Source organism: Chiloscyllium punctatum, chromosome 30, assembly GCF_047496795.1.
Source record: "Chiloscyllium punctatum isolate Juve2018m chromosome 30, sChiPun1.3, whole genome shotgun sequence".
In the NCBI taxonomy this organism is placed as follows: domain Eukaryota; kingdom Metazoa; phylum Chordata; class Chondrichthyes; order Orectolobiformes; family Hemiscylliidae; genus Chiloscyllium; species Chiloscyllium punctatum.
In genome coordinates this window covers 32,105,693-32,176,977 of record NC_092768.1, presented here as the reverse complement: position 1 = coordinate 32,176,977, position 71,285 = coordinate 32,105,693, and the positions used below count along the sequence as shown (strand labels likewise).

The 71,285-nt window shown below is 51.9% G+C and overlaps 2 protein-coding genes and 1 non-coding gene across 3 annotated transcripts; 1 reads left to right on the top strand and 2 right to left on the bottom strand.

Moving 5' to 3' along the window:
* The first annotated feature begins 2,097 nt into the window (after positions 1-2,097).
* On the top strand, positions 2,098-9,212 carry LOC140455394 (radiation-inducible immediate-early gene IEX-1-like). The gene is made up of 2 exons (XM_072550200.1): positions 2,098-2,792; positions 6,274-9,212. The coding sequence occupies exons 1-2, from the start codon at positions 2,610-2,612 to the stop codon at positions 6,535-6,537; spliced, it is 447 nt and encodes a 148-aa protein (XP_072406301.1). The 5' UTR covers positions 2,098-2,609; the 3' UTR covers positions 6,538-9,212.
* An 18,169-nt stretch (positions 9,213-27,381) lies between these two features.
* On the bottom strand, positions 27,382-27,485 carry LOC140455867 (U6 spliceosomal RNA). Its single transcript, XR_011953087.1, has one exon. It is a non-coding gene; the product is annotated as a U6 spliceosomal RNA (small nuclear RNA).
* A 4,176-nt stretch (positions 27,486-31,661) lies between these two features.
* LOC140455393 (butyrophilin subfamily 1 member A1-like) lies at positions 31,662-58,537 on the bottom strand. The gene is made up of 12 exons (XM_072550199.1): positions 58,421-58,537; positions 55,950-56,297; positions 53,257-53,538; positions 48,036-48,164; positions 43,187-43,213; positions 42,936-42,962; positions 40,848-40,874; positions 40,690-40,716; positions 38,607-38,633; positions 37,962-37,988; positions 35,795-35,821; positions 31,662-34,309 (listed from the first exon to the last, which is right to left on the bottom strand). Exons 1-12 carry the CDS (start codon positions 58,473-58,475, stop codon positions 33,783-33,785), a joined length of 1,530 nt encoding a protein of 509 aa, XP_072406300.1. The 5' UTR covers positions 58,476-58,537; the 3' UTR covers positions 31,662-33,782.
* Positions 58,538-71,285: the final 12,748 nt, after the last annotated feature.

Genomic DNA, 71,285 nt, shown 5'->3' with positions numbered 1-71,285 from the left:
GGTTGTCTTTAGTTGCTGTGAACGCGCAAGTCCACACAGTACCAGGGATGGCATGGAGTCAAACACATGACAACGCTGGAGAAGCTCTGCAGGTCTGGCAGCAACTTTGGAGAGACAAACAGCATTAATGCTTCAGACCCTGTATAACTCTTCTTCAGTTCTCAAAGGTGTTGGAACACATTTTTTGGTCAGAGGTGGAGACCCCTTTTTGATAGAGGTGGGGGTGGAAGGTTGGCTCAGCGGTTAGCACTGCTGCCTCATGGCGCCAGGGTCCCGGGTTCAATTCCAGCCTCGGGTGACTGCCTGTGTGGAGTTTGCACATTCTCCCCGTGTCTTCATGGGTTTCCTCCGGGTGCTCCGGTTTCCTCCCAAAATCCAAAAAAAAAATGTGCAGGTTAGGTGAATTGGCCATGCTAAATTGCCCATAGTGTTCAGGGATGTTAGGTGCATTAGACATGGGTAAATATAGAGTAGGGGGAATGGGTCTCTGTGGGTTACTCTATGGAGTGTCAGTGTTGGGCTGAAGGTCCTGTTTCCACACTGTAGGGACTCTATAAAACCCCAGTTCAAAAGGCAAAGGTTATGTTAATGATAGAGAAAAAGATGTGAAAAAAAGACTGTAAGTTATGATCAGAGCAAAGTAGAGAGGATACAAGGGACCCCGTTGGAGAGCAGGTTCATAGTTCCTTGAAAGTGGAGTCGCTGTTTGGATAGTGTAGGAGGCATTTGATATGTTTGTCTTTATTAGTCAGTGCATTGTGCATGAGGGCTGGGAGATCATGTTGTGGCTGTACAGGACATTGGTTAGGCCATGTTTGGAATGCTGTGTTCAATTCTGGTCTCCCTGCTATAGGGAAGATGTCATGAGACTTGAAAGGGCTCAGAAAAGATTTACAAGGATGTTGCCAGGGTTGGAGGGTTTGAGCTACAGGGAGAGGCTGAATAAGCTGGGGCTGTTTGCCCTGGAGCCTCAGAGGCTGAGGGGTGACCTTATAGAGGTTTATAAAATCATGAGGGGCATGGATAGGTCTTCTTCCTGGGGTGGGGGAATCCAAAACTAGAGTCATAGAGTCATAGAGATGTACAGCATGGAAACAGACCCTTCGGTCCAACCTGTCCACGCCGACCAAACTAGAGCGCATAAGTTTAAGGTGAGGGGGAAAGACTTAAAAGAGACCTAAGGGGCAACTCTTTTTCACGCAGAGGGTGGTGCATGTATGGAATGAGCTGCCAGAGGAAGTGGGGGAGGGCTGGTACAATTGCAACATTTAAAAGGCGTCTGGATGGGTACATGTATAGGAAGGGTTTGGAGGGATATGGGCCAGGTGCTGGCAATTGGGACAAGATTAATTTAGGATATCTGGTTGGCATGGACAGGTTTGGACCAAAGATGTACTCGATGACAGAGGCTGAGGAGAGGGGGAAGGGAGAGAATAGAAAGGAAATGGAGGACAGACGTAGAGTCATAGAGTCATAGAGATGTACAGCACGGAAACAAACCCTTCGGTCCAACCCATACATGCCGACCAGATATCCCAACCCAATATAGTCGCACCCCAGCACCCGGCCCATATCCTTCCAAACTCTTCCTATTCATATACCCATCCAGTTCAGATTCTGACCTAAGATGTCACCTTTTGCATATTCCTTCATGACAGCACAGCACTGACGCTAACTTTCTAAACAATTTTCGTTCTGTCGAACACTCTTGGTCACCTGCGGAGACTTATTATCTGACACTCCACCCATATCTCGGTTGTATGATCATTTAATCTCTCCGCCTGTGCTCTCTCTCTCTCTCAGTGCACCTGAAGGAGGGACAGCGCTTGTATGATTCCAAATAAACCTGCTGGACTGTAACCTGGCGTCGTCACACTTCTGCCTCTGTCCACCTTCAGTTGCATTAGACCACTTCCTCCCCAGAATTCATCTCCCACCCCCAAATCACACCTTCCAATCAGAACGGAGGGGAGGTGGGGCTTGGAACGGCCACTAGCCAATCAGGTTCTCAGGGAAAGAGGTTCTGTAGAGGTTCTGCTCGCATTGGAGTTCCAGTTAGTTGCCGGTGTGCAGTACACAGGGAGAGCAACAACAGAGAGCTGTGGGTGTACAGTAGACAGAGTGGGGGACAGGCAGAGAGCTGTGGGTGTACAGTGGACAGAGTGGGGGACAGGCAGAGAGCTGTGGGTATACATTGGACAGAGTGGGGGACAGGCAGAGAGCTGTGGGTGTACATTGGACAGAGTGGGGGACAGACAGAGAGCTGTGGGTGTACAGTGGACAGAGTGGGGGACAGACAGAGAGCTGTGGGTGTACAGTGGACAGAGTGGGGGACAGACAGAGAGCTGTGGGTGTACATTGGACAGGCAGAGAGCTGTGGGTGTACATTGGACAGGCAGAGAGCTGTGGGTGTACATTGGACAGAGTGGGGAACAGGCAGAGAGCTGTGGGTGTACAGTGGACAGAGTGGGGAACAGGCAGAGAGCTGTGGGTGTACAGTGGACAGGCAGAGAGCTGTGGGTGTACAGTGGACAGGCAGAGAGCTGTGGGTGTACCGTGGACAGAGCGGGGGGAGTTGCTTTCTCCTTGTGTCCCCGGTTGAGTGAGCGATGCGCTCTTCCCACTCTCTCCCTCTCACCCTGCAGCTCCATCCCCCGGCAGGGCAGCCCTACAGCCTGAGCAGCCGGAGGAGCACCGACCCGGAGATCTTCACCTTCGAGCCGATCCCGGAGCACAAACCCAACCACAGGGGCAAGAGGCGGTCACTGAAGGTGCTCTATCCGCTCTACCAGGTCAGAATCCGAGCTGTTACTGAAGCCATGTCCTACAGACTGTTCGCTGTTTCAGAGGCACGGGGTGGAAGGGTGGGGAAGCTGCCGCTTGACTCAACAGCCCCATGTTGCATTTATGTAGCGCCTTCAGAGGAACCAAGCAGATGCGCCAAGCCATGAGAGAACTCAATGGGTAACCTGACCAAAGGATTGTGGGAATGCCTTGGAAGAAGGATTGGCGAGGTTAATGAGGAAATTCCAATGCTGTCACATTCAAGGCACACCCAGCCAAGTGGTTCAACTTGGGGGAGGGGGGGGAAGGAGAGATGGACACCAGGCCAGCATTAGGGGAGTGCCCCGATGTGAGTGGGTTTCGCGGTTGGAGGAGATGGTGGCTCGCTGGGTTAGCACTGCTACCTCACAGCGCCAGAGACCTGGGTTCAGTTCTATACCTCGGGCGACTGTCTGTGTGGAGCTTGAATTGAAATTATTGCCTCGTGTACCGAGGCACAGTGAAAACCTTTGTCTTGCGAGTACAACAGGCAGATCACAGAGTTAAGTAGCATAGATAAGTAAATAATAAGTGGCAAAAACAAAAACACAGGTACAGACGAATGTTGAGAGTTTGTGAGATCATTCCGTATTCTAACAACAGGAGGGTAGAAACTGTTTCGAAACTGGCTGGTGCATGTGTTCAGGCTTCTGTACCTTCTCCCCGATGGTAGAGGTTGTAGAAAAACATTGCCAGGGTGGGATGGATCTTTAAGAATGCTGGCGGCCTTTCCTTGACAGCGGGCCTGGTAGGTGGATTCGATAGATGGGATTTTGGCCTTTGTGATTGTCCGGGCCGAGTTCACCACTCTCCGTAACCATCTCCGATCTTGAATTGTACAGTTACCCTACCAGGTACTGATACATCCAGACAGAATGCTCTTGATGGCGCACCTATAAAAGTTGGTAAGGGTATTCACCATCATGCCAAATTCCCTCAGCTGCCTGAGAAAGAAGAGACGTTGTTGGGCCTTTGTAACCAGTGGGTCCACATGAAGAGTCCAAGAAAGCTTGTTGTGGATGACCACTCCCAGGAGCTTGACACTCTCCACTCGTTCCACCTCTGTGCTGTTAATGTGTGTGTGGTGGGGGGGGGGGGGGGGGGGGGGGGGGAGAGGGGCATTCATTCTTTCCCCATGCCTACATGGGTTTGACTCTTCCTTAGTGACAAAGATGTGTAGGTTCGGTGGTTTAGCCATAGGCAATGCAAGGTTACAAGGGATTGGGAGGGCCTGGGTAACATGCTGTTCGGAGGGTTCCGTTGACTTGGCTGAATGGTCTGCTTCCACACTGTAGGGGTTCTATGATTTGCAGATATAGACAGACTGGAGATGTTTTTGAAAACACAGGTGAGGTTTTGACCAAATTGCAAACTTGCTGTTTTAGTCTCGAGACGATTGTTGGGATGAGCAGTGAAGTCAGTCAACAGGGAAACAAAGTTACAAATCACCCAACACCAGGTTATAGTCCAACAGGTTTAATTGGAAGCACTAGCTTTCAGAGCGCTGCTCCTTCACCAGATGGTTGTATAGTACACGATTGTAAGACACAGAATTTATAGCAAAAGTTTACAGTGTGATGTAACTGAAATTATTTAGATTAGATTACTTACAGTGTGGAAACAGGCCCTTCGGCCCAACAAGTCCACACCGACCTGCTGAGGCACAACCACCCAGATCCATTCCCTTAACACTATGGGCAATTTAGCGTGGCCAATTCACCTAACCTGCACATTTTTGGATTGTGGGAGGAAACCCACCCAGACACGGGGAGAATATGCAAACTCCACACAGAGAGAGTCGCCTGAGGCAGGAATTGAACCCAGGTCTCTGGCACTGTGAGGCAGCAGTGCTAACTGCTGTGCCACCGTGCCACCCATTAAACATTGAAAAATACTTTAATTGTTTGTTTAAGTCCCTCATCTGTTAGAATGACCGTGTCAGTTTCACCTTTTTCATATAGGAGAAAGTGAGGACTGCAGGAGCTGGAGATCAGAGCTGAAAATGTGTTGCTGGAAAAGCACAGCAGGTCAGGCAGCATCCAAGGAGCAGGAGAATTGACGTTTCAGGCATGAGCCCTTCTTCAGGAAGGGCATACCTGAAGAAGGGCTCATGCCCGAAACGTCAATTCTCCTGCTCCATGGATGCTGCCTGACCTGCTGTGCTTTTCCAGCAACACATTTTCAGCTCACCTTTTTCACATGTCAATCACAAAACTTTTTTTAAAAAAAAGTTACATGCTCAGGTTAACTTTAATAAGTGGTGTCAGCCCAGATGATGTGCTGAAGGTGTTAGCCCCCTGTATGCTGCTGTCTGTGCCATAATGTTTAGACTGATTCTAATCTTAAAAAAAATGAATTAACAGAATCTTACATGGGAAACAAGCACTGAAGACCATGTTTAATTGTGTAAATGTCAATCTCTTGCAGAGACAGTGGAAGAGTCAAGAGAGAGGGATGGGACTGGCTGTCAGCAATGTAGTTCACGACTAAATTAGAATCTAACTCTTGCCCCTTAATTTTGAATGCCATTACTATCCCACTCTCTCACTCTCCCACTATCAACATCCTGGGGTGAATGTTCACCAAAAACTCAACTGGACTTACCACATAAACACAGCAGCTACAAGAGCAGGTCAGAGGCTGGGAATACTCACCACCTGACTCCCCAAAGCCTGCCCCACCATCGACAAGGCACAAATCAGGGGGATGATGGAATACTCCCCGCTCGCCTGGATGGGGGCAGCTCCAACAATGCTCAAGAAACTCGACACCATCCAGGACAAAGCAACCCCCACTTGATTGGCACCACATCCACTCCCCCCCACCACCGACGCTCAGTAGCAGCAGTGTGTGCTATCTATGAGACATACTGCAGAATTTCACAGAGTTTCTTAGACAGCACCTTCCAAACCTATGACCAATTCCATCTAGAAAGGGCAAAAGTAGCAGATACATGGGAACACCATCCCCCTGCAAGTTCCCCTCCAAGCCACTCACTATCCTGACTAGGAAAATACATTGCTGTTCCTTTACTGTCACTGGGACAAAATCCTGAAATTCCTTCTCTAACAGCTGCGTGCTCCTACAGCAGATGAGCTACAGCGGTTCAAGAAGGCAGTTCACCACCAACCTCTCAAGGTGATGGGTGTTAATTGCCGGGCCAGCCAGTGACACCCGCACCCACGACTGAATATTTCAAAACAGAAATGTGAAAACTGATGTTCATTTTGAGCACCCGTCGCTGAATGGGTGGGGTGGGAAACCAAGTTTCTCTCCAATCCTGTCACTTGGGTTAAGATTAATACTGGGGCAATCAGGGCCAATGCCAAATTAACAGAAAGTTTCTGCAGAAAGCTGGTAGCAACCCGACACCCTTGCTTTGCATTCTTTGGGGTGTTCTTGATCCTACCTAGCCATTAACCAGCTCTCTCCCTTCCTTTGGCTTCACAGTCTCGGAAATCCCTTCCCACCAAGAAGGACATGGCTAAGAGGCTGTACCTGCTGCTGCTGTCCATTGTGATCCTGCAGGTGTACAGCGCTACCGAGCCTGGGGAAGAGGAGGCCAGTCCCATCTTGGAGGCACCGCGGCTGGAGACCAGCAATGAAGAACCCTCCCCGCCCACTCAGCTGGTTTTCACGTTGGATTCGGCTGCTGTCTGCATACTGACGGTCCCAGGAGGAACTGCAGACAACACCACGGTCCGTACTCTTTGACGTGCACCCACCGGTTGGAAAGCGTGCAGTGGTGACCGTCTCTCTTCCCTCCTGTCACTGAGTTCAACAGCTTGCCTGGTTCCCCTCCCTCTGCAGCCTGATCCCTGGCCACACCAAAGACTTGACCATTGTTCCCCAAGTGGGCACATCAGTGGGGGACTGGGGCTAACTCAAATGGCTCCCTCCACTGCCAGCATCCAGATGTGACTGGCACGCCACACTGCGCTTTCCCAGTTGGCGCAGTGGTAGTGTCCCTAGCTTCGGGCCAGAAGGACCAGGTTCAAGTTCCAACTCCTTCAGATACGTGTCACAACGTGTCCGAACACGTCGATTCTGTAATAATTTTGTCACCTGCTCCTCGCCGGGTGAGTGGGTGAAGCTAACAAATCCAAGTAATAATGAGGAATGCAGTTCTTCAATCTGAGGCCTGTAAAGTATTTGGGGTATCTTTAACTTAATTGCCCTCGCTGTTTCTGCAGCACTTTATTCTTGAGCAGGGCGTGGTTCGCAAGAACTTTAATCAGATTGGCTTTTGGGGGTGGGTGGGGGAATATCCATCCTCTAACGCTGTATGCTTAATAGAATGACGTCTCATCTGCAATTAACACACTGTTTGTGTAGGAACTAATGACGTTCTCATTAGATTACATTACTTAGAGTGTGGAAACAGGCCCTTCGGCCCAACAAGTCCACACCGACCCGCATTAGCTGAATGGTAACCTGTTTGAAACCTCCACTGAATCATGGGGAGAACTACGAGTCAAGGCAGAGTTCTACGTAAAAAGATCAGATGTCACCTCCCCCTTACCTTGTTAATCTCAATTCCACACCTCCGGCCAGTGCCCGTGACCATCTAGTGGCAGATAAGCAAATGTCTTCACGTCTGACTTCCAAATCTTTCTGGTGAGTTAGGTTGATGACGACCTGAAACTAGGTGAAATCTTTCTTGATGATATGTCTCCTCAGACAGAAACTAAATGTTCCTGGTATCAATCATGATGACGATTCTTCCCACAGCGTTGTGGTTTGCTGGTAGAACACTGGACTTTAATAGGATGAGTGCTAAAGTTCCACTTCAGTATTGTGACACGGGAAACAAAACGATGGAATTTTTATGACACGGAAGACTTGTAATTGGTTCATTGAAGTGAGTTAATTTATTTTGCTACATTGTCATATTTAATATAGTGTATTTTATTGAATGGCCTATTTATTGTCTTTAAGTTTGAATTTTACGTATAAATAAATGATGCAAATGTTGCTCACTTGTTTGGCTTCAAACTGGATTTTAAAAAGTCCTTTTTCAGTGAGTAGAGATGTGGAGATCTGAAGGTTGGCGATCCAAAATGCACTGTCACTCTCTGACTCAAGATTCCAATGGTCTGAATGAAATAACATTCAGATATTTGCAAACTACCCTCGTCACCTATATTTCTTTCCTTACCCCAACACTATCACCTACCTGTGGTAGTGCTTATATCCCCCTCCCCCCCCTCAGCACCCATGTTGTGTGTGTGCAGGTGTGAGACACACTGAAAGACCACAAGGTGTACAAATCTTTATTCAATTCCCACCACCAGGAAGAAAGGAAACATCCAAGTGGCCAGTGACAAGCAGTGCCCTTCCCAGAGGGCATTGCTGCATGACCAAACAGTGATGGGGAGGGTGGGGATTAAATCAAAATAGAGGTGGGGGGGGGGGGGGGGAAATAATACACTCCACTCCCTGCGGCGCCCACCTCTCCCTGAACAACTCCAGGGTGTTGGTGGACACCGCTGTGCTCCTTTTCCAGAGACACCTGGACTCTAATGTAACCGCGGAAGAGGGGCAGGCAGTTGGCCCTAATGACCCCCCCCCATGGACCACTGCCTGGACCTGTTTATGGCTAGTTTGGTCAGGCCCAGGAGGAGATCCTTTGACCTACCCTCCCTCCTCCGCACCGGGTGCCGGAAGATCAGGAGCGTGGGACTGAAGTGCAGCCAAAAACAGCGAAGGAGGTTTTTAAGAAAATCAAAAAGGGAGTGCAAGCGCCCACACCCAATATATACATAGTCCACGGACTCCACAGAACAAGCAGTTGGGCCGGGAGTCCATGAACCACCGCAATCTGCGGTTGCAGGGAACTGTCTATGCGGCACCCTCCTAGTCACGTATACTTGGACTTGTCCGTTTCAATTTTTTTTTGACCAGCCCTGATGAACCTCCTCCTTTTTGTGGCAAACAGTGTCTTTGTGACTTAAAATTGTCCCTTTTTTTTCACTATTATTGAAACTTCTAAGAAGAAGAGAAGAATCCAGTTTTCCTTCCACTCTTTAATCCAGGCTTTATTTCTTCCTGAGATACCCACTGAGAATGCTGGAGAAACTCAGCAAATCTAGCAACCTCTGAAGAGAGAAAAACACCATTAATGTTTCGAGGCTGGTATGACTCTTTTTCAGAGTTCCAGTTTCATTCGCTTCCCTTTTCACTTTATCCCTAATTTGGCACTCTACCCACAGCATTGCGGTTTGCTGACAGAATACTGGACTTTAATAGGATTAGTTCCACTGTTCCACTTCGTGACACGGGGAACAAAACGATGGAATTTTTATGACATGGAAGGCTTCTAATTGGTTCATTGAAGTGATTTAATTTATTTTGCTGCATTGTCATATTTAATATAATGTATTTTATTGGATGGCCTATTTATTGTATTTAGATTTGAATTCTACATATAAATAAATGATGCAAATGTTGCTCACTTCTTTGGCTTCAAACTGGATTTTAAAAAGTCCTTTTTCAGTGAGTAGAGATGTGGAGATCTGAAAGTTGGCGATCCAAAATGCACTACCATTCTCTGACCCAAGATTCCAATGGTCTGAATGAAATAACATTCAGATATTTGCAAGCTACCCTCGTCTTTACTGGCACAGTCTGGTTTGAGCTCAGTGCTGCTTATGATCAGGTTGAAGGTAATTGGTTGAAGGTTTATCGAGTCAGACAGGACGCAAACAGACCCTTCAGTCCAACTGGGGGGGGGACCCAGGGAGGTAGTGGGGAAAGAGATCGGTCTGAGATGGGTACAGCTGAGACCAGAAGTGAGTCAAACAGTCAGGGCAGGTAGGGACAAGGTAGGACTAATCAATTAAACTGCAGTTATTTCAATGCAAGAGGCCTAACAGGGAAGGCAGATGAACTCAGGGCATGGTTAGGAACATGGGACTGGGATATCATAGCAATTACAGAAACATGGCTCAGGGATGGACAGGACTGGCAGCTTAATGTTCCAGGATACAAATAATACAGGAAGGATAGAAAGGGAGGCAAGAGAGGAGGGGGAGTGGCATTTTTGATAAGGCACAGCATTACAGCTGTGTTTAGGGAGGATATTCCCAGAAATACATCCAGGGAAGTTATTTGGGTGGAACTGAGAAATAAGAAAGGGATGATCACCTCATTGGGATTGTATTATAGACCCCCCAATAGTCAGAGGGAAATTGAGAAACAAACTTGTAAGGAGATCTCAGCTATCTGTAAGAATAATAGGGTAGTTACAGCAGGGATTTTAACTTTCCAAACATTGACTGGGACTGCCATAGTGTTAAAGGTTTGGATGGAGAGGAATTTCTTAAGTGTGTACAAGACAATTTTCTGAATCAGTATGTGGATGTACCGACCAGAGAAGGTGCAAAACTTGACCTACTCTTAGGAAATAAGGCAGGGCAGGTGACTGAGGTGTCAGTTGGGGAGCGCTTTGGGGCCAGCGACCATAATTCTATTTGTTTTAAAATAGTGGGATGGAAAAGGATTGACCAGATCAAAAAGTTGAAGTTCTAAATTGGAGAAAAGCCAATTTTGACGGTATTAGGCAAGGACATTTGAAAGCTGATTGGAGGCAGATGTTAACAGGTAAGGCGATGGCTGGAAAATGGGAAGCCTTCAGAAATGAGATAACAAGAATCCAGAGAAAGTATATTCCTGTCAGGGTGAAAGGGAAGGCTGGTAGGTATAGGGAATGCTGGATTACTAGAGAAATTGAAGGTTTGGTTAAGAAAAAGAAGGAAGCATATGTCAGGCATAGACAGGATAGATCAACTGAATCCTTAGAAGAGTATAAAGAAAGTAGGAGCATACTTAAGAGGGAAATCAGGCGGGCAAAAAGGGGACATGAGATAGCTTTGGAAAATAGAATTAAGGAGAATCCAAAGGGTTTTTACAAATATATTAAGGACGAAAGGGCAACTAGGGAGTGAATAGGGCCCTCAAAGATCAGCAAGGCAGCCTTTGTGTGGAGCCACAGAAAATGGGGGAGATACTAAATGAATATTTTGCTTCAGTATTTACTGTGGGAAAGGATATGGAAGATATAGACTGTAGGGAAATAGATGGTGACATCTTGCAAAATGTCCAAATTACAGAGGAGGAAGTGCTGGATGTCTTGAAACAGTTAAAAGTGGATAAATCCCCAGGACCTGATCAGGTGTACCCGAGAACTCTGTGGGAAGCTAGAGAAGTGATTGCTGAGCCTCTTGCTGAGATATTTGTATCATCGATAGTCACAGGTGAGGTGCCGGAAGACTGGAGGTTGGCAAGGGTTTAGGAAGGGCAGTAAAGACAAGCCAGGGAACTATAGAGCGGTGAGCCTGACCTCGGTGGTGGGCAAGTTGTTGGAGGGAATCCTGAGGGACAGGATGTACACGTATTTGGAAAGGCAAGGACTGATTAGGGATAGTCAACATGGTTTTGTGCGTGGGAAATCATATCTCACAAACTTGATTGAGTTTTTTGAAGAAGTAACAAAGAAGATTGAGGGTGGAGCAGTAGATGTGATCTATATGGACTTCAATGAGGCGTTCAACAAGGTTCCCCATGGGAGACTGATTATCAAAATTAGGTCTCATGGAATACAGGGAGAACTAGCCATTTGGATACAGAACTGGCTCAAAGGTAGAAGACAGAGAGTGGTGGTGGACAGTTGTCTTTCAGACTGGAGGCCTGTGACCAGTGGAGTGCCACAAGGATCGGTGCTGGGCCCTCTACTTTTTGTCATTTACATAAATTATTTGGATGCGAGCCTAAGAGGTACAATTAGTAAGTTTGCAGATGACACCAAAATTGGAGGTGTAGTGGACAGCGAAGAGGGTTACCTCAGATTACAACAGGATCTGGACCAGATGGGCCAATGGACTGAGAAGTGGCAGATAAATGCGAGGTGCTACATTTTGGGAAAGCAAATCTTAGCAGGACTTATACACTTAATGGTAAGGTCCTAGGGAGTGCTGCTGAACAAATTGACCTTGGAGTGCAGGTTCATAGCTCCTCGAAAGTGGAGTCGCAGGTAGATAGGATAGTGAAGAAGGCATTTGGTATGCTTTCTTTTATTGGTCAGAGTATTGAGTACAGGAGTTGGGAGGTCATGTTGCGGCTGGACAGGACATTGGTTAGATCACTTTTGGAATATTACATGCAATTTTGGTCTCCTTCCTATCGGAAAGATGTTGTGAAACTTAAAAGGGTTCAGAAAAGATTTACAAGGATGGTGCCAGGGTTAGGGGATCTGAGTTACAGGGAGAGGCTGAACAGGCTGGGGCTGTTTTCCCTGGAGCGTCGGAGGCTGAGGGTTGACCTTATAGAGGTTTACAAAATTATGAGGGGCATGGATAGGATAAATAGACAAAGTCTTTTTCCTGAGGTCGGGAGTCCAGAACTAGAGGGCATAGGTTTAGGGCGAAAGGGGAAAGATATAAAAGAGACCTAAGGGGCAATGTTTTCACGCAGAGGGTGGTACGTGTATGGAATGAGCTGCCAGAGGATGTGGTGGAGGCTGGTACAATTATAATATTTAAGAGGGATTTGGATGGGTATATGAATAGGAAGGGATTGGAGAGATATGGGCCAAGTGCTGGCAGGTTGCACTAGATTGGGTTGGGATATCTGGTCGGCATGGATGGGTTGGACCGAAGGGTCTGTTTCCATGCTGTACATCTCCATGACTATGATAAGTTCGACCCCAGCTTCTGAGGTGCCAGAGGAAAAAGTCCCCGCCTATTCAGCCTCTTTTTATAACACTCCAGTATTGGCAATATTCAAGTCAATGTTTTCTGCACCCTTTCCAGTTCAACATCCTCCTTCCAACAGCAGGGCAACTGGTATTGTACACAGTACTACCAAAAGTGGCCTCACCAATGTCTCGTACAGCTGTAACATGACGTCCCAACTCCTCCAGTAAATGCTCTGACCAATGAAGGCAAGCATGCCCAATGCCTTCTTCACCACTCTGTCTAGCTGTGACGCCACTTTCAAGGAACTATGAACCTAAACCCCATGGTCTTTCTGTTCAACAACACTGTCTACCACTAACTGTTTAAGTGTTGTCCTGGTTTGCTGATCCAAAATGCAGCACCTTGCATTTATCAGAATGAGCTTCCATCTGCCACTTGGCTCGTGGGTCCATCTGGTCAAGATCTTGTTGTTCTGTTGGAGAGCCGTCTCAAGTTTATTAAAGTTGCCGAGTCCTAGCTGACTGGCATTCATCCCTCAGTGGGGGCGGCATGGCGGCTGAGTGGTTAGCACCAGGGACTCCGGTTCGATTCCAGCCTCGGCCGACTGTCTGGGTGGAGATTGCACCTTCTCCCCGCGTCTGCATGGGTTTCCTCTGGGTGCTCCGGTTTCCTCCCACTGTCCAAAGATGTGCAGGTCAGGTCAATTGGCCATGCTACATTACCCGTAGTATTAGATGCATTAATCAGAGGGAAATGGGTGGTTTACTCTTCAGAGGGTCAGTGTGGACTGGTTGGGTCAAAGGGTCTGATTCCACACTGTAGGGGATGCCTTAACTGTGGCTTCAGTTCCCTCTATGACAACTGTGAGTCTGCATGAGTTGGCTGCGAGGTATTTTGGGACACACTGAGGTGATGAAAGCTGCAACACAATTACAGTTTATGAACTAGACACACAAAATGCCGGAACTAATCAATTGGATGGGTAGCACCTACAGAGACAGAAGCAAATATCACTTCATGCATCCTTTGCAAGGCAAGAATATAGCATGTCTTATCTCAATGTGAATTTTCCCAGAAGAGGGTTGCTTTTCAGACTGGAGGCCTGTGACTGGTGGAGTGCCACAAGGATCGGTGCTGGGTCCACTGCTTTTCGTCATTCATATAAATGATTTGGACGTGAGCATAACAGGTATAGTTTTAAGTTTGCGGATGACACGAAAATTGAAGGTGTAGTGGACAGTGAAGACGGTTACCTCAGAGTACAATGGGATCTTGATCAGATGGACCAATGGGCTGAGGAGTGGCAGATGGAGTTTAAATTTAATAAATGTGAGGTGCTGCATTTTGGAAAAGCAAATCAAAGCAGGACTTATCCACTTAATGTAGTGTCCTGGTGAGTATTGCTGAACAAAGAGACCTTGGAGAGCAGGTTCATAGCTCCTTGAAAGTGGAATCGGAGGTAGATAGGATAGTGAAGAAGGCAATTGGTATGCTTTCCTTTATTGGTCAGAGCATTTGAGTACAGGAGTTGGGAGATCATGTTGAGGCTGTACAGGACATTGGTTAGGCCACTGTTGGAATATTGTGTCCAATTCTGGTCTCCCTGCTATAGGAAGAATGTTGTGAAACTTGAAAGGGTTCAGAAAAGATTTACAAGGATATTGCCAGGGTTGGAGGGTTTGAGCTACAGGGAGAAAGTTTGGGAGAAGATTTGTAGCTCGGGTGCTCGTTGTTGTGGTTCTGTTCGCCGAGCTGGGAATTTGTGTTGTAGATGTTTCGTCCCCTGTCTAGGTGACATCCTCAGTGCTTGGGAGCCTCCTGTGAAGCGCTTCTGTGATCTTTCCTCCGACAATTATAGTGGTTTATAAATCACAATAAATGCCGGAGGAAACATCACTGAAGTGCTTCACAGGAGGCTCCCAAGCACTGAGGATGTCACCTAGACAGGGGACGAAACATCTACAACACAAATTCCTAGCTCGGCAAACAGAACCACAACAACTACAGGGAGAAGCTGAACATGCTGGGGCTGTTTTCCCTGGAGTGTCGGAGGCTGAGGGGTGACCTTATAGAGGTTTATAAAATCATGAGGGGTATGGATAAGGTAAATAGACAAGGTCTTTTCCATGGGGTGGGGGAGTCCAGAACTAGAGGACATAGGTTTAGAGTGAGAGGGGAAAAATATAAAAGGGACCTCAGGGACAACTTTTTAACGCAGAGGGATGTATATATGGAATGAGCTACCAGAGAAAGTGGTGGAGGCTGGTACAATTGCAACATTTAAAAGGCTTCTGAATGGGTATATGAATAGGAAGGGTTTAGAGGGATATAGACAAAGTGCTGGCAAGTGGGATGAGATTAATTTAGGATATCTGGTCAGCATGGATGAGTTGAACTGAAGGGTCATCTCTATGATTCTAAATGTCTCCCTGGTTCGGGTTGACATGGTTTAACGGCGGGAGGTTTGTTAGTGTTGGGGAAATAGCGAAGATTAACGTTGGACCATTGACCACAGCTGTCATGTATCAATTGCTTTCACCTTTTTTATTTCTGGTCTAAAATTAGTGGTTGGAAATGAACTTCCGGGCCAAATATGACACTGAAGTTGGAGGGAAAATGTGACCACTTCAGACAATTGCCAGGGAGTGGAAAGGAGACAGCGGTTAGGGAACAGAATTTGTACCATGAATCCAAACACACTTCAGCTTTTCCAATTCTAACTTGAAGGAGATTTCTCGGCATCCAGTACTGGATTTTGAGTAAGTTGCATCATAATCTAACAAATGTGGAAGGCTGCCGTCGGCCAAAGTGTGTAAGCGGGAGACATGCTTTCGCATGAGCTCACTCCGGAAAATCTTATGGATCAGAAATAGGAGAGAGCCAAGGGTTGGTGTATAAGGGTGCAATAGTCTGAAAGGGTTAATAATGTGCCTTAAACACCACCCACAATAATCATTGTCAAAGAGTGTGGTGCTGGAAAAGCACAGCTCGTCAGGCAGCATCCGAGGAGCAGGAGAATCGACGTTTCAGGCATAAGCCCTTCATCACCCAAAACGTTGACTCTCCAGCTCCTCGGATGCTGCCTGACCAGCTGTGCTTTTCCAGCGCCCCCACACTTTCTAACTCTGACCTTCAGTATCTCAGTTTCTCACACAATAATCATGTTGTGTGGGTGCGGGGGGTGGGGGGGGGGGGGGGGGCGGGTAAGGAGAGCTTAGAATCTGGCCATCTGGCTGTTCCTCATAGACACATCCTTCCACTTGATGTAACTTGGACAAAGTTGCTACCGTGAAATAAATTACTTTTTTTGCTCAAGACAAGAGGCTTCTCTCATTAGATTAGAACGTGGTTTTCCTTTGCCGTGCTGGATCAAGCCAGCTCCTGCCAGGTAAGGGATGATGTCAGTAAATCGACTCAAATACAATGAGTGAAGTGTCTTAACTCCAAACAAAAAAAAAGTGTGGATGCAGTGAAACCTCCCAATTATTAAAATGTTCATCGGTTATTTCATAAGGCAGCTCATGTGATCATTCTGAGTCACCACAGTTAAAGTCAAAACAGTGAAGCATAGCACCCTCTAGAGTTAAAAATCACACAACGCCAGGTTATAGACCAACAGGTTTAATTGGAAGCACTAGCTTTCGGAGCGCTGCTCCATCATCAGGTGGTTGTGGCGAATAAGATTGTAAGACACAGAATTTATAGCAAAAGTTTACAGTGTGATGTAACTGAAACTATACAATGAAAAGCACCTTGCGCCTACGCGGGAAGTATGTGGAATGAGGGCACGTAGGGAACTCTGAAGGACTGGATCCAAAGTGCTGATCAATGTGTTTAGCTCACGGGTGTGCTCTTTGGTCAGATCAGTCAGTGGTTGCCTGTAGTGTTCCTGGTTGTTCAGTTGTCGGGACACTTCCTTGGGGCAAGGTAGTTTCCAATGTATACTTTCAGTTACATCACACTGTAAACATTTGCTATAAATTCTGAGTCTTACAATCGTGTACTCCACAACCACCTGATGAAGGAGCGTCGCTCCGAAAACTAGTGCTTCCAATTAAACCTGTTGGACTATAACCTGGTGTTGGGTGATTTTTCACTTTGTCCACCCCAGTCCAACAACGGCATCTCCACATCACGACTGCCTTCTAGAGGATATCTTTAGCAATGGCGTTGGTCCGGTAATGAGTCAAATTGAAGTTAGTGAGAACGCTCCACTGGGTCTGGGTCATACCTTGCACAAAGGAAGATGGTTATGCTTGGTGGAGACCAGTCATCTCAGCCTTGAGTATTCTCTCTAGCGTTCCTCAGGGTAGTTTTTTTTAAAACATTCATTCACGGGATGAGGGCATGGCAAGCCAGGCCAGCATTTATTGCCCATCCCAGGGGCAATTAAGAGGCAACCACGTTGATAGGAGTATGGAGTCACATGTAGGCCAGACTGGGTAAGGGTGGCAGTTTCCTTCCCGAAAGGACATTAGTGAACCAAATGGGTATTTCCCCCCACCCCCGACAGTTGGCAATGGATTCACGGTCATCTTTCGACTCTTCGTTGGGGATTTTTACCGGCTTCAAACTCCACCATCTGCTGTGGTGCGATTTGAATTCCGGTTCCCAAAACATGACTTGGGTCTCTCGATTAGCAGTCCAGCGCTAATCCCACAACGGCCATCACATCCTCCCTAGTGGCCTCGGCCCAATCATCTTCACCAACACCCCCCCACTTCATCGATGACTTTCCCTCCATCATAAGGTGAGAGGGGGAGGGAGGGGTTTGCCGGCTTATTAAATATTCAGCACCGTTCACAGCTCATTGGTTATTGAAGCAATCGCTGGCTGCATGAAGCAAAAAACAAAATCAGGCTTTGGCTAATGTCTGGTAAGAAATGTTAGTGCCACACAAGAGCCTGGTGGTAACCATCTCCGACAAGTCAATGAATTCCTGCAGTTTCTCAATCTTCACTGGCACTGCCATTATTGAGTTGATCCACCGTTAACATCCAGTGACCAGGAATATAATGGTAAGAGCATGTCACTAACAGGAAATTCTGTGGTGAATTTCAACGCCTTTCTGATTTGATTTGATCTGCTTTAATTATTGTCACATGTACCGAGATACAGTGAAAAGTACTGTTTTTTGTGTGCTAACCAGACAAATCGTACCTTTCAGGCGTATGTCAGGGTTATAGGACAGGATGCAGAATACAGCACTACAGAATATGTGGAGAAAGATCATCTCTAATATATAAAAGGTTCTCTTCGAAAGGGGTGATAGATATTGGACATAAGTCAGAAGTAGTGTCTTTACTCAGAGTAGTAGTAGGGGCGTGGGATGCACTACCTGCAACAGGAGTAGACTCGCCAACTTTAAGGGCATTGAAATGGTCATCAGGATAGACATAAGGATAAGAATGGACTAGTGTAGGTGAGATGGGCTTCAGATTGGTTCCACAGGTCAGCGCAACATCGAGGGCCAGTACTGTGCTGTAATGCTCTATGTTCTGTAAAAATCTGATACGGGTACATTGTCAGTAATTCTGACAGACTTACAATTGATATTGATAAGATTGTAGGAGCGATTATAAAAGATGTGAGGGGGTGACCTGCTGAGGAAAGCTCACAAGGAGTTGTCACGCTCTGGCGCCATCTTGGAATCCGTTTGTGAGGCACAAGTCAGATGGAACTGTGCTATGTCAGGCATGAGGTGGGGGTGAACTTGCAAGCCAGATATAGAGAACACTTTTGAGGTGTTTCCCTATGTTAAAGAAGCAATGGAAATGCAGGTTATCAGCACAAAACATACAAATGCTGGCAATTCATTCGCAGGCTGTTATTAATAAGTGGCATGATGGAAATCTGACATTGAAAATACACAGTGGAGTCAAAGTCTGGTGGCACACATTGACCTATGCAAGAAGGCCGATGAAGGAAACGAGACCAGAGAGAGAAAAGGGTGGGGGGAGGAAAGGAAACAGCGAGAGGTGGAGAGGGGGGACAGTGAGAAAGAGACACAGGAACTGTACTGGTGAACAGTCAGTGTAGAGTCAGACAGCACGGAAACAGACCCTTCAGCCCAACCCGTCCATGCCAACCTTAATCCCAAACTAAACCAGTCCCACCTGCCTGCTCCTGGCCCGTATCCCTCCAAACATTTCTTATTCATGGACTTATCTAAATGGCTTTTCAATGTTGTAACTGTACCTGCATCCATACTTCCTCAGAAAGTTTATTCCACATACTAACCACTGGCGGTATAAAAATGTTGCCCTCATGTCTTTTTTAAAATCTGTATCTCCTTTCATTTTCAAAATATGCCCCCTGATCTTGAACATCCCCACCCTAAGGAAGAGGCCCCTGCCATTCACCTGATGTGTACCCCGGATAATTTTATAAACCTCTGTAGAGTCATAGAGAGTACGGCAAGGAAACAGACCCTTCGGTCCAACTAATCCATGCTGACCAGATATCCCGATCTAATCTTGTCCCACCTGCCAGCACCCGGTCCATATCCCTCTAAACCCTTCCTATTCATATACCCATCCAAATGCCTCTCAAATGTTGCAATTGTACTAGCCTCCACCACTTCCTCTGGCAGCTCATTCCATACACGTACCACCCTCTGTGTGAAAAAGTTGCCCCTTAGGTCTCTTTTATATCTTTCCCCTCTCACCCTAAACTTATACCGTCTAGTTATGGACTCCCCCACCCCAGGGGAAAGGAAATTGTCTATTTACCCTATCCATACCCCTCATGATTTTATAAACCTCGATAAGGTCACCCCTCAGCCTCCGACGCTCCAGGGAAACCAGCCCCAGTCTATTCAGCTTCTCCCTATAGCTCAAAACCTCCATCCCTGGCAACACCCTTGTAAATCTTTTCTGAACCCTTTCAAGCTAAGGTCATCTCTCAACCTCCTATGCTCCAACGACCAGCTTTCAGACTTGGTATGACCTGAAAAAATAAATCCTCAGAACGTGGCTTTGAAGGAAAATGAGCAAAGCAATTAGCAACACCTTGAACAGCTTTCCTTGAGCGCTTCCTGGGGACTGAGAGGATGGGTTCAGATTCTGAATACCCACAAGAACCAGGAGGAGGAAGAGGAGGAGCAGAGTAAAGTGAATTTACAGCAGGCTCGAACTGGGGAGGGCATTTCCTGTCTGAATTCCTCAGGTACCGAAGCAGTCCCTGCCCAAATGCAACAGGTTCTGGAACAACAACCTGGTTTGAGTTGACACTCACGCTACACAAGTGCCAGGTAATGACCATTTCCAACAATAATCCAACCAACATCCCTTAACATTCAATGGTATCACCACCACTGAATTCTCTCACTATCAACGCCGTGGGGATTACCGTTGACCATAAACTGAACTGGATGAGGCGTTTCAAAAACGCCATGAGGTCAGGTCAGGGGCCAGGAATCCCCCAACGACTAACTCACCTCCTGATTCCCCAAAGCCTATCCACAAGGCACAAGTCAGGGGGGTGATGGAATACTCCCCACTTGCCCTGGATGGGGGCAGCTCCAACAACACTCAAGAAGCTTGACACCATCTAGGACAAAGCAGCCCCCACTTGATTGGCACCACACCCACAAGTATCCACTCCCTCCATCAACGATGCTCATTAGCAGCAGTGTGTACCCTCTACAAGATGCACTGCAGAAATTCATCAAAGATCCTTAGAACACACCTTCCAAACCCATGACTACTGCTATTACTTGAGGTGGCACAGTGGCTCAGTGCTTAGCATTGCTGCCTAACAGTGGCACAGAGACCCAGGTTCGATTCCAGCCTCAGGCGACTGTGTGGAATTTGCACATTGTCCCTGAGTCTGCGTGGGTTTCCACTGGATGTTCCAGTGATTTTTTTTTAGATTAGATTAGATTACTTACAGTGTGGAAACAGGCCCTTCGGCCCAACAAGTCCACACCGCCCCACCGAAGCGCAACCCACCCATACCCCTACCCCTTACCTACACTAAGGACAATTTAGGATGGCCAATTCACCTGACCTGCACATCTTTGGATTGTGGGAGGAAACCGGAGCACCCGGAGGAAACCCACGCAGACACGGGGAGAACGTGCAAACTCCACACAGTCAGTCGCCTGAGGCGGGAATTGAACCCGGGTGCCTGGCGCTGTGAGGCAGCAGTGCTAACCACTGTGCCACCGTGCCACCCACTGGTGGTTAGGTTGGACTGGCCATGGGAAATTACCCAGAGTGTGCAGACTGGGTGGGTTAGCCATGGGGAAATGCAGGGTTTGGTGGATTGGGGGTGTTCTAGGCCTGGGTGGGATGCTCTTCAGAGGGTCAGTGTGGACTCGATGGGTCAGATGACCTCTTTCTACAGTGTAGGGATTCAATTGGAAGGACAAGGGCAGCAGATACAAGGGGACTCCATCACGTTCAAATTCCCCTCCAAGCTACTCACAGTCCTGACTTGGAAATACGTTGTTGTTCCTCCAGTGTCACTGGGTCAAATTCTCCCAGACAGCATTCTGGGTGTAACTGTAGCACATGGGTTTTAGCAGCTCCCACCACCACCTTCTCAAGGGCAAAACAATTCCCCCTCATGTCTTTTTTTAAAATCTCTCTCCTCTCACCTTAAAAGTGCACCCTCTAGTTTTGAAATCCCCCCATCCCAGGGAAAAGACACCCACTATCCATAACCCTCATGATTTTATAAACCTCTATAAGGTCCCCGCACAACCTCCTAAAGTCCAGTGAAAAAAGTACAAGCTTTATTTTATACCTCGCACCTTACATTCCCGGCAACATCCTGGTAAATCTCTTCTGAATCCTCTCCAGCTGAATCGCATCCTTCTTATAACTGGGCAAAGGTGGGAGGGACGAGTGGGTTGCTGGGGTCTGTATTTTATGAACTGTTTTATGTAATTGGATTGTCTTATGTACTTGTCGTTGTTACTGTTTTGTGGAGTTTGAAAGTGGAATTTGAGTTTTGTCCTCATTTCCCTGAAAACTGGTTGAACAGTAGGGATTGGGGCCTGGCTTTGCCACTCCTCTCCGTTGTAAAATTGCTATTTCTTTGTACATAGCTGTTAATGTTTAATGGTTTTGTAAACTGTATTGTTTAATGAAATTTTAAAAAAACAAACAGGTAAAAAATTAGGCGACCAGAACTGGACACAGCACCCCAGAAGAGGGCCTCACCAACATCCTGTACAACCTCAAAAGGACGTTCCAATTCCGATACTCAAAGGTCTGAGCAATGGAGATGTGTGCTAAGTGCAGACGGGTCTATCTGCTCAAGGATAGATTACCTGTTTGTGTCCCGAACGCTCTCGGTCAGATCCACCGACGTCAAGCCGGTGTTCTTCTCTGACCACTGCCTCCTGCTGGCCGACTGTCACCTACAGGATGAGCAGCGGGCTGGTAAGGGAATGTGGAAGCTGAACGCAAAGCTGTTGACCCCGGGAAACATTGAGGAGCTCAAGAGGGATTACGCAGGTTGGAGAACCGTGAAGCCCCTCTTTGAGTCTCCAGCAGACTGGTGGGAAACGGTAAAAGGGAACATCAAGAGGTTCTTTATCCTCAAAGGTGTCCAGGAGGCGAGAGAGAGGCGGGGAAAACTGTCCCAGCTCCAGGAAAGTATGCAGAACCTGCTCCTGCTGCAGACGATGGGGGTCGATGTCACGGAGGACCTCAAGGAGGTGAAGGGCCAGCAAGCCTCGCTCTTTGCCTCGGAGGCCTCCAGTATAATCTTCCGGTCCAGGGTTTGCTCGGTGGAGCAGGACGAGACGTGCTCACGTTTCTTCTTCCAGAAGGTGCACAAAGAGAGCTCCGTGCTCAGCAGCCTGAAGAAAGAAGATGGCTCGGTAACGTCATCTCAGGCTGACGTCATGAGGATCAGTAAATCCTTCTATGCCAGCCTGTATGACGCGAAGCCGACCGACAGCGCGGCCTCCCAGTCGTTCCTGTCCTCTATCACGGAGGTCCTAGATGACGGAACACGAGAGAGGCTGGACCAGCCGCTATCTCTGGATGAGCTGACCAAGGCCCTCGAGTCCTTCGAAAAGAATAAAACTCCCGGAAGCGACGCCTTACCGGTCAAGCTCTATTCCGCTCTGTGGGACTTGATTGGCCAGGACCTGCTGGAGGTGTATGTCAGTATGCTTCGGGCAGGTACCATGAGTGAATCCATGAGGAAAGGCATCATCACCCTCATCTACAAGCGGAAGGGGGAGAGGGAGGAAATTAGAAATTGGAGACCGATCTCACTGTTAAATACAGACTGCAAAATCTTGTCAAAGGTCGTCGCCAACCGGGTCAGGTCTGCTCTGGGATCGGTGATCCACCCTGACCAAACCTGTGCTGTACCGGGCAGGAAGATCTCTGAGAGTCTCGCACTCCTCAGGGATACGATCGCCTACGTGCAGGACAGGGGGGTGGACACCTGCCTCATCAGCCTGGACCAGGAGAAAGCCTTTGACAGGATATCGCATACATATATGAGGGATGTCCTCTCCAAAATGGGCTTTGGGGAGGGAATCGGAAATTGGATCAGACTGCTCTACACCAACATTGTCAGTGCAGTCTCAATCAATGGGTGGGAATCAGATAGCTTCCCAGTCAGATCTGGAATCAGGCAGGACTGCCCTCTCTCTCCTGCCTTGTTTGTGTGTTGCATAGAGCCATTTGCCGAGTCCATCAGGAAGGATGCGAGCCTGAGAGGGGTGAGTATTCCTGGCAGCGGGGGCCTGCAGGTTAAGGCCTCCCTGTACATGGATGACGTCGCTGTTTTCTGCTCGGATCCGCTGTCCGTGCGCAGACTCGTGTGCATATGTGACCAGATCGAACGGGCCTCGGGGGCCAAGGTAAACCGAGGCAAGAGCGAGGCCATGCTCTTCGGGAACTGGGCCGACCAATCCTCGATCCCCTTCACCGTCAGGACTGACCACCTGAAGGTGCTGGGTATTTGGTTCGGGGGGGCTGGGGCATGCGCCAAGACCTGAGAGGAGTGGATCAGGAAGATGAGACAGAAACTAGGCAGATGGGAGCAACGGTCGCTCTCCATCGCGGGAAAAAACCTGGTCATCAGGTGTGAGGTCCTCTCAGTATTGCTATATGTGGCACAGGTCTGGCCTATCCCCAGGACCTGTGCCGCCGCAGTCACCCGGGCCATCTTCCAATTCATTTGGAGATCAAAGATGGACCGGGTCCGAAGAGACTCAATGTACAAAGACCGGTGCAATGGGGGAAAAAACACGCCCAATGCCACCCTCACCCTGATGGCCACCTTTGTGTGTGGCTGCATCAAGCTGTGCGTGGATCCCCGGTACGCAAACACCAAGTGTCACTACGTACTGAGGTTCTACTTGTCCCCGGTGTTGCGAAGGATGGGCCTGGCCTCGCTGCCGCGGAACGCTCCGAGTAGTTGGACCGTTCCGTATCACCTGTCCTTCGTGGAGAAATTTATGAGGAAAAACACCTTTGACCACAAGTCCATCAGGATGTGGTCAGCACATAGAGTCATTGAGACCCTTCGGGAAAAGGAGAGGGCGGATCCTATCGAGCGGTTCCCTGAGCAGACTGTCAAAGCCATTTGGCAGAATGCCTCATCGCCAGAACTTTCCAACAAGCACCAAGACGTGGCTTGGCTGGTGGTGAGAAGGGCTCTGCCTGTGAGATCCTTTATGCACGCCCGGACTCTCTGCCGCACCGCTCGCTGCCCTCAAAGCGGCTGCGGTGGGGACGAGATTGTCACACACCTCCTTCTGGAATGTGCCTATGCAGAAGAAGTCTGGAGAGGAATGCAGTGGTGTTTGTCGAGGTTTGTCCCGAACAGCGCCGTGACACGGGACTCTGTGCTGTACGGCCTGTTCCCCGGGACTCACACCGAGACGAACATTAACTGCGCCTGGAGGATCATCAACTCGGTGAAGGATGCTCTCTGGGCGGTCCGAAACCTGTTGATCTTCCAGCTGAAGGAGTTGACCCCGACTGAGTGTTGCAGACTGGCACATTCCAAGGTCCAAGACTACGTGTTGAGGGACGCGCTGAAGCTTGGGGCAGCTGCTGCCAAGGCGCGGTGGGGAAAGACCACCGTGTAACATCGGCCTGCCGAAAGAAGAACAGGGGGCCCATGCGGATGTTTTTTTGGGCTCTGCTGATGTCTCAGCTAAATATATGCATAAGATTGAAAAATGCACACACCTGTATATAGCAATGATAAATTCTGATCTGTGTATGTAAATGTGGACATATGTATGGCATGACCAAATGTACAGACCATCAAATCATTTTATGAATAAAGTATATTTTTGAAATAATAATTTTAAAAAAGTGCCTTCTTCACCAGCCTGTCTATATGTTGCTGTTTCTGGGATCTTGCTGTTGGTGCACTGCCCCTCCCCACAACCCTTCCTACACTGTCACGGTGAGCACAAATTAATGAAGTGACTCTAAAACATTCCGGAAGCTCTCGCATTAAACAGCCTCGAGCTGACACATGTTCGAACAGCATTTAGCCCGTTTCGGGTAATGAATGGGGACAAGGGAAGGAAGACTGAGAAAGACAGAGAGACCTGAGTGCACCATAATTGCAGAATAAAGTGGGAGTTCTCAGCAGACAGATGAGGATTAAATGAAAGTTTGGAGGCGGTCGTTATGGCCGATTGCCTGTCCCTCTTTCACAGCTCCGTCCGAGCTTGGGTGTCTCTGGAGTAGCATGCAGTATCTACCAAATTCCCCCAGCTGTTCAGGTAGAGGTGGGCACCGCAGGGAGTGGAGTGCTTTATTTCCCCCCCCAACTCTATTTTGATTTAGTCCCTACCCTCCCCTTCACTGTTTGATCATACAGCATTGCCCTTTGATGTGAAGGGCACTGCTCGTCACTGGCCACTCGGGTGTTTCCTTTCTTCCTGGTGGTGGGAATTGAATGAAGATTCGTGCACCGTGTGTCTCTCACTGTGTCTCACACCTGCACACACATGACATGGGGGCTGGGGAAAATATAAGCACGACCGCAGTCAGGTGGGCCATTTTGAGGTTCAGTCAGCTTGTGGCAGCCATTCTCTCCTCTCCATCCACCACGGATGGGGTCAGATTGAAGATTCAGTTCTCATCAGAGAGAAGGAAGGCTAAGAGGAGACCAGAAGGGGTTTTCAAAATCAGGAACAGGCTCTTTGGAGTATGGAGGGAGAAACTGTTCCCACTTGTGGGAACGAGAGGTTTTAGATTTGAAGTGTGGTACAAAAGGAGCAAATGCAATGATACAAATCTGTTCACTCCTTTGGTACTGACTGAGGGTCTGAAGCCAACTAGGACACCCAGTCTAATTGTTGACAAGACCACATGGTGGTTCCCTTAGATTTTATAGGGGAAGTGGTGGCCCACTGGTATTATCAGTGGACTATTACTCTGGGGACCTGGGTTCAAATCCCACCCCAGCAGGTAATGGAATTTAGACCCTAATGATGACTAGTGAGTGTCAGGGGAAAAACTCATCTTTAGGGAAGGAAACTGCTATCCTTATCCAAGTCTGACTGAAGGCCCACAGCAATGTGTTTGACTCTTAACTGCCCTCTGGGCAATTAGGAATGCGCAATAAATGCTGACCTGCGAGCAAATAAAAGATCTCTCTTTAGTTGGGTTGAAGGGTTGGTGGTTGAGGTCATGCGGTTTTTTTTTACCAACTAGAAAGAGTGCTGGAATGAGTTACAAGGATGCTGAGAAGGTTTCAATTACAAGGAGAGGTTGGAGAGGCTGGGACCTTTTGTTCTCCCCTGGAGAGTCGGAGCCTGAGGGGGTGACCATAAGGGAGATCCGTAAAAATCACGAGGGGCACAGATAAGGGTAGATAGCCGACAGCTTTTCCCTAAGATAGAGGAGTCTGAAACTAGAGAGCATAGGGTTAGGGTGAAAGGGGAGAGATACAAATGGGTCCAGAGGGGCAATCGTTTTTACACCCCCCCCCAGAGTGGTGGAACGGGCTGCCAGGAGCAGTGGTGGAGGTGGGCGCAATGTCATCATGGTCCGTGGATGGAATAGGTACCAAATGCAGGCAAATGGGCAAGTTTGGCCGAAGGGCATGCTTCTCGGCGAGGTTATGCATTCTCTCAGTCTGATGCCACAGAGTTGTTCTGTAAGCTCCTCACTTGCGCGTGCCTCCCCCAGATGTTCGGTAACGGTGTGGGCCTCAAGAGTTCTTGCACGATTCTGGGCACAGTGCTCCAATTGTCAAAAATGTAAAATCAAGGTCAATGATGTGACAACAAGTAATCCCCAACGTCCTAGACATCTCCCTTCCACCTAGATAGTGTCAGCAAGAGAACTTGGTGCTTTGGAGCAAGACAGCAGCTTGATTTAATTTCGTGGCTGATATTTTAACAAAAATAGACTCCAACTGCTATTAATTAATTGAAGCTTTCGGTTTCAGCGTGCAACCAGTAAACTCACAAGACATTTGCTTGTTCTTCCTCATAAAAGCTTTACAAGGATGTTGCCAGGGTTGGAGGGTTTGAGCTACAGGGAGAGGTTGAATTGGCTGGAGCTGTTGCCCCTGGAGCATCGGAGGCTGAGGGGTGACCTTGATTAGATTAGATTAGATTAGATTACTTACAGTGTGGAAACAGGCCCTTCGGCCCAACAAGTCTACACCGACCCGCCGAAGCACAACCCACCCATTCCCCTACACCTAACACTACGGGCAATTTAGCATGGCCAATTCACCTGGCCTGCACGTCTTTGGACTGTGGGAGGAAACCGGAGCACCCGGAGGAAACCCACGCAGACACAGGGAGAACGTGCAAACTCCATACAGTCAGTCGCCTGAGTCGGGAATTGAACCCGGGTCCCTGGCACTGTGAGGCAGCAGTGCTAACCACTGTGCCACCGTGTCGCCCTAAAATATGGAACGCTTCACGAATTTGCGTGTCATCCTTGCGCAGGGGCCATGCTAATCTTCTTTGTATCGTTCCCATTTTAGTATATGTGCTGCCTTAAGGAGGTTTATAAAATCGTGAGGGGAATGGACAGGGTAAACAGAAAAGGTCTCTTCCCTCAGGTGGGTGAGTCCAGAACTAGACAGCATAGGTTTAGGGTGAGAGGGGAAAGATATAAAAGGGGACCTGAGGGTCAACTTTTTCACACAGAGGGTGGTGCGGAATGAGCTGCCGGGGAAGTGGTGGAGGCTGGTACAATTGCAACATTTAAGAGGCATCTGGATAGATATATGAATAGGAAGGGTTTGGAGGGATATGGGCCGGGTGCTGGCAGGTGGGACTAGATTGGGTTGGGATATCTGGTCGGCATGGACGGGTTGGACCGAAGGGTCTGTTTCCGTACTGTATATCTCCATGACTCTGTGACTCTAAGGGAGGCAGCGAATGCGTCACTTCCTCATTGTGCCTGCCAATGTCGGCAGTCAGATGACATTCCGGATGATAGGAAATTCGGCAGTGGCTGTTTGTGTTCGGCGTCATCACCTTCACTGGAAACAACTATCTTTCAGGATAATCCTCCAGTGAATTTGGGGTCAACGTTCTTGGACCAGTGGATTTGCACCATGGAAAATGTACCATGACCCCCACCCCCCAGCAGGAAGTGGGTGTCAGTGACAGGCAGAAGGCAATATACTTTCCCCACAGCATATAGGGTGCCAGGCTGCCTATGTGGTACCCTCAATATACTGAGTAAGGGTCTGTAGGGTGCGTTGAAAGCTAATAATGGACATCGCATAATAAGCCAGTTTTGTTAGTGGCAGCAGCGTGTCTTTATTGAGGGTGTAAAAGGTGAGAAAAGGAGGGAAGGCTACTATCTTCATCTTGCATGTGGGGGGTGGGCACAGTACCACCCCGTCACATCAATGCACAGGGTGGTACCCCCTTCCTCCCCCTTGGGCTGCCACAGTAGCTCAGGGGTGGCTCAGTGGTTAGCGCTGCTGCCACACGGCCCTTGGGACCCGGGTTCGATTCCAGCCTTGGGCGACTGCCTGTGTGGATTTTGCAGGTTCTCCCTGTGTCTGCATGGTTTGCTCCCTCTGTCCAAATATGGGCAGTTAGGATTGGCCCACGCCACATTGTCCCGTAGTGTCCAGAGATATGCAGGTTAGGTGGGTTAGCCATGGGGAAATGCAGTGTTACAGGGATGGGTGTGGGCGGGATGCTCTTCAGATGGGGGTGTGGGGTTGGTCGGTATGGACGTGATGGGCCGAGTGGCCTACTTTCACAGCATAGGGTTTGTACGATTATGGGCAATGTAAGCCATCAAAAGGTAGGGACAGCAGAAGTGGACGAAGTCAAGATGGAATTAAAGCACTGTCTTCCCCCCACCCCAGACAGTGCCCACCTCTTAGCAGCAATGGATGCAATCGCTGTTTGCATGATTACAGTAATAAAGGAGCATCTCGTTACCTTGGGTTGATGGGCAGCACTGGGATAACACCTGTTTCTCAAGCTGCAGACAGATTACAGCCACTCCAGTAGGATAAAGGGCAACATTTACGCCCCGTCTTTAATCACCCTCAAGATGGCCTCCTTCACCAGCTGCCCCATCCCCCTGGCATCCCTTCTCCATGGTGACTGGGTCAACCGCGTCACTGACTGGCTTTTACCAAGGGCAGCTGAGACTCCCCCCCCACCCACGTTGCTGTGGGGTCTGCAGTCATACGTAGCCCCAGAACAGCAGGAGTTGTGTTCCTTCAAGGGTGGTGTTAGTGAATCCAAACTGATGGCTTTTTACAACAATTTGGGAATTTTAAGGTCGCTGCGGAGGCCGATTGTCCAAACCAGATCAACGAATTCAATTTATTAGTTTTAAATTCCATCAGCCATTGCAAGGGGATTAGAACTTGGGTTCCCCAGAGGGTTTTGATCATGAAAGTGCACCATTACCAAAACACCACCAACCCATTCAGTGCTTTTATAGGCACTTTTAACTGAACCTAGACAAGGAAACCGAACATCTCCACCCCTCCTTTAACACAGTATAATGGACCATAGCAGAACTGCCCAAAGTATATCTTAGGGATAGTCTTGAACTTACTTTTATACATTTTAAAATGCAAGTGTAAGCTGTTTAGATTCCCTACAGCGTGAAATCAGGCCCTTTGGCCCAACAAGTCCACATCGACCCTCCAAAGAGTAACCCACCCAGATCTATTTCCCCCTGACAAATGCATCTAACATTATGGGCAATTTAGCACGGCCAATTCACCCTGACCTGCACATCTTTGGATTGTGGGAGAAAACTGGAGCACCCGGAGGAAACCCAAGCAGGCACGGGGAGAATTTGCAAACTCCACTCAGACAGTTGCCCGAGGTGGGAATCGAACCTGGGTCCCTGGCGCTGAGAGGTAGCAGTGCTAACCACTGAGCCACTGTACCACCCCAGGCAGTATCCCATAAACACATCCTTGGAAATTCAGCAACACCATTATGATTCTCACATGCTGGGTTCCTCCAGTCCACTAGAAAGAAGCAAACTGCCCTTTGCAATTCTTAGGATGAATCCTGTCGAAGAGTTCATTCCTGCAGCAGTCAGCTCAAGTTTTCAGCTTGAGCCAGAGAAAACCTACTCAAACAACTGAAAGCCAAACGAAAGGCTACTGGGTCTGGGTGCGACTGACTCCACGCCCTCATGAATCTTTTGTTTTACCTGATATATTTTTTTAAAAATCACCCTGGGTAGATCGCGCAGCTGTTTCCCAACTTTGCGTGAAGGAGACATTTTAGCATCACTGTGAGCCCACCCCTCTGCAACAGAAACAGCACAGGACACATCTCTTACAGGATAACATTATCACATCGCTTCCCCCCCCCCAACTTTAAAAAAGAATACAAATGCGGGCTACATTTTCAAAGCCTTTAGTGTCATACTGTTAATACTCAACATAATATATGCACATTGTACTAACTCTAAGAATGTACACATTCGATAATATAGTCCATTTTAATCAGTTTCTTCCATCCCCTCATCAAAGTCATGACAATGCATTGGCAATTACATTCTTCTGACCTTGCCCGTGTATAATTTTCAAATTAAATGGCTGTAACAATAAACTGGTATCGATGTCCTTGCAAATTTCCCAGAAATGTTTCAGGGATTATTTACATGAGCACCTCAGGTACACTGCTGGCGAGGCGAATGATGGAGTAGTTGCAACGGCCAACACCAAACCCAAAAAAGTCTCTTTCTCAAACGGTGGAACATTTCTTTTGACGCACTTTCAGGAGAAACACCCAATAGGTCTTTCTGGAGTCTTGTGGCTGTGTTGAAACAGTAAGCACTGACACACACATACATACACACGCATTCAGAGCTGCTTGAATGACTTGGGAGGGGTTAACACCAGGGCAGTGGTGAACACAGCTTTCAGGTTGTCAAATGCTTTCTGACGTCCTTCCATCCACTGAAACTTTCTGCACGTCTTCAATGGGTCAGTCAGTGGAAGAACCACACTGCTAAATTGCGGTACAAATTGAATTGTACCTGCTCAGTCCCAGAAATCATAGCACTTGCCTTTTCGATGGTGTGGGTAACTCCCCAGTAACCTTGGTTTTCACACCCTGTGGGGCCATTTCCAAGGGTATGGTGTGAGAATGTGACCTGAGCTTTTACAAACTCATCCTTGGCCAGGTTTGTCACCAAGCCCTCCTCCTGAAATCAACTGAACAATTTTGCTAGATGGTGGAAATGCTCCTGACTGAAAATCACCAGGTCAATGGACACCACACAGCTGGCTAGTTCAGAAATGACCTTATTAGTTAGTCTTTGACATATGATCTTTGACATTAGTCTTTGCACCAATCAACCACACCGCCCTGTGGCCCAACATTTCAACTCCCCCTCCCACTCTGCCGAGGACATGGAGGTCCTGGGCCTCCTTCACCGCCGCTCCCTCACCACCAGACGCCTGGAGGAAGAACGCCTCATCTTCCGCCTCGGAACACTTCAACCCCAGGGCATCAATGTGGACTTCAACAGTTTCCTCATTTCCCCTTCCCCCACCTCACCCTAGTTCCAAACTTCCAGCTCAGCACTGTTCCCATGACTTGTCCGGACTTGTCCTACCTGCCTAACTTCTTTTCCACCTATCCACTCCACCCTCCTCCTTGACCTATCACCTTCATCCCCTCCCCCACTCACCCACTGTACTCTATGCTACTTTCTCCCCACCCCACCCTCCTCTAGCTTATCTCTCCATCCTTCAGGCTCTCTGTCTTCATTCCTGATGAAGGGCTTTTGCCCGAAACGTCGATTTTACTGCTCCTCGGATGCTGCCTGAACTATGTTCTCTTCCAGCACCACTAATTCAGACTCTGGTTTCCAGCATCTGCAATCATTGTTTTTGCCTAGTCTTTGACATATGGCTAGTGCTTCCTTCTCACCAAACGGCACAACTTTAAACTGGGACAGTCCACTCGGTGCCACAAAAGCCAAGTTTTCCTTTGTTCTTTCGGATAACAAGTATCTGCCAGCATCCTCTGACAAGGTCCAACTTGACAACACAAGTTGCTCGTCCCACCTTCTCAATATAGGCTTCCAAATGTGGCGTGAGGAGGGGACAGACACGGGGAGGCAGGAGAGCGGAGAAAAGCTCTCGCGTTATACTCAGATCTGAAAAGGTACAAGCCACGCACTTTCAAGGCAACACCACCTGCAGAAATAAATGTCATAACAGCACTGAGTTCATCGGTTTCACTCAGCACTTGCTGTTACAACTGAACAGAGAAACAGGAAAAGAAAAATGAAAAAGAGTCATAGAGATGTACAGCATGGAAACAGACCCTTCGGTCCAACCCGTCCATGCCGACCGGATATCCCAACCCAATCTAGTCCCACCTGCCAGCACCCGACCCATATCCCTCTAAACCCTTCCTATTCATATACCCATCCAGATGCCTCTTAAATGTTGCAATTGTACCAGCCTCCACCACTTCCTCTGGCAGCTCATTCCATACACATACCACCCTCTGTGTGAAAAAAGTTGCCCCTTAGGTCTCTTTTATATCTTTCCCCTCTTACCCTAAACCTTAAGTTCTGGACTCCCCGACCCCAGGGAAAAGACTGTCTATTTATCCTATCCATGTCTCTCATAATTTTATAAACCTCTATAAAGGTCACCCCTCAGCCTCCGACACTCCAGGGAAAACAGCCCCAGCCTGTTCAGCCTCTTCCTATAAGCTCATTGAACAGGTTTAATTTCACACTGTCTGACGGATGAGCTGATATAAAAGTGATGGAAGGAATGTTCAATAGTCGTTGGTCAGATTGCTTCTAGTAAAAACAATGACTGCAGATGCTGGAAACCAGAGTCTAGATCAGAGTGGTGCTGGAAAAGCACAGCAGGTCAGGCAGCATCCGAGGAGCAGTGGATCAACATTTCGGGCAAAAGCCCTTCATCAGGAATACTGCTCCTCGGATGCTGCCTGAACTGCTGTGCTTTTCCAGCACCACTCTAATCTAGACTCAGATTGCTTCTGGTACAAACTGATTTTAAAAAACACTTAATCGTACGAATTAACACCCAGGATATCAGGCAGGGAGTTTAAATTATCCAGAGTCAAATAGTTCTAAATGGACACTTTGGTTGTAGTCAGGACTGAGAGGTTAAGGCAATAGATTCAAGACCCTCTGTTATCACTCCACATGAGAGAGGGGGTGCTGGGCACAATCCCAGATGTGTGAGAATATGCCATGGCACATCGGGAGACAGCAATTGGGGCTCAAGTCCCACTCTGGGATGGGAGGCAGCACTGGGATCAGCCTCCTAGAGGCACATCCTGTGGTTCAGTCAGTAGCTGCCACGTCACTGAGCGAGACAAGTCTCTGGCTTCGAGTTACCATCCAGGACGTGAGAGCACAGTTCACAAAAGTTGGCGGTCTGCTGGAAAATCTTTCCAACTGTTCATGCAGTTCTCGAGGGGTTTAAGTTAAGAAAGAACACATTAAAAATAAAACACAAAGAGCGAGGGTACAAAGAGACACGACCGAGTATGGTTAGTGTCTAAGCTGCCGGGCTGGTTCTCAGTTGTGATCAGTGCACCTGACCACACAGGAATCACATCAAGCAGGACCAGGCTATAGGGTTAGGAGTCAGACTGTTAGTGTCAGTCCACTCTGGGTGAACATCACAGACACAAGCAGGCGAGCAAGAAATGGGGGTCTGACGTCCAGCACACATGCTGCTAAGTCAGACATGGCCAAGTACTGGAAAGTGGTTAGGTGCTGCTTTCTGACTGACACCTCTGCTGAGGTAGTTCCGTGCCCACTCGGACTGTCCACCTTCACCATGGCTCAGTGCTCAGTCCTCCGGCGTGACGGGAGTGATTTTCAACGGCTCCTGGGACCGCCAAGGGCAGAAGAATGGAAAGATCTCCTCCCCCTCCTCTCCAAAGTGGGTCTGGAAGGCGTACAGCTGGGTTTTGGTCTCTGCGTCGTGGAAGGAGACCAGCCCTTCCTTCAGGTTGAGGTAAACCCCTACCCGGGCGGGCTTCCTGTCGAGGGTCAGATCCGCGTTGTTCACCTTGTACTTCTCCCAGTAGCGCCCCATGACCCAGTACCCGTTCTCCTCAGACAGCTCGACGCGGCCCTTCCTCTGTGCCGACGCCCGTGCCACGCCCAGGTCCCAGTTGTTGGAGTCGCCCACCTCCACCTCCCAGTAGTGCGTGCCCGCCCGGAAGCCTTCGCTGGCCACGACGAAAGGGTACCGCTCGAAGCGCTTGGGGTTCTCGGTCACATTGCGCCAGCCCCCGCCATCTTTGACCGACAGGCGATCTGGCGAGACTTCCAGGTGCCCGTTGGCTGTCTCGGGGTCCAGGGTGACTGAAACTGCAGCGGGAAACGTTACCGAGGTCAATCCACCCCAACGACCCCCCCCCACGCTGCCCAACCAACGTAAATAAAAACCCAACTCCAAGCAAGACACCCCCCCACCTCCGCCATCTTCCCGCGCCAGGGAGACAACGATTGGGGCAACGGGAGGGCGATTCAGCCCATTGTGCCCGCTCCTACCCCACCTCAGAATAATCAAGAGCTGATCGTAGGCTCCACTCCAACACCCCTCCCCCATTTTCCCCTCATTCCTCCAACTCCAAAAAAACAAAAAAGGCAATCCTGCCTTTGCACCCCAAACACATTCCGTGATGGAGCATCCGCGACCCTCTGGGGATTGGGATTTCCGGGGATCGAATCCCCTGGGGATATGGCGGGGGGCGGGAGGAGGAACGTTGTCAGCAGGGACAGGTGACAATGGCTTTGGCCAGGCTGATATGTATCTTAGGCCAATTTACCACTCACCAGGAAGTGGGTGTCGGACAAGTGCAGTCTGATTGGTCAGTGGCACGGTAGCTCAATGGTTAGCACCGCAGCCTCACAGTCTCGGGTGACTGTGTGGAGCTTGGATATTCTCTTCGCGGCTGGGCAGGGTTTTCTCTGGGTGCTGTGGCTCCTCCCACAGTCCACAAAGACGTCATAGAATTCCCACAGGCCCTTCGGCCCAACAAGTCCACACCGACCCTACGAAGGCTATCCCATCCAAACCCATTTCCCTATTACTCTTCATTTACCCCCTGACTAATGCACCTAACCTACACATCCCTGGACACTATGGGACAATTTAGCATGGCCAATCCATCCTAACCTGCGCATCTTTGGACTGTGGGAGGAAACCAGAGCACCCGGAGGAAACCCACGCAGACACGGGGAGAATGTCCAAACTCCACACAGACAGTCACCCAAGGCTGGAATCGAACCTGGGTCCCTGAAGCAGCAGGGCTAACCACTAAGCCACTATGATGTGTAGGTTAAAGTGGGTTGGCCGTGGGAAATTGCCCTGTAGTGACCAGGGATGTGCGGGCTTAGGTGGATTAGCCAATGGGAAAGCGCAGGGTTATAGGGTGGTGGGGGTGGGGGGTGAGCTACTCTTCAGAGGATGGTGCTGATTCGATGGGCCGAATGGCCTGCGTCCACACCGTAGGGATTCTTTGATCTAGTCCATGCAGGAGCTCACTGAGGTAGAGCTGGGTAGTTTGTTGGTTTTGCACACGTGAAAACCAAATGGCATCCTATAACGTCACTGAGACGAGGGGAGAAAGGAAGGGGGCCAAAGGCAGACCCCATGGAATGATCAGGAATAATCGGCACCGGGAGTAGAAGGGGAAAAGAGCCACTGCAAATGGCTACAGTTCGACAGACGCGCTAACATTGCACATTCCGAGTATTCCATTACATTTCCTGCTACAGGCAACCAAAAGCAAATCAGGCTCTCTTTCCGGAAAGTTCCGTGAATGTCCAATTTGAGAACATTTCGCTTACCTGCGCATCGGAGCATCTTGTCCCATTCTGAAAAGAAGGTCACAAGCCGTTAACAGTGACCAGTGCATTTCATAAAGTCCCTATATAAACATGACGGGACGAAGGTAAACCAATGGGTAGGAACCTTCTACTGCATTAGTATCTAATACCGATGAATGTTTAAAAAAGAAAACAGGATATTTGAAGGGAAGAAGATAAACACACGTGGATTTTTGTCTGGGTAACTGCACGTCAATGTGTACCTGACGAAAGGACAGCCAACAGACACTGGGGATTGTTCCAAGTGGAGATGTTGGCTCCATGGTAAGTATTGAACCATCAATCACCCTCATTTTGGTTCATTCTTCACAAACACCCTCATTTTGGTTCATTCTTCACAAACAGACTTCAAACATTCTCTAACGTACTGTGAGTACAGCGTAAACGAAGGATAAGGGAATTACGACAGCAGCAGATGGATGGAATAATTGGTGGCTACACTGTTTAAACTATAATCCAGGTGGAACACTCTTTTACAGAGTCATAGAGATGTACAGCACAGAAACATACCCATCGGTCCTACCTGTCGATGCAGACCAGATATCCGGGTCTAATTTAGTTCCATTTGCCAGCACTTGCCCCATGTCCTTCTAAACCCTTCCTATTCATAAACCCATCCAAAATGCCTTTTAAATGTTGCAATTGTACCAGCCTCCACCACATCCTCTGGCAGCTCATTCCATACACGCACCACCCTCTGTGTGAAAAAGTTGCCCGTTAGGTTTAGGGTGAGAGGGGAAAGATATTAAAGGGACCTATGCCCTCTAGTTCTGGACTCCCTGATCCCAGAGAAAAGACTTTGCCTATTTACCCTATCCATGCCCCTCAATTTTATAAACCTCTATATGGTCACCTCTCCAATGCTCCAGGAAAACAGCCCCAGCCTGTTCAGCCACTCCCTGTAGCTCAGATCCTCCAACCCTGGCAACATCCTTGTAAATCTTTTCTGCACCCCTTTAAGTTTCACCACACCTTTCCGATAACTGGGAGACCAGAATTATTAACACAAACACAGAGCAGATAAACCCACCCTTATGAACCACTCTTACAAAAGATTTGAGAGCTCACAGTCCTGTATCAGTGTGAATATTTAGAAGCAGATTACATTATAACAAAAAGGCACGAAGGTAACACTTCAATCTGATTGTTCCAATCCATCACCACCTCCTCGCTCACTCTCTGTTTTGGCCTGAAGACTATGAATTAATTAACTGCTTCTTGCCATTGATCAGTGAAGTCACCAGGCCACAGGGCTGCTCTCACCCTGATGTAATAAACCCAGTCCAACACCAGAACCTCCACATCATTAGACAGAGAGAGAGAGAGAGAGAGAGAGAGAGAGAGAGAGAGAGAGAGAGAGAGAGAGCGCGCGCGGGAGAGAGAGCGAGCAAGAGCGAGAGAGACAGCGAGCAAGAGAGAGCCAGAGAGAGTGAGAGAGAGAGAGAGAGAAAGGGCGCGAGAGAGAGCGCGAGAACAAGAGAGAGCGAGCGAGATAGAGCAAGACAACTGCTGGTGTTTTAATCAGAGGGTCACCATACCTCAGGCGACAGGGAGAGACTGAGAAGGAGAGATCTTCACGATAACCTCAGCTGGTATGGGGATTGAACCCACAGTGTTGGCATAACCAACCACGCAGGTGACTGAGCTAACTGACCCGATCATTTTTAAGTATTTAAGGATCAATAATTTTCTATAAGCTGCACATAAATTTAAAATTACAAGGAGCTGGAAAAACTAGAGGGCACAGGTTTAGGGTGCGAGGGGAAAGGTGTAAAAGGGACCCAAGGGGCAACTATGTCACACAGAGGGTGGTACGTGTATGGAATGAGCTGCCAGAGGAAGTGGTGGAGGCTGGTACAATTGCAACATTTAAAAAGGCATCTGGATGGGTATATGAATAGGAAGGGTTTGGAGGGATATGGGCCGAGTGCTGGCAGGTAGATCTAGATTGGGTTGGGAGATCTGGTCGGCATGGACGGGTTGGACCGAAGGGTCTGTTTTCATGCTGTACATCTCTATAACTTGAATCCCATAATGTTACACTGGCAAATATCACTACAATAAAAAAATGTAAACTAGTTTTACAGTAAAGATAAACAATTAAAATACAAGTGGATGAACTTCATACCTATAAGATGGAGAAGCTTCTCGCATTCTGAAAAGAGAGAACATGTTTGAGATATAATTCCATGCTTTAAAATGACAAGTCCATCTATTTGGAACCATTCATTATCTCAAAGTGGTTTCATTTGCCGAGAGTATTTCTGAAGAGTGGGTGGACACCTCTCTCTCTCAAGGCTAAGTGGAGATCCTGAATCATGCCATTTCCCCTACCCACTCAAAACACTGAATCATAGAATGCAGAAAGAGGCCATTCGGCCCACTGACTCTGCAGGGACGCTTCCAAGAGCATCGACCCATCCCCCATCCCCCACCCCCACCCTATCCCTGTAGCCATGGGTTATGCAGGGTTAATGCACCTAGTCTGCACATCATGGGGCAATTTAGCACAACCAATCCGCCAAACCTGCATGTCTCTGGATTGTGGGAGGAAACCGGAGCACCCAGAGGAAACCCACGCAGACACGGGGAGAATGTACAAACTCCACACAGACAGGCAGTTGCCTGAGGCTGGGAATTGAACCCAGGTCGTGGTGAGGCAGCAGTGCTAACCACTGAGCCACCGTGCTGACCACAGGCTGACGGGTCCAGATGTTGGAAATGTTTAAAAAACTTAATGACACTACTGATTCTTGTAATAAAGGAGTCTTACCTAATTTAGCAGCCTGCTTTTCATTTTCTGAAAGTAAAATAAATTAACATTACTCTGATTCCAGGACAGTTGGTGCAGCATTAAAACTAGACACTTTGTACTTTAATGGACAATAGATTTATTCCCAGAATGCAACATTTCATTGACCAACCCAGTGTCCTTGCAGTCTCTCTCTGAGTACTCTGAGATGTTAATTAAACAGTCGACTGTCTTAATAAAACAATTAACATATCATTAACAATTAACTCAAAGGAGCGTAGTTTAATCAATTTAATACTTCTACAAAGTCCAAATATAAAAAAAGCATTTGGTTCATTGTGTGTTTTCTACTACCACTCAGTATTGAGGCCCTGGATAAAGCACAGCCTGTGAGATATTTGGCTCCTCCATATTCCCATTCATACAGGCTTAGGTAACATGTCTGGCAATATATAAAAGTGTACACAATATATAATACAATATACATGTATCTAAGTCCACATTGTGCATCAAAATTAATTCTGACTCCAACAACATTCACACTTCCCATCAGGGTCACTTTACATTCAAATGAGCAGGTTAGGATAGGATTAGGGTTAACTATAACTCTATCACAGGATACCACCTCTGGTTACCTTCTCCGAAGCCAAAGACATCAAAAATAAATGTGTTACAGCATTATGATCCCAGCCAAATCAGACCTCAGAGTGAAACTTGGCTTGATGGATTACCAGCTTGATTTTTGCAGTTTGGTTACTGTTTTGGTTAATTATTGAAAATGTTCTCACACAGCTTCCTTTGTTCCCTTAACAAAACAACAGAAGTTGAATACCCAAAAGGGTTTTAAAACAAAAGGAAAACAATTTAGAAAAGGTCTTGAGAAAAATGGCAAACTGAAGAAGTGAACTGTTTTCCCAGCAATGTCTTTACAGCTACTCAATCCCAATGAATTTTGTATGGAATCTTAACTTTTAAAACCTCTTAACTGAAGAGAGTGCAAGTATTTCCTTTCAGTGACTTTCCTTGCATTTTCCAGATCTAGCTCTCTCCATTACTGTTTCTCCCAGAGACAAAAAAAATTGACAAACTAGTTCACTCCTTCCATTCGATAGTAAAATATATAGAGGGCCTTATCAACTCCTTTTCCCTTGGGCTGCTTTATAAGCAAAAGGCTTCACAAACTAACTGCCTCCTTGCTGGTTTGAAAGTGTTCACCTGAACTGAAATCTGGTTCTGACCTCTGGCCATATCTCTTTCTATAGTCGTAGGAGTTCCACTGTGTAATCACCCAACAATTAACGGTCAAGGTGCCTGATTGGGCCACTTCACACCAACTGCATGTCTTCTTGGAAGGAATGCTTGACCTCACTGTTCCAAAATGACTTTCTAACCTCTTCTAAAAAGAATCCCTTCCGCAGAACTCTCAACAAAAATCCATTTTCTTCTCCAACTGCTGACAATGTACAAACAGCTTTGTTGCAACAGCCTCTTCTGTCGGGTTGTGACCAGCAAGAGTAGTGATAGAATCATCCTTCCTGATGAAGCGTTTTTTGACCGAAACGCCGATTTTCCTGCTCCTCGGATGCTGCCTGACCTGCTGTGCTTTTCCAGCGCCACTCTAACCTTGACTCAAACCTCCAGCATCTGCAGTACCCACCTTCGCCTACAGAATCATCCGATTTGATTAATTCCCAGTCTACATTCCACAAGAAACCAATGAAGTGATATTAAGGTAGTTTTGACAGGTCTGGATGCACGCTGTGAAACATGCAAAAGGAGAAAAGAAAGTGGAGATCTATTATAGAGAGAAGGAGAATTAGACAGGACAGAAGACAACTCAATCAGAAGTGGGAATATGGAGGGTAAGTTTAAAATTAACCTTGCCATCAAGGTCCGGTGCAAAATTAGATGCACGTCTTGCAGATGTTTAACTCAAAGTCAATGGAGAATTATTTGGGCAGGTTTTAGAAGCAGTGCTCCCCCTCTCTCTTCACCCAGTCATGAGTAATTCCTGGTAAGAGGGTAGACCAAGTGACCCAAATTCTATTTCTCTTTGGCTATATGATGAGAACACCACAGTAGTATACATCATGCATGTCCTTACCTATCTGCTTTAACAGCTCACTTCTTTCTGTTTGGAAAGAAATGACGACAATGATTAGACACCTCATTAGGGAAGTCTGCCATTTATTTCTAAGCATGAGTCCAGGCAATGCTAAGTTAGTGTTCGTGATATAGCATTACAAAGGAGGCAGGGCCTACCTTTCTCTGCACTTGTACATGCTTGATCTGTGAGCAAAGGGAAAAACAAACACATGTCGAGGACATAACTAAATGCAGAAATGTTGTTACTTTTTAAAAATTCCATACATTTCGTCGAGCTGTCATAGTGAGGGATGGAAACACCTAAGGGACAACCCATAGCATGTGGACTGCAGCTGTTCAAGATGGCACCTCATCCACCATTTTCTCAAGAGTTCTTGACACTGGCCCAGCTCAATGACACCCATACCTCCACGAGTGAATGATTCAAAAAAAAAAAATCTTTCTACTTTTAGTAAGAGAGAGAGAGTATCAGAATGGACAACTCGCTGAAAGGGTGCATTCGGGGGCAGGACTTGAACCTGCGTTACCAGAACGTTACTGCAGGCATTACTAGTCCGCCACACATTACAGACGTACTGTGGTTGACTGGAGGTGTGAAAGAGAAAGTAATGTCTAGCAGCTCTGGAATGCCCTTCAGACGTTCCCAGGGCAAGAAGACTGTGCCAAATTGTCACAATCTACTAATTAAGCAGTGAGCATGTCACGGTGCTCTGCACAGCAGCCTACAAAGTGCTGGTGCTTCCAAGGCAAGACACTTTGTGGAGGGGGACAGAGAGAGCTCCGACTTTTGCTTCACTGCTTTTCTTCCTAATGTCCCTCTCTTTGTGCCACTTGAAAGAAAGAGCAAATCTACACAAAACACAGGGTAAACATGGATAGGGTAAACAGACAAGGCCTTTTCCCTGGGGTGGGGTGTCCAGAACGAGAGGGTATCGGTTTAGGGTGAAAGGGGAAAGATATAAAAGGGACCTAAGGGGCAACTTTTTCACACACGTGTATGGAATGAGCTGCCAGAGGAAGTGGTGAGGGCTGGTACAATTACAGCATTTAAAAGGCTGGATGGGTATATGGATAGGAAGGATTGACAGGGATATGGGCCAAGTGCTGGCAAATGGCACTAGATTAGGTTCGGACATCTGGTCGGCATGGACTAGTCCGTCCAAAGTGTCTGTTTCCGTGCTGTACATCCCTATGACCCTATTCCAATGAGAAAAGCTCAAGGTGATATTACTCAGCTTGACATTATCAGACATTGTGTAGTACACCAATAACAATCTGTACTGCAGTTTAATATTAAACAAGAAGCCATACATGTAACAGTAATACGCTGCAATGAAAATATATTTCATACAGCTGAGATTAATTGTTTCAGCGTGCGTACTTCAGTGCTCAGTGAGGATAGAAGGGCAAAGTTTATGTGCAGAACATGTTGAAATGTCTTTGCCTATACAAGAATATACACTGCATTCATCATCAAGTTCAGCTTAAACAATCCTTTGCACTAAATGTTTGATGAAACTGTTTTCTCATTCATTTTTGTGTTTAAAGTATTAATTAATGACAGACTTAATCAATGCTCTTGTTTACTCTGATATCAGTATGAACTCTCCAGCCATCATTTCCTTTCATTCTTTCACAAGACTGGGGTGTCGCTGGTAGGGCTGCCAATTATTGTCAATCTCTAATTGCCCTTAAGGTGGCGATAATGAGCCGCTACCTTGAACCATTTGGTTCTCAGTGGATGAGGGATCGCCAATATCCCAACTACAGTTTCAAGTTTCAATGAGCTAAAGTAACTAGCAACATCACTGCTGTTTTCATTTATTTTGAGTCAAACCAGCTGAGTTCCATGCAGGTTCCTGCCATCTCTTTAAAAAAGGTGTGTAAGGAAGGCAGTAATGACAGAGCTTTCTTCCATGCTCTAGCACCATAAAGAACCGCATTCTTTAAGATGCTGACTGGAAATAATCCAAAGATCAGTCTTACACCACTGCTTTGTGCACAGCTAGTTCTGTTATAACGCGCGATGGTTGAGTTACTGCAAGCCCGCTTTACAGAAAAATTGCGCTTTCGAAACAGCGTTTAAAGTGTTGGCGATGTAATCGCATTATAGCCAACACGCGTTTTAAAAGTGTGCGCTTTAAAAACAATGTCCCTAATTTGGCAATCGCATTAAAGCAAATTTGCGTTAACGAAACGCGTGTTATCGCGGAACGCCCTGTACTTTGTTTAGTAGTCACTTACTGAGCTTTGCATTCAATACTTCATACTCTGAAATGAAAAAACATAAAAGGTTTAATTCATTAACATCTTCGTTCAGTAAACCCTTACAACACTTGAACTTCTGCAGCATCAACAGCTAGTGCTGCAGTATTGAAAAAGGCACATTGTAAAAAGGCCAGGTTTTGCTACTGACCATCAATAAGAAATGCTATCCAAGTCTCTTTTCATTTTCAAATATGGAATATATTACAACAGTTAAGTATTGGACTTACCATTGATGGCAGGTCTCATCATTAGAGCTGAAAAATAAGACACATATAGTTTAGTTGGGTAGCAATCACAGAAGCAGTAACACATTGGATATAAGTCACTGCTGCAGATAGATTTATGAACGAGGGCTTTCATTGGCATCATGAGTCACTCGTCACAGCAGAGACAAGGACAACTCAGTCACAATGTCACCTACAATAATAAACTTTAAGTTATCTCGGGAATGTGACTTGAAAGTAGTTCTGGGATTCACATATTAGCGAAGCCTGCATCCAATCCTAAAAGATGAAAAACTTAACAGCAATCTAGGTTTGTTCAATATATTGTTATCAGTTGCATGACACTGTGATCCTGTGCTTTAAATTCTGTGTCTTACGATCCTGCCCACTAACCACGTGATGGAGGAGCGGTGCTCCGAAAGCTAGTGCTTCCAAATAAATCTGTTGGGCTGTAACCTGTTGTTGGGTGATTTTTAACTTTGTCCACCCCAGTCCAACACTGGCACCTCCACATCATGACCCACAATATTTTAAGAATGTTTAAGAACATCTTGTGTCTGTGCTGTGGCTTAAGAGGTATATTTTGCCCTTTTTTTTTGAAAAGTGGTTTTAAAGCAGAGGAGCCAAGCTGGCTAGTGAAGGCCTGTAAACAGCCTGGGAAATCTTTGTTTGTTTAAAAAGAAGTTAGAACAATAGAAGCAACCTGAAGGGGTGTGGTCAGCTCTCTCAGAACCAGGAATTCTAGTTTTAAGCTTTGAGATTCAGCATCAGTTGCTGTTGGAGTCTCAACAGGTTGGAAGCTGCAGTCAATGTCTCCCTGCTGCTACTCTGAGCTTTCAATTGATATTTTGCCTTCTGGGTTGCTGGGGTTACCGGTGAGACAAATCTAGGACAGCACAGTCGCTCAGGGTCCCGGGTTCGATTCCAGCCTCGGGTGACTGTCTGTGTGGAGTTTGCACATTCTCCCTGTGTCTGCATGGATTTCTTCCGGGTGCTCTGATTTCCTCCCACAGTCCAAAGATGTGCAGAATAGGGTGGATTGACCATGCCAAATTGCCCCATAGTGTTAGGTCAATTCGCCAGAGGGAAATGGGTCTGGGTGGTTTACTCTTTGGAGGGTCGGTGTGGACTGGTTGGGCCAAAGAGCCTGTTTCCACACTCTCGGGAATCTAATCTAAACTAAATTTTCTGAATTTTGCCTGAGGGGTGTGTTTATGGGATGTTACTATATTGGAACAGTTAATTAGTAACAGTTATTATATCTATTTTCTATTAAGTTTTCCAATAGAGTTAATAAATAGAATCACTACCATTTGGAAACAGGCCAGTTGGCCCAACAAGTCCACACCAACCCTCTGAAGAGTAACCCATCCAGACCCATTCCCCTACCCCATGACTCTACATTTACCCCTGACTAACACATCCCTGAATGCTATAGACAATTAGCATGGCCAATTCATCCTAACCTGCTCATCCTCAGATTGTGGGAGGAAACTGGAGCATCCAGAGGGAACCCACGCAGACACAGGGAGAACGTGCAAACTCCACACAGACAGTTGCCAAAGGCTGGAATCAAACCTGGGACCCTGGCGCCATGAGGCAGCAGTGCTAACCGCTGAGCTATTTATTATAACTATTGTATTTGAACAAATTGTGTTTTGCTTTACGTTATTTTGCTTTATTGACCAGACAAATCGCAACTGGAAGAGATACTTCACATTTACCTTTAAAAAAAATAAGGAAAATTTAGGACTTAGGCTACTTTCTTAAAATATTCTGACAGGCTCTGCTCTAGTTTGGTCCATAACTTGCCAATAAAGGCTGTTATCAGTTGTTAATGTGATACAAGTGGGTTTTGAAAGGGGAGGTCAAAGGCAGGGAGTGTTCAACACCAACAATAAAAGCTCTCGTTACTGGGCCCTATTACACTGACCCCTGGCAGCAGTACAGCCAGCGAGAAAAGGGCAGGGGATCTTTCTTTGCTGATTCGGTCATTGAAAAACGCAATGTCAGAGCAGAGCACGAGTTCCCTTTCTCCTCCCACCCTTTAGCTGTTTCACAAAAACAAAAGCGATGTCTTTCAGTTTGAATAAAAGCAAATTACTGCGGATGCTGGAATCTGAAACCAAAAGGGAAAATGCTGGAAAATCTCAGCAGGTCTGGCAGCATCTGTAAGGAGAGGCTGAACATGCTGTTCACAGCAAAGGACTCAGCTTTGTACCCTTACACCCCCTCCTCAATGAATTCTGGGCTTGACATGATGCTGAGCTCTTCTTCTGTTGCCTTTGTGCTCACTTCTTTGGGCAAGAGTCCTCCCCCCGCTCCACAGATCCTTTCACATCCCTCCATCATTCCACCTCTAATTGGACACCCCCGCCAGGACAATTTCCTGCCCTCAATCTTTTCATTGTCATTTGCCTACGGGAAACTGGCTGCCTTAATTTCCCTGCCCCTCTTACCCATTCCAACCTCTCTCCATCCAAACTTTCTGCCCTTCGCTCCCTTCGATCCAACCCCAACCTTGTCACCAAACCTGCTGACAAAGGGGGTGCTGTTGTCATCGGACGTACTGACCTCTGCCTCGGAGAGGCCGAGCGCCAACTCTCAGATTCCTCCTCCTACCTCCCCCTGGAGCGTGACCACACCACTGAGCATCAAGCCATTGTCTCCAACATGGTAACTGACCTCATTTCCTCCGGATGCCTTCCCCCCACAACTTCCAACCTCATAGTCTCCCAACCCCGGACAGCCCGTTTCTACCTACCTGCCCAAAATCCACAAGGAGGCAAACCCATTGTATCAGCATGCTCCTGCCCCACTGAACTTATTTCCTCCTACCTTGACTCCATCCTCACTCCTCTGGTTCACACCCTCCCCACCTACATCCGGGATTCCTCTGATGCCCTGTGACACATTGACAGCTTTCAATTCACAGGCCCTAACCACCTTCTATTCACCATGGATGGGCAATCTCTTTAACACCTCCATCCCACACCAAGACGGTTCGAAAGCTCTTCGCTTCTTTCTCGAAAGGAGGCCTGAACAATCTCTATCCACCACCACTCTCCTCCTCCTGACTGAACTTGTTTTCTCTCTCAACAACTTCTCCTTCAACTCATTCCATTTTCTCCAAATCAAAGGTGTAACAATGGGTACCCACATGGGTCCTAGCTATGCCTGCCTTTTCATGGGGTATGTGGAACATTTCTTGTTCCAGGCTTACCCGGGTCCCCTCCCACAACTGCTTTGTCGGCAAATCGATGACTATTTCGTTGCGGCTTCATGCTCTCGTCCTGACCTGGAAAAATTCATAACCTTCGCTTCCAGTTTCCATCCTCCATCACCTTCACCTGGTCCATCTCCAACACTTGCCTTTCTTTCCTTGACCTTTGTGTCTCCATTTCCAGCAACAGTCTATCCACTAGTATCCATTACAAGCCCTCTGACTCCCACAGCTATCTGGACTACAGCTCTTCTCACCCTACGTCGTCTAAGGACTCTATCCCTTTCTCTCAGCTCCTTCGCCTCCACCGTATTTGTTCCAATGAGGCCACTTTCCAAAATGGTGCTCTTAATATGTGCTCCTTCTTCTCCAGCCGTGGCTTCCCACCTACAGTTGTTGACAGGGCACTCAACAGTGTGCGGTCCATCTCCCGCGCCACGACCCTCACCCCCTCCCTCCCCTCCCAGAACAAGGATAGGATCCCTCTTGTTCTCACCTTTCACCCCACCAGCCTTCACATGCAAAGAATAATCCTCCACCATTTTCGCCAACTCCAACACGACGCCACCACTAAACACATCTTCCCTTCCCTCCCCCGTCCGCATTCTGCAGAGATCATTCCCTCCAGGACAACCTAGGCCACTCCTCCATCACACCTCTCCCCTCTCCCATCATACACGGCACCTTCCCATGCAATCGCAGAAGGTGCAACACCTGCCCCTTTACCTCTTCCATGCTCACCATCCAAGGCCCCAAACACTCATTTCAGAGTAAGCAGCGTTTCACTTGTACCGCTTTCAATTCGGTCTATCGCATTCGTTGCTCCCAATGTGGTCTCCTCTATATCAGAGAGACAAAACGCCGATTGGGTGATCGCTTTGCTGAGCACCTTCGGTCTGTACGCAATCAGGTCCCGGACCTTCCCGTGACTTGCCACTTTAACACACCATCCTGCTCCCATACCCACATGTCTGTCCTTGGCCTGCTGCAATGTTCCAGTGAAGCTCAATGCAAACTGGAGGAACAGCATCTCACCTTCGGACTGGGCATGTTACAGCCTGCCGGTCTCAACATTGAATTCAACAGCTTCAGATGATTATTCCATCTCGACCCTTCTGTTTTCATTCTGCTCCGTAATTTTATTTAATTTATTTATCTTTTTTTAAACTTTTCTTTCACTGTTCTGTACCTCTTATTTCTTGACTGTCTCTCTTTCTCTCGCTCCCCACTCTCTCATCACCTTTTTCCTCTCCTCTTCCCCCTTTGCTACCTTCCTCCCCTGATTTCCATTTTGCCTCTGCTTCACCCATCCCCCACATATTTTGTCACATAGCAGTGGCTTCAACCTTGGTCATTCACGGCTCCTAATCTCCCTATAATCTCTCTATGCACTGTCATTATCACCTCTTCATTGCTATCTTTGCTTCTGGAGCCATGACTCACCTTCTCTCAGCCTCGTATAAATACCTCCCTATTTCTCCCGTTTTTTAGCTTTGACAAAAGGGTCAGTTAAGACTCGAAATGTCAGCTCTTTCCTCTCCTTACAGATGCTGCCAGACCTGCTGAGATTTTCCAGCATTTTCCCTTTCGGTTTGAAGTTCTGCCCCACAAAGAGTAACTATTCCTTACTTCTTATTTGATGGCGTTGTCTCTGATACTTCTGATATAAGTAAAAAAGAGGAAGAAGCACTGCCAGGAGGATAATGAAGATCACCCAGAAAGCCACAAGCCAGCCGGAGACCGTGGGGAAGACTTCATCTGCAAGACAGATTTCAGAGGTCACACCTTTATTTACAAAACTGTAGTCAGTGGACTTTCAGGGAATTAAAAAAAACACTATGAAATATTCACACATTTTTCTTCCTGTCAAACCGTAACTGGTGTAGATTAGATTACTTAGTGTGGAAACAGGCCCTTCGGCCCAACAAGTCCACACCGACCCGCCGAAGCACAACCATTCCCCTACATTTACCCCTGAACCTAACTCTACGGGCAATTTAGCATGGCCAATTCACCTGACCTGCACATCTTTGGACTGTGGGCGGAAACCAGAGGAAACCCACGCAGGCACGGGGAGAATGTGCAAACTCCACACAGACAGTCACCTGAGGCGGGAATGGAACACGGGTCTCTGGCGCTGTGAGGCAGCAGTGCTAACCACTGTGCCACTAGGCCGCCAAGGGGTGCGGAAAACCAAAATACGTTTTGCAATTCGCTTCAGAATAAGTGGATTTGTGCATAAGGAACAACTTTTTTTAAAAAAATGCTTTCATGGATAGAGCCGACAAGGCTAGAATTTGTTGCCCATCCCTAACTGCCCTTAAACAGAATGGGTTGCTCGACCATTTCGGAGGGTGGTCACTGCCATCATTGCTTAGCCTGATGCAGACCATTTATAGATGCCAGATATCCTTCCCCCCCCCACCCCCACCCCCCAACCACCCAGGGTATTCGTGAACGTGATGAGACTCTCATAGCAATCAATGACAGCTTTAGGGTCACCCAGACTGAGGCTACAGTTCTTAATTCTCGAATTAGTCATTGAACTTAAATTCCACTTGTTGCCATAGCCCCCACTGCAGGAGCTCTAGATCACTAGACCAATGACATTACCATTATGCCCGACCCCTCGTTCTCTCTCACAGAAATAATTTCATTAGCTTAAAGAAATCAATACCAACCATATTTATGATTACAGACAACCTGCGACCTGATGGAGAAATGTTCCTCACCACACAATAACAAGGATTGCACAAAATTTCGTTTATCGTATGTCAGAACAAATATCCTCCACACCGCTAAATAAATTCTCCTGAGCTACTGAACAAATAGAGTAAACATCTCTGCTCAGTTGCTACTAAAAATATCTGGCTGTCATCTAATGGGCTGCAAGGAAGGAACATCTCCGATTGAATTCCAAAGCCGAAGGAAATTTGAGCAAATTGTCATCGGTATTTGGACTCCAAAGATAGGAATGCAGTGTTCAAGTCATGACAAGGTTCTTGTACATCAGTTTCAAGTGTGCACTTAGAGTCTTGGAGATGTACAGCACGGAAACACATCCTTCAGTCCAACTCGCCCAGATGTCCTAACCTAATCTAGTCCCACTTGGCCCATATCCCTCCAAATTCCTATTCATATACCCATCCAGATGCTTTTTAAATTGCAACTGTACCAGCCTCCACCACTTCCTCTGGCAGCTCATTCCATACACACACCACTCTCTGCGTGAAACAGTTGCCCCTTTGGTCTCTTTTATATCTTTCCCCTCTCACCCTAAACCTCTGCCCTCTCGTTCTGGACTCCCCCACCCCAGGGAAAAGACCTTGTCCATTTACCCTCTCCATGACACTCATGATTTTTATAAACTTCTGTAAGGTCACCCCTCAGCCTCCAACGCTCCACGTAAAAACAGCCCCAGCCTGTTCAGCCTCTCCCTGTAGCTCAAACCCTCCAACCCTGGCAACACCCTTGTAAATCTTTTCTGAACCCTTTCAAGTATCACAACATCTTTCCGATAGGAAGGCGACAAGAATTGCACACAATATTCCAACAGTGGCCTAACCAATGCCCTGTACAGCCGCAACATGGTCTCCCAACTCCTGTACTCAATACTGGTTTTAATTACTTCTGTGCAGAGTGGCCCGAAAGACAACAGATGGTCAGAGGGAGGGGAGGGGCGTTAAAGAATGGAAAATTCCTCAACAGGATTTGTAAATGGATCAGCACCCGAGCAAAATATGGCAGGATCCCTCTGGAAAGATTAACAACCGATGGCCAACTTTTATTGCCCATCCCTAGTTGTTCTTGAGAAACTTGGTGGTGAGCTTCCTTCTTGAACCACCGCAGTCCACCTGCTGTGGGTTGGCCCCGAGGGAGGGAGGGAATTCCAGGATGATGTCCCAGGAACGGCGCTACATTTCCAAGTCAGGACGGCGAGCGACTTCAAGGGGATTTCGTAAGAGGTGGAATTCCCATGTATCTGCTGTCCTTGTCCTTCAAGATGGACGTGCTGGTAGGTTATGCAGGTTCAGCTTGCTTGAAAATCTCAAAGCAGCTTTACTGAACAGACAAACTGATCCTTTGCAGTGGCAAGGGCCACACATATACAGAACGTATCGACAAGTCTTTGTCCAGCATGATGCTGCTTGACTGGTCATGTAGTACAATCCTGGTCCCAAAGCAGCAACGCAATAACCCCACACTCCAAAATAAAATTACACGCAACAAGACTGAGAACACTCGTGTATCAGGTCGGTGCAAAACCACTCACCATTGAAATATTGATGAGCCTGCATTGCTTATCAATCCTGTCAGATCTCAGGACAGAATACTATCTGGAGTTTTGGACTTCACTCTTGGTTGTTCTCAACTTACATGCGCATTCTCAATATCGTTAAGTTGCAGAAGAAAAAGGAGGCCTTTCAGCCCATTCATTGCTGACTGGATAATCCTCAACTCCATTTCCCCGCCCCCATAATCCCTGACTCCCTTATCAATTAAACAAAAATCAATCTCAGCCTTGAATGTACTGAATGATCCAGCCCCGGTAGCCCTCTGTGGTAAAGAATTCCTTGGATACATCACCCACTGAAGAAATTCCTTCTCATTCCGGAGCTAACTGGATAACCCCTCCCTCTGTGATTGTGTTCTCCACTCCTAGACTCTCTACATCTACCCTGCCAAAGCCCTTAGTTTCAACAAGCTGGATGTTTCAGTAAGCGCTCCATCATCTTATCAGACATCTTATCCTTTTGAAAGATCCCAATTCTTGCACTTCTCACGTCCCCAGTTGTGAAACGGTTCATTGAATAAGACCATAAGAACTAGGAGCAGGAGAAGGCCATCTGGCCCATCGAGCCCACTCCACCATTTACGAAGATCATGGCCTCAGCTTCACTTACCCCGCCCTCTCACCGTAACCCTTAATTCCTTCACTGTTCAAAAAAATACCCGTCTTAGCTTTAAAAACATTATGGAAGAAGCCTCAACTGCTTCAGTGGGCAGGGAATTCCACAGATTCACAACCCACTGGCTGAAGAAGTTCCTTCTCAATTCGGTCCCAAATCTGCCTCCCCCTGATTTTAAGGCTATGCCCCCTCCTTCAGGGGAAGCATCCTCTCTACCACTGTCTTATCAATTCCCTTCATAATTTTATATGTTTCTATAATATCCTCCTTCATTCTTCCAAATTCCAATGAATAATGCCACTCTCTACTCACCAGCCAACCCTCTCAACTCCAAAAATCAACCTGGTGATCCTCCTCTGCACCCCCTCCAGCGCCAGTACATCCTTTCTCAAGTAAGGAGACCAAAACAGCCCGCAGTACTCCAAGTGTGGCCTCACCAGCGCCCTGTAAAGCCGCAACATAACCTCCCTGCTTTTAAACTCAATCCCTTTACTAATGAAGGATAAAATTCCATTTGCCTTCTTAACTACATGTTGCACTTGCAGACCAAAATATGTTGGCCATTACCTGTGAAGCATCTGATCTAGCTATTGTATCTGAACTGAACTTCTTTTTCACACAAAGCTGAGCCTCCAATGTTTCCGATGGATTATCAGGATCTCCTTCAGAAAGGTCTAAAGTGCTGATCTGCACCGTCCACCATATTCAATGGCGATCTTCATTTTCACCACTTTCTTATTCCAGACCTGAAACGGTCATATCTAAAAAGCATAGTTGTTTAGAAAAGAACTAAATTCCGTGGGACATCTGTGGTTTTCCAATTCGTACTCGGGAATTTTGGAAGTGATCGGCCTGATGTTTTCGAATGTATGCAAATATCATTGACATTGTATTGCTACAGTTGAAAAACACAAGTTGGGAAGGTCAATGATGTGTAATGTTTGCTCAGCGTGGATCGCCTTTACAGGCGGGGGAAGGGTGGGAAGACCCCCCCACAGTAACAAATCTCAGACCGCCTCAGTTAAGAGGTGAGGCAATCCCTCCTTGATCGTCTGGGACTTCAAATCTGAGCGTTTGCAATTCACAATCCTGCAGCAACCACTGACCTCGCCATTAACTTTCAGCATCACCCCATTTCCTTCGCATGCCAGCTTAATACCATCTCATGCCAAATCCCTACTGAACATCCTGACCCGCTCAGCGACACATCCACTGTGGGTGGAACAGAAAGGTCACGTGGAGATGAAGGAAAACTGAAACTGCTGGCAATCTAGTTCCGGCCTGCCAACTGATAGTGACAAAAATCGCATTTATGAAATCCATTCGAAAACTTTAAATGTTCAAGCGGTCAGCTTCTTACAACGAAAAGCACACTTATATTCAGGCCTCATCTTAAAAACGCGACTAATCCTTTAACAGCCTTTTGAAACTGTCAGACTGTGAACACAGAACGTATTCCTGAGATAAGCACAGGTTTAAAACAGAGCCAACGACTGCCCTTAAGACAATATCAACAGCGCCCTCGACTGAAAATGCATGAGCAAATGGCCCTGTCCTTTTCTCTCCTACAACACACGGAAGTCCGGGAGAGGGTTTTTATATTTCTTACTCCTTTTATCTTTCATTCTCAAAGAGCGGAACATTTAAAAACTCTTCCAACTTTGACACTTAAGCAGGTTTTAAACCATCCTCCCTGGGCACTTACATTTGTTCTGGTGTTTTGAGACCCTCCACTCCCCACTTTAAAAGGAACCAGGAACAGCCAAAGTCAGGTCTGCTTAAACTCAGCACAAGTGGCACAAGCTAGGTCGTAGAAGTCCCCTCAGCGGGAACCACATCTTGCGCCCGTCTTCCCTCGACTCCCCGCTGCCCCAGTTGACCCTCAAAACGCGGCTCCAAGTCGCCGTTTCTGCGCCAGTCCGACACTGGGATTTACCCACCTGATATCTGCAGGATGGTCTCCCGCTCTTTCTGCAGCAGTAGGTTAGAGATGACGCACTTGTACGTGTTGTCAGCATTATGGCTCACGACAATACTGCTCCCCACTTTCAAGAGTCCTCTGGCGTTCTCTACGGGTTTCTCGGAGACCCCGGTAAGTTTCTCCCCGTTGCTGTTCCACCATTCTATCCTCGGTTCTGGAAACCAATCGTCGGATGCACACACAAGCTTGATTCCATTGCCCTCGTAGCCAGCTATCTTCACCGCAGGCTGATGGCCCACACCTAATATTTCAAATGAGATTTTGTTCGCTTAAGAACAACAGTCAACACTTTCCCCAACACAGGTACACAATCCTTTATCTGAAACTCTCGGGAGCAGCTGGTTTTCAGAACTTTTCGAAATTCGGAAGAAGTGACAGCTCAACGGTGAAATTTTTAAACCAGCTGAATGAACAGCAGACTTACCATGAGTAATACGGGCCCTGTGACAGAATTGAGGCTTGCCAATGCTAGGCCACGCCTCCACCTCCCCCCAAACCCCACATCGCATCTGAATGACACACATCGAGTGGGCATACAGTTGGGTTAACTGCTTGCACGCCAAACGACCTTGTTAATGGGATAAAAACTTCACACAAAAAATAAACCTTTTCGGAGCTTTTCGTGATTCTGGATAAAGGGGTTCTCCACCCGTACTTCTTGAATTTGGGTACCTCCAATTGCCCTTGAACCAAGTGACTCGCTAGGCCGTTTCCAAGAGGGCTGTTAAGAGTCAGCCATCGTTGCTGTGCGCCTGGTGTCAATTGTAGTCTAGGCCAGGCAAGGATGGCACATTTACTTTGCCCCACTGGATATGAGGACTTTTACAACAATAAATCAGTTGTGGAATGGAATTAAGCTGCGTTCCACTGGATGTTTGCAATAACATGGGCAACATGATGGCTCAGTGGTTAGCCCTGCTGCCTCACAGCATCGGGGACCCAGGTTAGATTCCAGCTTGTGGGTTTTCTCCCGCAGTCCAAAGAAATGCAGGTTAGGGTGGATTAGCCATGCTACATTGCCCCATAGTGTTCAGGGGTAGAGGAACGGGTCTGGGTGGATACTCTTCAGGGGTTCGGTGTGGACTTGTTGGGCCAAATGGCCTCTTCCCACACCTGGTGGCTCAGTGGTAAGCACCGCTGCCTCACGGTTCCAAGGACCCGGGTTCGATCCTAGCCTGCGTGTTGAATTTGCACATTTTCCCTGCGTGGATTTCCTCCGGGTGCTCCGGTTTCCTCTCGCAGTCCAAAGATGTGCAGGATAGGGTGGACTGGCCTGTGTTAACTTGCCTCATAGTGTCCGGGTATGTGCAGGCTCGATGGGTTAGCCATGGGAAATGCAAGGTTACAAGGATGGGGAGGGATACTGTTCGGAAGGGTCAGAGTGGACTGGATGGGCCAAATGGCCGCCTTCCACACTGCTGGGATTCCAATCGTTACCATGGTCACCAAGATTAGCCTCATATTCCAATTTATTGATGGGAATTTAAATTCCTCCAGAAGCCATGGTGAGATCTGAACCCAGGTCCCCAAAAGGTTGGCCTGGGTTACTAATCCCTTGGTTTTCCCACCCTTTCCAAATCTTATTCTTCTCAAACCTTCTCCCCCCCCCATTCTCAGGTCAATGTCAGCTCAACATCTAGCACATTTCTAAATGTAACAAGAAGTTTGAATTTGACTCTTGAAAATTTTAAATCAGGCCCACAACCCCGTTTTGCAGGGTGAAGCAAGTTCAAAATTCCTATTTTTTAAAAACTTGTGTGAAAACTCAATTCTGAAAACAAAGTCTCACCCGGCAAGATCAGGGTGAATGGGGGCTTAACCGCACTTCCCTGCGAAGTCATTATCTGCATCATTTATGACGTTACATTATTTGGAAATGGAGACCTCACAGAACTGATAACCACCAAGGCCTGGATTTTCATTTTCAAAACCTCTAAGTGCCTCTTATCATTCCCTCATACCACCTCCAGGCTTGTTCGTGAAGGGCAGAGTCCAGGGACTGTTAAATAAAGCTGGAGGTTCTTGGGAATTCTCAAATAAAAACAAAGCAAAATAAAGAGGTTTTCAAAAACCCTCCTAAAACAATTGAATTCTGTCGCCAGCTCTTGCTTCCAGTGGAATGAAGCTTAATTTCATTCCACGGCTGTGTCGACCTCTTCCAGAGTCAAATGCACTTGTGGGTTCTCAACCACACATTCGTGATGGGATGTCACTGCACAGCTATGTCAACAAAGGCTCCAGAGCTGAACACATCGTGCCCTCTGACACCCATTCAATGGATGTCTCGGATGTGTCAGTTGATTTAGTGGTCACTCTCCCTTTCGAAAGCGGAGCCCAGCTGAGAACTTGCTTAACGTTTCTCATTCTGACGGTCTGAGTTGGCAAAGCCACTCCGACTTCCCAGTCAAAACCTACAGCGTGGAGCCAAGGACAGAAGTGCCAAGTATGAGCTGGTTACCCGCACTCTTGTTCCCTAAGCAACACAGAGTACTTGACTGGGGGCAGGATAACAGAACTGGCATGGCGAAGGTGCACTCTCCCACACCCCCTCCCAATCACCTCACCCCACCGCCCCCGCCTCCCCCCAAAGAAACGACACAGAGACATGGAAAGGGCTCAGCCTCATTTTCACAGACACAAACTGTCACTCACTTCCAACTTTCAATTCGACCGGTCCCTCCGCGTCCAGAGCTTTGGAGACGACAAAACATCTGAACGTGCCGTCGTCTTTCACGGTCACGTTCCTCAACAGGAGGGAGACGTTGCCTTTACCAAACTCGTTGTGGAACAGTTCCGTCCTCCCGAAATATTCTTTCATTTGTTCGTCGGGCTCGTCCTTTCCTTTCCTGTACATATGCACGATCTTCTGCCAGCCTTTTCGGAACCACCGCACTTCCATATCCTCAGGGGCTGCTGCTGGGATCAGCTGACATTCCAGAACAACATCTTGGCCAACGGCGACAACGGTTGGCTTTTTTGAAGTGGTAACGATAAAAACCCCTGGAAACAATCAAGGACATTTATACTTCCTCTTTTCTCCCCCCACAGAAGGATGTTATCAAACTGGAAAGAAGATTCACAAGGCTGGAAGGTTTGAGTCATAAGGAAACTCTGGGGCTATTTTCCCTGGAATGTCGGTGACGTGACCTTATAGAGGTTTAGAAAATCACGAGGGGCATGGATAGGGTGAATAGCCAAGGTCTTTTTCCCAGGGTTAGTGGAGTCCAGAACTAGCGGGCGTGGTTTAAGGTGAGAGGAGAAAGATTTAAAAAGAGAGAGAGACTCAAAGGGCAACTTTTCCACACAGAGGGTGGAGTATGTGGAACAAGCTGACACAAAAGACGTTAGGAGCTGGTGCGGTTCCAACATTTAAAAGACATTTGGACAGGTACATGGATAGGAAGGGTTGAGAGAGATATGGGCCAAGCGCAGGCAAGTGGGACTGGTTAAGTTTCGGAAACCTGGTCAGCACGGACAAGTTGGGCCGAAAGGTCTGTTTCCAAGCTGTATGACCCTAAATGTCAAAAACAGAGGGAGGTCCAGTGCTGGCTATCATTCAGTTGGTGCCATTCCTGGGTTTGGGAGTCAGAAGTTTGGGAGACAGACAGCCAGGGGACAGGGCGGCATAGTGGCTCAGTGGTTAGCACTGCTGCCTCACAGCACCAGGGACCCGGGTTCGATCCCAGCCTCAGGCGGCTGTCTGTGTGGAGCCTGCACATGCTCCCCGTGACTGCGTGGGTTTCCTCCCACAGTCCAAGGCTGTGCAGGTTAGGATGGATTGTCCATGCTAAATTGCCCCATAGTGTCCAGGGATGTGTTGGGCTAGGGGCATTAGTCAGGGGTAAATACAGAGTAATAGGGTTGGTGAAGGGGTCTGGGTGCATTTGTCTTCGGATAGTGGGTGTGGACTGGTTGGGCCGAAGGGCCTGTTTCCACACTGTCGGGATTCTATGATTCAGAGAAGGTGCTTCGACCTGTTCGGCACTTGGGTGGACGTTAAGAGATGGCAAGGCGTGGGGTACAGACCGGTGCCCTCCTGGTCTCATTGATCCTCATGACCTGCCAAAGCCTACTCAAGGGACCCAATCCCACCAGGAAACCCAGCAGCGGGCAGGGGCACTCGTGAGGTCGGCATCACAATAAGCAAAACCCCGGCACGTGCGCTCCTGGGTTTCCCAGGAGGTGGGGGAAGGGGGTCCTTTTCATCTGAAAGCCACATGATTGGCATCGGGAGAAGTGGTTTAACTCATTCGCGGGATGTGGGCCAGTGTTTACTGCCTGCCCCAGAGGGCAGCTGGGAGTCAACCACAATGCCACGGGTCTGGAGTCACGTGTAGGCCAGACCTGGTAAGAGCGGCAGACTGCCTTGCCTGAACAGGGCATTGGGGGAACCAGATAGGACGTTAACCCTCCCCCATCCCGACAGTCAACAACGGTCATTGTTAGATGCTTAAATCCAGATTTATTGTCGAATTCAAACACCCCACCTGCCGTGGAAGGATTCGAACCCAGAAATAGTGGCTACCGACATCCATTCTTTGCTCTTGCTGCCAACAGTCGCCAACCCCTCTCCCCCAACTCCCATGATGCCACCTCCCAGCATCGCTCAGGGAATCATCTTCGTCCACCAGAGGCTGAGGGTGGCTGCAGTACCGGGAACGGCCATCTCCCCTCCTATCTTCCTCAGCAGTGGCGTCACTGAGCACAGAACAGCCAAGAGGTAGCCCAGCCCGTCAAGTGCCCGAGTGAGACAAAACGCTCGGGCCTTCCCGAAAGGGCAAGTGCAGGAGCGGAAAAGGGTCAAGAAGGACTTCAAGGGTTTAGCCAATTGATAAAATAACCAGGAGGTGAACAAAGTGAACCAAAAACAAAACACAAACGATTGAGTGGTGAGATGCGGTGACTGCTCCCTCAACCATAAGTGGGAGCAGCAGCTGCTTTAGCTCACAATAAGTATTTGGAAAGTAAAAGAAGGAATTGCAAGGCTACAGGAAAATAGCAAGAGGCTGGGGTTAGGGATACAGTAATTGGGTAACTGATTTGACAGGACAGACCCTGCTCACAGTCCCAGTGTCTACGTTCTGCCAGGCTATGATGCCACAGTTACATATTTTGCTACTTACCTTCGACTGACGATTGCAGGATGAGAAGAATAGGAATTAAAGATCTCCATGACATCTTTCACAGGACAGACTTCAAAACTAGTTGTGAATTTGACAGTAGCTTTTTCATTCAAACCTGTAATGAATATTTCAGATTTGTGTCACCACTACATTGTAATATGAAGTAAAGCTGTCGTGGTGGAGTCCCTAGCTCTGGGGTTCTACCCCGACGGCCCCCGACGCGTCCCCAAAACCACTGCAATATGAATTCTAAAACACAAGTACTCATATCAGATGAATTTACCAAGAAGCAAATTAAAAGATCTCAATTACTTTGCGATCTTTCACCAGGGCAAATGACAAGTCAAAACTCACAATAACACGACTCGGCATTGCAATAGCTTTGGATGACATGATGCAGACACACCACACTGTCACACAGAGAGGGTCAGGGCCGAGGGAGCGCCGTACTGTCACACAGAGGGTCAGGGCCGAGGGAGCGCCGCACTGTCACACAGAGAGGGTCAGGGCCGAGGGAGCGCCGTACTGTCACACAGAGGGTCAGTCCCGAGGGAGCGCCGCACTGTCACACAGAGGGTCAGCGACGCACTGTCACACAGAGGGTCAGCGACCGAGGGAGCGCCGCACTGTCACACAGAGGGTCAGCGACCGAGGGAGCGCCGCACTGTCACACAGAGGGTCAGCGCCGCACTGTCACACAGAGGGTCAGCGACCGAGGGAGCGCCGCACTGTCACACGGAGGGTCAGGGCCGAGGGAGCGCCGCACTGTCACACAGAGGGTCAGCGACCGAGGGAGCGCCGCACTGTCACACAGAGGGTCAGGGCCGAGGGAGCGCCGCACTGTCACACGGAGGGTCAGGACCGAGGGAGCGCCGCACTGTCACACGGAGGGTCAGGACCGAGGGAGCGCCGCACTGTCACACGGAGGGTCAGGGCCGAGGGAGCGCCGCACTGTCACACAGAGGGTCAGCGCTGCACTGTCACATAGAGGGTCAGTCCCGAGGGAGCGCCGCACTGTCACACAGAGGGTCAGGGCCGAGGGAGCGCCGCACTGTCACACAGAGGGTCAGCGCCGCACTGTCACACAGAGGGTCAGTCCCGAGGGAGCGCCGCACTGTCACACAGAGGGTCAGCGCCGCACTGTCACACGGAGGCTCAGTCCCGAGGGAGCGCCGCACTGTCACACGGAGGGTCAGGGCCGAGGGAGCGCCGCACTGTCACACGGAGGGTCAGCGCCGCACTGTCACACAGAGGGTCAGTTCCGAGGGAGCGCCGCACTGTCACACAGAGGGTCAGGGCGGAGGGAGCGCCGCACTGTCACACGGAGGGTCAGGGCCGAGGGAGCGCCGCACTGTCACACAGAGGGTCAGGGCCGAGGGAGCGCCGCACTGTCACACGGAGGGTCAGCGACCGAGGGAGTGCCGCACTGTCACACAGAGGGTCAGCGCCGCACTGTCACACAGAGGGTCAGTCCCGAGGGAGTGCCGCACTGTCACACAGAGGGTCAGCGCCGCACTGTCACACAGAGGGTCAGTCCCGAGGGAGCGCCGCACTGTCACACGGAGGGTCAGTCCCGAGGGAGCGCCGCACTGTCACACAGAGGGTCAGTCCCGAGGGAGCGCCGCACTGTCACACAGAGGGTCAGTCCCGAGGGAGCGCCGCACTGTCACACAGAGGGTCAGTCCCGAGGGAGCGCCGCACTGTCACACAGAGGGTCAGTCCCGAGGGAGCGCCGCACTGTCACACAGAGGGTCAGTCCCGAGGGAGCGCCGCACTGTCACACAGAGGGTCAGCGCCGAGGGAGCGCCGCACTGTCACACAGAGGGTCAGCGCCGCACTGTCACACAGAGGGTCAGTCCCGAGGGAGCGCCGCACTGTCACACGGAGGGTCAGTCCCGAGGGAGCGCCGCACTGTCACACAGAGGGTCAGTCCCGAGGGAGCGCCGCACTGTCACACGGAGGGTCAGTCCCGAGGGAGCGCCGCACTGTCACACGGAGGGTCAGCGCCGCACTGTCACACAGAGGGTCAGTCCCGAGGGAGCGCCGCACTGTCACACAGAGGGTCAGTCCCGAGGGAGAGCCGCACTGTCACATAGAGGGTCAGCGCCGAGGGAGCGCCGCACTGTCACACGGAGGGTCAGGGCCGAGGGAGCGCCGCACTGTCACATAGAGGGTCAGCGCCGAGGGAGCGCCGCACTGTCACACAGAGGGTCAGGGCCGAGGGAGCGCCGCACTGTCACACAGAGGGTCAGGGCCGAGGGAGCGCCGCACTGTCACACAGAGGGTCAGGGCCGAGGGAGCGCCGCACTGTCACACAGAGGGTCAGGGCCGAGGGAGCGCCGCACTGTCACACGGAGGGTCAGGGCCGAGGGAGCGCCGCACTGTCACACAGAGGGTCAGTCCCGAGGGAGCGCCGCACTGTCACACAGAGGGTCAGCGCCGAGGGAGCGCCGCACTGTCACACAGAGGGTCAGCGCCGCACTGTCACACAGAGGGTCAGTCCCGAGGGAGTGCCGCACTGTCACACAGAGGGTCAGCGCCGCACTGTCACACAGAGGGTCAGTCCCGAGGGAGCGCCGCACTGTCACACGGAGGGTCAGGGCCGAGGGAGCGCCGCACTGTCACACAGAGGGTCAGCGCCGCACTGTCACACAGAGGGTCAGGACTGAGGGAGCGCCGCACTGTCACACAGAGGGTCAGTCCCGAGGGAGCGCCGCACTGTCACACGGAGGGTCAGTGACGAGGGAGCGCCGCACTGTCACACGGAGGGTCAGGACTGAGGGAGCGCCGCACTGTCACACAGAGGGTCAGTGACGAGGGAGCGCCGCACTGTCACACAGAGGGTCAGCGCCGCACTGTCACACGGAGGGTCAGTGACGAGGGAGCGCCGCACTGTCACACAGAGGGTCAGGACTGAGGGAGCGCCGCACTGTCACACGGAGGGTCAGCGCCGCACTGTCACACAGAGGGTCAGCGCCGCACTGTCACACGGAGGGTCAGCGACGAGGGAGCGCCGCACTGTCACACAGAGGGTCAGGGCCGAGGGAGCGCCGCACTGTCACACGGAGGGTCAGGGCCGAGGGAGCGCCGCACTGTCACACGGAGGGTCAGTCCCGAGGGAGCGCCGCACTGTCACACGGAGGGTCAGCGCCGCACTGTCACACAGAGGGTCAGGGCCGAGGGAGCGCCGCACTGTCACACAGAGGGTCAGGGCCGAGGGAGCGCCGCACTGTCACACAGAGGGTCAGGGCCGAGGGAGCGCCGCACTGTCACACGGAGGGTCAGTCCCGAGGGAGCGCCGCACTGTCACACAGAGGGTCAGGGCCGAGGGAGCGCCGCACTGTCACACAGAGGGTCAGGGCCGAGGGAGCGCCGCACTGTCACACGGAGGGCCAGGACCGAGGGAGCGCCGCACTGTCACACGGAGGGTCAGTGACGAGGGAGCGCCGCACTGTCACACGGAGGGTCAGTCCCGAGGGAGCGCCGCACTGTCACACGGAGGGTCAGCGCCGCACTGTCATACAGAGGGTCAGTCCCGAGGGAGCGCCGCACTGTCACACAGAGGGTCAGCGCCGCACTGTCACACAGAGGGTCAGTCCCGAGGGAGCGCCGCACTGTCACACAGAGGGTCAGTCCCGAGGGAGCGCCGCACTGTCACACAGAGGGTCAGGACTGAGGGAGCGCCGCACTGTCACACGGAGGGTCAGTCCCGAGGGAGCGCCGCACTGTCACACGGAGGGTCAGTCCCGAGGGAGCGCCGCACTGTCACACAGAGGGTCAGGACTGAGGGAGCGCCGCACTGTCACACAGAGGGTCAGGGCCGAGGGAGCGCCGCACTGTCACACAGAGGGTCTGGACTGAGGGAGCGCCGCACTGTCACACAGAGGGTCAGGGCCGAGGGAGCGCCGCACTGTCACACAGAGGGTCAGGGCCGAGGGAGCGCCGCACTGTCACACAGAGGGTCAGTCCCGAGGGAGCGCCGCACTGTCACACAGAGGGTCAGGGCCGAGGGAGCGCCGCACTGTCAGAGGGTCAGGGCCGAGGGAGCGCCGCACTGTCACACAGAGGGTCAGGACTGAGGGAGCGCCGCACTGTCACACAGAGGGTCAGCGCCGCACTGTCACACAGAGGGTCAGCGCCGCACTGTCACACAGAGGGTCAGGACTGAGGGAGCGCAGCACTGTCACACAGAGGGTCAGCGCCGCACTGTCACACGGAGGGTCAGGACTGAGGGAGCGCCGCACTGTCACACGGAGGGTCAGCGCCGCACTGTCACACGGAGGGTCAGCGCCGCACTGTCACACGGAGGGTCAGCGCCGCACTGTCACACGGAGGGTCAGTCCCGAGGGAGCGCCGCACTGTCACACAGAGGGCCAGGACCGAGGGAGCGCCGCACTGTCAGAGGGTCAGGACTGAGGGAGCGCCGCACTGTCACACAGAGGGTCAGTCCCGAGGGAGCGCCGCACTGTCACACAGAGGGTCAGTCCCGAGGGAGCGCCGCACTGTCACACAGAGGGTCAGGACCGCACTGTCACACAGAGGGTCAGGGCGGAGGGAGCGCCGCACTGTCACACGGAGGGTCAGGGCGGAGGGAGCGCCGCACTGTCACACGGAGGGTCAGGGCCGAGGGAGCGCCGCACTGTCACACGGAGGGTCAGGGCCGAGGGAGCGCCGCACTGTCACACGGAGGGTCAGGGCCGAGGGAGCGCCGCACTGTCACACAGAGGGTCAGGGCCGAGGGAGCGCCGCACTGTCACACGGAGGGTCAGTCCCGAGGGAGCGCCGCACTGTCACACAGAGGGTCAGGGCCGAGGGAGCGCCGCACTGTCACACAGAGGGTCAGGGCCGAGGGAGCGCCGCACTGTCACACGGAGGGCCAGGACCGAGGGAGCGCCGCACTGTCACACGGAGGGTCAGTGACGAGGGAGCGCCGCACTGTCACACGGAGGGTCAGTCCCGAGGGAGCGCCGCACTGTCACACGGAGGGTCAGCGCCGCACTGTCATACAGAGGGTCAGTCCCGAGGGAGCGCCGCACTGTCACACAGAGGGTCAGCGCCGCACTGTCACACAGAGGGTCAGTCCCGAGGGAGCGCCGCACTGTCACACAGAGGGTCAGTCCCGAGGGAGCGCCGCACTGTCACACAGAGGGTCAGGACTGAGGGAGCGCCGCACTGTCACACGGAGGGTCAGTCCCGAGGGAGCGCCGCACTGTCACACGGAGGGTCAGTCCCGAGGGAGCGCCGCACTGTCACACAGAGGGTCAGGACTGAGGGAGCGCCGCACTGTCACACAGAGGGTCAGGGCCGAGGGAGCGCCGCACTGTCACACAGAGGGTCTGGACTGAGGGAGCGCCGCACTGTCACACAGAGGGTCAGGGCCGAGGGAGCGCCGCACTGTCACACAGAGGGTCAGGGCCGAGGGAGCGCCGCACTGTCACACAGAGGGTCAGTCCCGAGGGAGCGCCGCACTGTCACACAGAGGGTCAGGGCCGAGGGAGCGCCGCACTGTCAGAGGGTCAGGGCCGAGGGAGCGCCGCACTGTCACACAGAGGGTCAGGACTGAGGGAGCGCCGCACTGTCACACAGAGGGTCAGCGCCGCACTGTCACACAGAGGGTCAGCGCCGCACTGTCACACAGAGGGTCAGGACTGAGGGAGCGCAGCACTGTCACACAGAGGGTCAGCGCCGCACTGTCACACGGAGGGTCAGGACTGAGGGAGCGCCGCACTGTCACACGGAGGGTCAGCGCCGCACTGTCACACGGAGGGTCAGCGCCGCACTGTCACACGGAGGGTCAGCGCCGCACTGTCACACGGAGGGTCAGTCCCGAGGGAGCGCCGCACTGTCACACAGAGGGCCAGGACCGAGGGAGCGCCGCACTGTCAGAGGGTCAGGACTGAGGGAGCGCCGCACTGTCACACAGAGGGTCAGTCCCGAGGGAGCGCCGCACTGTCACACAGAGGGTCAGTCCCGAGGGAGCGCCGCACTGTCACACAGAGGGTCAGGACCGCACTGTCACACAGAGGGTCAGGGCGGAGGGAGCGCCGCACTGTCACACGGAGGGTCAGGGCGGAGGGAGCGCCGCACTGTCACACGGAGGGTCAGGGCCGAGGGAGCGCCGCACTGTCACACGGAGGGTCAGGGCCGAGGGAGCGCCGCACTGTCACACGGAGGGTCAGGGCCGAGGGAGCACCGCACTGTCACACAGAGGGTCAGCGACGCACTGTCACACGGAGGGTCAGTCCCGAGGGAGCGCCGCACTGTCACACGGAGGGTCAGTCCCGAGGGAGCGCCGCACTGTCACACGGAGGGTCAGCGCCGAGGGAGCGCCGCACTGTCACACGGAGGGTCAGTCCCGAGGGAGCGCCGCACTGTCACACAGAGGGTCAGTCCCGAGGGAGCGCCGCACTGTCACACAGAGGGTCAGTCCCGAGGGAGCGCCGCACTGTCACACAGAGGGTCAGGACCGCACTGTCACACAGAGGGTCAGGGCGGAGGGAGCGCCGCACTGTCACACGGAGGGTCAGGGCGGAGGGGAGCGCCGCACTGTCACACGGAGGGTCAGGGCGGAGGGAGCGCCGCACTGTCACACGGAGGGTCAGGGCGGAGGGAGCGCCGCACTGTCACACGGAGGGTCAGGGCCGAGGGAGCGCCGCACTGTCACACGGAGGGTCAGGGCCGAGGGAGCGCCGCACTGTCACACGGAGGGTCAGCGACGCACTGTCACACGGAGGGTCAGTCCCGAGGGAGCGCCGCACTGTCACACGGAAGGGTCAGTCCCGAGGGAGCGCCGCACTGTCACACGGAGGGTCAGCGCCGAGGGAGCGCCGCACTGTCACACACGGAGGGTCAGCGCCGAGGGAGCGCCGCACTGTCACACGGAGGGTCAGCCCCGAGGGAGCGCCGCACTGTCACACGGAGGGTCAGTCCCGAGGGAGCGCCGCACTGTCACACGGAGGGTCAGCGACGAGGGAGCGACGCCCTGCCACACAGAGGGCCAGGGCCGCCCTGCCACACAGAGGGCCAGGGCCGCCCTGCCACACAGAGGGCCAGGGCCGCCCTGCCACACAGAGGGCCAGGGCCGCCCTGCCACACAGAGGGCCAGGGCCGCCCTGCCACACAGAGGGCCAGGGCCGCCCTGCCACACAGAGGGCCAGGGCCGCCCTGCCACACAGAGGGCCAGGGCCGCCCTGCCACACAGAGGGCCAGGGCCGCCCTGCCACACAGAGGGCCAGGGCCGCCCTGCCACACAGAGGGCCAGGGCCGCCCTGCCACACAGAGGGCCAGGGCCGCCCTGCCACACAGAGGGCCAGGGCCGCCCTGCCACACAGAGGGCCAGGGCCGCCCTGCCACACAGAGGGCCAGGGCCGCCCTGCCACACAGAGGGCCAGGGCCGCCCTGCCACACAGAGGGCCAGGGCCGCCCTGCCACACAGAGGGCCAGGGCCGCCCTGCCACACAGAGGGCCAGGGCCGCCCTGCCACACAGAGGGCCAGGGCCGCCCTGCCACACAGAGGGCCAGGGCCGCCCTGCCACACAGAGGGCCAGGGCCGCCCTGCCACACAGAGGGCCAGGGCCGCCCTGCCACACAGAGGGCCAGGGCCGCCCTGCCACACAGAGGGCCAGGGCCGCCCTGCCACACAGAGGGCCAGGGCCGCCCTGCCACACAGAGGGCCAGGGCCGCCCTGCCACACAGAGGGCCAGGGCCGCCCTGCCACACAGAGGGCCAGGGCCGCCCTGCCACACAGAGGGCCAAGGGCCGCCCTGCCACACAGAGGGCCAGGGCCGCCCTGCCACACAGAGGGCCAGGGCCGCCCTGCCACACAGAGGGCCAGGGCCGCCCTGCCACACAGAGGGCCAGGGCCGCCCTGCACACAGAGGGCCAGGGCCGCCCTGCCACACAGAGGGCCAGGGCCGCCCTGCCACACAGAGGGCCAGGGCCGCCCTGCCACACAGAGGGCCAGGGCCGCCCTGCCACACAGAGGGCCAGGGCCGCCCTGCCACACAGAGGGCCAGGGCCGCCCTGCCACACAGAGGGCCAGGGCCGCCCTGCCACACAGAGGGCCAGGGCCGCCCTGCCACACAGAGGGCCAGGGCCGCCCTGCCACACAGAGGGCCAGGGCCGCCCTGCCACACAGAGGGCCAGGGCCGCCCTGCCACACAGAGGGCCAGGGCCGCCCTGCCACACAGAGGGCCAGGGCCGCCCTGCCACACAGAGGGCCAGGGCCGCCCTGCCACACAGAGGGCCAGGGCCGCCCTGCCACACAGAGGGCCAGGGCCGCCCTGCCACACAGAGGGCCAGGGCCGCCCTGCCACACAGAGGGCCAGGGCCGCCCTGCCACACAGAGGGCCAGGGCCGCCCTGCCACACAGAGGGCCAGGGCCGCCCTGCCACACAGAGGGCCAGGGCCGCCCTGCCACACAGAGGGCCAGGGCCGCCCTGCCACACAGAGGGCCAGGGCCGCCCTGCCACACAGAGGGCCAGGGCCGCCCTGCCACACAGAGGGCCAGGGCCGCCCTGCCACACAGAGGGCCAGGGCCGCCCTGCCACACAGAGGGCCAGGGCCGCCCTGCCACACAGAGGGCCAGGGCCGCCCTGCCACACAGAGGGCCAGGGCCGCCCTGCCACACAGAGGGCCAGGGCCGCCCTGCCACACAGAGGGCCAGGGCCGCCCTGCCACACAGAGGGCCAGGGCCGCCCTGCACACAGAGGGCCAGGGCCGCCCTGCCACACAGAGGGCCAGGGCCGCCCTGCCACACAGAGGGCCAGGGCCGCCCTGCCACACAGAGGGCCAGGGCCGCCCTGCCACACAGAGGGCCAGGGCCGCCCTGCCACACAGAGGGCCAGGGCCGCCCTGCCACACAGAGGGCCAGGGCCGCCCTGCCACACAGAGGGCCAGGGCCGCCCTGCCACACAGAGGGCCAGGGCCGCCCTGCCACACAGAGGGCCAGGGCCGCCCTGCCACACAGAGGGCCAGGGCCGCCCTGCCACACAGAGGGCCAGGGCCGCCCTGCCACACAGAGGGCCAGGGCCGCCCTGCCACACAGAGGGCCAGGGCCGCCCTGCCACACAGAGGGCCAGGGCCGCCCTGCCACACAGAGGGCCAGGGCCGCCCTGCCACACAGAGGGCCAGGGCCGCCCTGCCACACAGAGGGCCAGGGCCGCCCTGCCACACAGAGGGCCAGGGCCGCCCTGCCACACAGAGGGCCAGGGCCGCCCTGCCACACAGAGGGCCAGGGCCGCCCTGCCACACAGAGGGCCAGGGCCGCCCTGCCACACAGAGGGCCAGGGCCGCCCTGCCACACAGAGGGCCAGGGCCGCCCTGCCACACAGAGGGCCAGGGCCGCCCTGCCACACAGAGGGCCAGGGCCGCCCTGCCACACAGAGGGCCAGGGCCGCCCTGCCACACAGAGGGCCAGGGCCGCCCTGCCACACAGAGGGCCAGGGCCGCCCTGCCACACAGAGGGCCAGGGCCGCCCTGCCACACAGAGGGCCAGGGCCGCCCTGCCACACAGAGGGCCAGGGCCGCCCTGCCACACAGAGGGCCAGGGCCGCCCTGCCACACAGAGGGCCAGGGCCGCCCTGCCACACAGAGGGCCAGGGCCGCCCTGCCACACAGAGGGCCAGGGCCGCCCTGCCACACAGAGGGCCAGGGCCGCCCTGCCACACAGAGGGCCAGGGCCCGCCCTGCCACACAGAGGGCCAGGGCCGCCCTGCCACACAGAGGGCCAGGGCCGCCCTGCCACACAGAGGGCCAGGGCCGCCCTGCCACACAGAGGGCCAGGGCCGCCCTGCCACACAGAGGGCCAGGGCCGCCCTGCCACACAGAGGGCCAGGGCCGCCCTGCCACACAGAGGGCCAGGGCCGCCCTGCCACACAGAGGGCCAGGGCCGCCCTGCCACACAGAGGGCCAGGGCCGCCCTGCCACACAGAGGGCCAGGGCCGCCCTGCCACACAGAGGGCCAGGGCCGCCCTGCCACACAGAGGGCCAGGGCCGCCCTGCCACACAGAGGGCCAGGGCCGCCCTGCCACACAGAGGGCCAGGGCCGCCCTGCCACACAGAGGGCCAGGGCCGCCCTGCCACACAGAGGGCCAGGGCCGCCCTGCCACACAGAGGGCCAGGGCCGCCCTGCCACACAGAGGGCCAGGGCCGCCCTGCCACACAGAGGGCCAGGGCCGCCCTGCCACACAGAGGGCCAGGGCCGCCCTGCCACACAGAGGGCCAGGGCCGCCCTGCCACACAGAGGGCCAGGGCCGCCCTGCCACACAGAGGGCCAGGGCCGCCCTGCCACACAGAGGGCCAGGGCCGCCCTGCCACACAGAGGGCCAGGGCCGCCCTGCCACACAGAGGGCCAGGGCCGCCCTGCCACACAGAGGGCCAGGGCCGCCCTGCCACACAGAGGGCCAGGGCCGCCCTGCCACACAGAGGGCCAGGGCCGCCCTGCCACACAGAGGGCCAGGGCCGCCCTGCCACACAGAGGGCCAGGGCCGCCCTGCCACACAGAGGGCCAGGGCCGCCCTGCCACACAGAGGGCCAGGGCCGCCCTGCCACACAGAGGGCCAGGGCCGCCCTGCCACACAGAGGGCCAGGGCCGCCCTGCCACACAGAGGGCCAGGGCCGCCCTGCCACACAGAGGGCCAGGGCCGCCCTGCCACACAGAGGGCCAGGGCCGCCCTGCCACACAGAGGGCCAGGGCCGCCCTGCCACACAGAGGGCCAGGGCCGCCCTGCCACACAGAGGGCCAGGGCCGCCCTGCCACACAGAGGGCCAGGGCCGCCCTGCCACACAGAGGGCCAGGGCCGCCCTGCCACACAGAGGGCCAGGGCCGCCCTGCCACACAGAGGGCCAGGGCCGCCCTGCCACACAGAGGGCCAGGGCCGCCCTGCCACACAGAGGGCCAGGGCCGCCCTGCCACACAGAGGGCCAGGGCCGCCCTGCCACACAGAGGGCCAGGGCCGCCCTGCCACACAGAGGGCCAGGGCCGCCCTGCCACACAGAGGGCCAGGGCCGCCCTGCCACACAGAGGGCCAGGGCCGCCCTGCCACACAGAGGGCCAGGGCCGCCCTGCCACACAGAGGGCCAGGGCCGCCCTGCCACACAGAGGGCCAGGGCCGCCCTGCCACACAGAGGGCCAGGGCCGCCCTGCCACACAGAGGGCCAGGGCCGCCCTGCCACACAGAGGGCCAGGGCCGCCCTGCCACACAGAGGGCCAGGGCCGCCCTGCCACACAGAGGGCCAGGGCCGCCCTGCCACACAGAGGGCCAGGGCCGCCCTGCCACACAGAGGGCCAGGGCCGCCCTGCCACACAGAGGGCCAGGGCCGCCCTGCCCACACAGAGGGCCAGGGCCGCCCTGCCACACAGAGGGCCAGGGCCGCCCTGCCACACAGAGGGCCAGGGCCGCCCTGCCACACAGAGGGCCAGGGCCGCCCTGCCACACAGAGGGCCAGGGCCGCACTGCCACACAGAGGGCCAGGGCCGCACTGCCACACAGAGGGCCAGGCCGCACTGCCACACAGAGGGCCAGGGCCGCACTGCCACACAGAGGGCCAGGGCCGCACTGCCACACAGAGGGCCAGCGCCGCACTGCCACACAGAGGGCCAGGGCCGCACTGCCACACAGAGGGCCAGGGCCGCACTGCCACACAGAGGGCCAGGGCCGCACTGCCACACAGAGGGCCAGGGCCGCACTGCCACACAGAGGGCCAGGGCCGCACTGCCACACAGAGGGCCAGGGCCGCACTGCCACACAGAGGGCCAGGGCCGCACTGCCACACAGAGGGCCAGGGCCGCACTGCCACACAGAGGGGCCAGGGCCGCACTGCCACACAGAGGGCCAGGGCCGCACTGCCACACAGAGGGCCAGGGCCGCACTGCCACACAGAGGGCCAGGGCCGCACTGCCACACAGAGGGCCAGGGCCGCACTGCCACACAGAGGGCCAGGGCCGCACTGCCACACAGAGGGCCAGGGCCGCACTGCCACACAGAGGGCCAGGGCCGCACTGCCACACAGAGGGCCAGGGCCGCACTGCCACACAGAGGGCCAGGGCCGCACTGCCACACAGAGGGCCAGGGCCGCACTGCCACACAGAGGGCCAGGGCCGCACTGCCACACAGAGGGCCAGCGCCGCACTGCCACACAGAGGGCCAGCGCCGCACTGCCACACAGAGGGCCAGCGCCGCACTGCCACACAGAGGGCCAGCGCCGCACTGCCACACAGAGGGCCAGCGCCGCACTGCCACACAGAGGGCCAGCGCCGCACTGCCACACAGAGGGCCAGCGCCGCACTGCCACACAGAGGGCCAGCGCCGCACTGCCACACAGAGGGCCAGGGCCGCACTGCCACACAGAGGGCCAGCGCCGCACTGCCACACAGAGGGCCAGCGCCGCACTGCCACACAGAGGGCCAGGCGCCGCACTGCCACACAGAGGGCCAGCGCCGCACTGCCACACAGAGGGCCAGGGCCGCACTGCCACACAGAGGGCCAGGGCCGCACTGCCACACAGAGGGCCAGGGCCGCACTGCCACACAGAGGGCCAGGCCGCACTGCCACACAGAGGGCCAGGGCCGCACTGCCACACAGAGGGCCAGGGCCGCACTGCCACACAGAGGGCCAGGGCCGCACTGCCACACAGAGGGCCAGGGCCGCACTGCCACACAGAGGGCCAGGGCCGCACTGCCACACAGAGGGCCAGGGCCGCACTGCCACACAGAGGGCCAGGGCCGCACTGCCACACAGAGGGCCAGGGCCGCACTGCCACACAGAGGGCCAGGGCCGCACTGCCACACAGAGGGCCAGGGCCGCACTGCCACACAGAGGGCCAGGCCGCACTGCCACACAGAGGGCCAGGGCCGCACTGCCAC

Bases quoted from the DNA above. Each gene is read 5' to 3' on its own strand.
- LOC140455394 (XM_072550200.1), top strand. From the start codon at position 2,610: ATGCGCTCTTCCCACTCTCTCCCTCTCACCCTGCAGCTCCATCCCCCG. The intron at 2,793-6,273 runs GTCAGAATCCGA...TTGGCTTCACAG, and splicing joins TGCTCTATCCGCTCTACCAG to TCTCGGAAATCCCTTCCCAC.
- LOC140455393 (XM_072550199.1), bottom strand. From the start codon at position 58,475: ATGTCATGGAGATCTTTAATTCCTATTCTTCTCATCCTGCAATCGTCA. The intron at 40,717-40,847 runs GTAGGCCCTGCC...CTTTCCAAACAG, and splicing joins ATGTACAAGTGCAGAGAAAG to AAAGAAGTGAGCTGTTAAAG. The intron at 38,634-40,689 runs GTAAGGACATGC...TTTTACTTTCAG, and splicing joins TGAGCTGTTAAAGCAGATAG to AAAATGAAAAGCAGGCTGCT.